This window comes from Tenebrio molitor, chromosome 3, assembly GCF_963966145.1.
Source record: "Tenebrio molitor chromosome 3, icTenMoli1.1, whole genome shotgun sequence".
In the NCBI taxonomy this organism is placed as follows: domain Eukaryota; kingdom Metazoa; phylum Arthropoda; class Insecta; order Coleoptera; family Tenebrionidae; genus Tenebrio; species Tenebrio molitor.
The window spans coordinates 4009908-4081996 of record NC_091048.1 but is presented as its reverse complement, the minus strand read 5'-3'; the positions used below and the strand labels follow the sequence as shown (position 1 = coordinate 4081996).

The window sequence follows — 72089 nt, the reverse complement described above, 5'->3', positions numbered from 1 at the left end:
GGCGTTGTGACTTCGAAGTGGGGCCGCCGCCTGTGGGGGGCCCCTTTTTGTTGTGGCGCAGATAAGACAATCCCGAACGTGCGCCCTCACGTCTCGCTGCGCCGTGGGCCAGGCGTAAAATTTGCTGAGGGACCGGTAGGTCTCTTCTTGCCCGGGATGTCCCGCCTCCGGAGAGTAGTGGAACTCGTGGAGGACCCGTGGTCTGGCAGCCTCCGGCACCCACATGAGCTTCTTTTGGCCGTCCCTCTTGAAAAGGTGCTCGCCCTCGACGAAGTATACTTCCGCAAAAAATCTCTCACCTCGTTCTCGGGCCCCTTCTCGACGGACTCGCGCGAGCCGTTGTAGAGTCTCGGGGAGGTCGGGGTCGGCCAGCTGGGCGGCCTTTACTTCGTCGACGAGCGTCGGGACGTCGATGACGTTGATGACCTCGGTCGGGAGTCGGCATGTCCTCGGGGCCAACATTCGCTCGTCGTCTTCTGCTTCCCCGTGGACGGCGTCTTCGTCGGGTTGCCGCGACAGCAGGTCGGGGAGCTCGTTCTGTTTCCCGGGGCAGTGTTCCACCGTGAAACTGAACTCCTGGAGGAGGAGTGCCCAGCGGGTGAGTTTTGCGCTGGACTCCTTGGCGGTGTTCAACCACAGCAGCGCCTTATTATCTGTTCTTAGGGAGAAATGTCCTTCTTCCAGGTAGGGCCGGTATTTTTTGACGGCCCATACGATAGGGAGACATTCTTGCTCGTTTATATGATACCGACGTTGTGCCTCGTTCAGACGGGCACTGGCGTAGGAGATGATGCGCGAGTACCCTGGTGTTCCTGGAACAATACGGCAGCGATTCCTACGCCACTAGCGTCGATCTGCAGGATGAAGTCGAGCTCCGGGTTCGGGCGGTGCAGCACGAGAGGCTTATTCATGGTCGTTTTTAACTGGTGGAACGCCTCCTGAATCGCTGGGGTCCACTTGAATGGTTTTCCCTTGTGGAGGAGTTCGATCAGCGGTGTTGCGGTTTCCGCAAATCGCGGTACGTACTCCCGGACCCAGTTGGCAAGTCCTAAAAAGCTCTGAAGCTGCTTCTTAGTTCGCGGGGTCGGTGCGTCTTGGATCTGCTGCAGGTGCCTCTCCTGGGGTCGGTTGCACTCACTGCCGATTACGTGACCCAGATACGGCAGCTCCTGGACTCCGAACCGGCATTTGGCAATCGCGCAACGTAGACCGTACTCCCGGAGACGCTCGAACACTTGACGAAGATGCGCGACGTGTTCTTCGTGTGACCTGGAGTAAATGATGATGTCGTCCAGGTATACATGGACGCACCTGCCCAACAGGCCAGTAAGCACCCGCGCCATGAGCTTTTGGAAGGTCGCTGGGGCATTCTTTAGGCCGAACGGCATGACGCGGTATTGATACGTGGCGCCGTCGAGAGTCGCGAACGCGGTCAGTCTTTTCGACGCCTGATCCATTGGGATCTGCCAGTAACCGGACTTGAGGTCGAGCGACGAATACACCGCAGCGGTCCCGAAATCGCGTAGTACCTCCTGGATCCGCGGCAGGGGCGCTGCCTCGTCCTTGGTTAACAGATTTAAACGTCTGTAGTCCGTGCAAAATCGCACCGTCCCGTCCTTCTTTTTTACCAGCACCACCGGCGAACAATAATCACTGTCCGATCGCTCGATCACCCCAGTCGCCAACATTTCACCCACGCACTCGTAGAGAGCACGCTTTTTGTCCTCTGACAGGTGGTAGGGTCGAATGCGGAACGGTTCGTCCTTAATTAGTCTAATAACGTGGGTCACGACGCGCACTGTCGCGGTGGCACCTTGTTCGTTCAATACACTCGCGAACTCACGTACAATGTCTCGGAACTCGCGAGCACATGAGGGCGGAAACCCGTGGCTGGGTATTACAGTCTCTGGCACGTCGGTATTGGCGCTAAATGGTCGTTCCCGGTTCCAGTAGGTGGTGTGACGGCCGGTAACTCCATGGTGGACGCACCCTAGGGTGAAGTCCATGGTGGCCCTAGAGTCTCGCAGCCACTGAAGTCCGAGGATAACGTCGTCACGGAGCTCGTCCACGACAAAGAAGGTGACATCCTCGTAAGGTTTGATCTCCGACGTGCAGGCTGGAGTTGAAGGAGCCGGAAGCCTCAATGGTCGCTCTTTGGCTGGCTAGGTCCAAGGTTTGTTTAGACAATCTGCCGGGCTGAAAAAGACGACCAGAGACGAAATTCGACGTCGCCCCAGAGTCCAAGATAGCGTTGAACGTCCGCTGGCCAATGCGGACCTGGATTCTGGGAAGAGCGCTAACTGTTTGACTCAGTTGGTTGGCTCGGACCGCGACGGGGATTTGCCGTCGGTCCTGCGCCAGTTTTCCGGCTTCCTGGTGGGTCGTATATATGGGAGAACCTCCTTAGCGGCCCGCTTGAGGTCCACCACCCGCTGCGGGCACTGGCCAGCCAAGGTCGGACGGGCTTGATGTGGCATCTGGTTGATTAACTCCTTGACCAACCTGGCTTCTGGTGCGTCCGGAAACAGCCGACGGTACAGGGCGGTCTTTCTTGCGAAGAAGACTTCCACCGGCTCTTCCCATCCGAGAGTACCCCTTTTGAACTCCTCATAGAGTTCCGCGAAGTTGGCCTCTGCGCCGAACTCCTCCAAGAGGCGCCCCTCCAAGTCCGAGATGGTCCTGTCTCGGGTAAGGAAAAAGAGATTCGCTTTAGCGGCTCGACCCCTCAGCTGCCTGTGGGCCAGTCGGGCTTTGCCGCGTTCTGGCAACGAGGCGTTCTGGGGCGCGGCGAAAAATTCTCTGATCTCCGCGATGAACATCTCTGGGTCCTCGTCGGGGTCGCCGCTGAACGTCGGCAGGTACTCCTCACCTCGGAGCACGACTGTGGGGATGACACTTGTTACCGACGCTGTATCGGTCTGCATGGCCTCGCTGCAGGGAGGTGGACCCGCCAGGATGTTGTCTGCGGTGACGGCCAGCTGTTGCTCTGGGGCTGGACTTGCTGCTCTCTCTGTGATGGGCAGTGGTTGCTGGGCCACGACTTCGTCCTCTACGGTGGTCGATGGCATCATGCGGGAGCGGGCTCGTGTTGTCACTTCGATTATGGGCATCGGCTTGAAAGGGGGTCTTCGACACCTTGTCGAAAGAGAGCCCCACGTTGGGCGCCAATTTGTTACCACCGGAACTGTTTGTGTACAAACTCTAACCAATCTCGGTTCCGGTGACAAGTGCGATGTCCACTTGTATCGAAGTGATCCAATAAGAATCGACGTCGTAGGCGGGCGACCTGGTTGACGCGTTCGGAATGTCGGCGCTCCGACAAGGGGGTGCACTGTCGCAGATGTTTCGGGTCGGAATTCAAACGAAAAAGCGGGTAGTCAAGTTTAACCAAGACTGACTGATTTTCGGCCGGCGCTGCATCTTTACGAATAAGTTGGACCGACCCAATCGTGACCACAGAGCGAGCGGGGGGGGGGGGGTTCTTTAGAAAAACACCCGAACGGTCAAAGACCACCCAAACGGTCCCCACATGTGACAACCCGAACCAGCTACGAACTGAGCGCTAGCGGCGAATGCGGCGCCGTCACTGGGGGCGGACACCGTCTCTCCATCTGGTTACCATTGGACGCGCTCCACCGGCGACACGCCTCTCCTTCGGCCGCTTCCGCACAACACGTGCAGATCGTGTACTTCTTCTGGTTGTGTTGTCCCCGCCGTGTTTGACACTTGTTCGGTTGCGGCGGATTTGCATCGAGGCCTCCGACGGTCCACCTGCTAATTGGACGCCGCCGCCCCCACTACAGGCGCCCACCTCAACCCCTGCTCACCGTGCGATTTTTATACATTTCTGCGAGCGGTGCACGCGGGCGGTCCCCCTCTCCATCCTAGGACGCATCAAATAACATTTTTTTCTTCTTCAAATCCAAGAATCATAAATAATAATAGAACAAGATTTGTTTCTGCCATCGAGGAAACAAAATTGCAGTTGCCAAAAAGTACCGAAAAGATTAGGTACATCGAAAGTTGGTGAAAACAGTGTATTCAATTTTTTCGAAAAGAAACATCAAAAAAATGAAACGTTTTGTAAAAGCATCTTCAATGATCTGGTTGTTCCTTTTACAACCATCGTGTTATCATTTTGTTCATCAGAAGTTCGTTGCAAGTGATATCACAGATGTGAGGAGAAACAGCAGAGGTCCCAAAGTGGAACGTTGGGGGACTCCAGACGTTGATATACAGGGTGTGTCAGAATTCCACCGACAAACTTTCAGGGCTGATTCTTTGATCAAAAATAAACATAAAACTATTAACACGTATGGGGTAAAAAATGCTTAGTTTGCGAGATAATCGACAAAAAACGTAAAAACAATTACGATCTAAATCTCTTGAATTTTTTTATTTATCTGCGCTTTGAACAGGGGGGGCAAAATTTTCACGATTTTTGATTTTTTTTTATGTGTACACTAAATTCCACCCGATTGCTTTTGTTATTTTTAGTCGATTATCTCGCAAACTAAGCGTTTTTGACCCCATAAGTATTAAGAGTTTTATGCTTATTTTTGATCATAGAACCAGCCCTGAAGGTTTTTTGGTGGAATTCTGACACACCCTGTATATGGTGGATTGAGACTGAACAATAAGTGGGCTTCGTTGGATGTGATTTAAAGAAGCCGGAATGTGACACTGGTGTGATAGAGAAATTTCATATTTCTTCTTGTCTAAATGTAGATTTTATGCATATTTACGGTCCTAGTGCGGACTCGAATTCGAGTTTGTCGTGTTATTTTCGATTAATTAATTAATTTTAATTGATATGTTGTTCTGTCCGGAGCAAGAGAACACGACGATCTTCTCCGACATTAATTTCCAAGTTCGGATTAACCGCGCTCGTAAAAATCTGGTTTTTACTTCCTCACGATCCTGCATCTGCTCATGTTCAGCATAATAAATAAAATTAATAATGGTGGGGAATTACTAATAGAGTTTTTATTGTTTTCCGAGCGGTGGATTCGACAGTTCTTGCATGACCGGAATCGACGATTAGAAGGAGATGTTGAAAATTAGCTGGAAGAAGGTGGTCCAGAAATAAATAAAAATAATATCGTGAGAAAGTAAATTTCGTAGAAAGAAGAACTGGAGGTGGCAATTATGGCGACTTGATCAGCAATGTATTGGAAAGTTTTTGCTTTACACTGTCGAACTGATTAGGTAATGTAGTCGAAGATGTTCAGAAATTATTGCTTCAAATCGCCAATTTTTTAATTCATCAAAAATAATAAATAACAAAATTCTACACAGCGAGTAATAAAGTAACGAAATTTCACAATTGAACTGGTCAAAATAATTTGATAATAGTTATTTTCACGTGAGTAGCGCTGTCAGATCACTTTTCAGGTATGAGGCCCAAATTTGAAGCACGAGGCGTTAGCCGAGTGATGTAAATCAGGTCGAATACCTGAAAACTGTCAGCGCACAAATATTGAATTCGTTTGGGCAGTCTTAGAAAACATTAATTAATTGTAAATTTTGAGGTTATCTTTGACAGATGTCAAGTAAGGTATGTATAGAGTGAAAACTTTATAGTACATATATTTAGTTATATACCACTTTTCACGTTATGTACTTGGGATACATAGAAAATATTATTTTTCTGCGACTGTCAAAAAAACTGTATACTATTTTCATTATTATTAGTGTATCAAACTTCTCTTTGTTTGTTTTCATTCTGAAAGAAAGTACAAAGGGTGAAAAAAAGTGCCGTAGCATGTATAATTATTCCGTTCTGCTGTTATGCAAATGCTTCCACTGAAATTCCGAAGCACAAGAGTGCATTGAAAACAACTGAAGCAGAAACGTCAAACTTTAGTTTTGAATTTGGTGTTGATTTATTTTTCTAAATGCAAAATGTAGAAAAAATATTGTATGGAACTCATGCATGAAGTATCTCTTTTTCACTCATGGGAAAAGGACTACTTTATGCACTTGTTAGGTAGGTACTGTTATAATTTAAATTTCGCGGTAAATCGTAAAGGCGAGAACGTTCTAGAACATTCCAGAACGGGCTCTCGGACCTCGACTTCCGGTACCGGCCGTGTCAATTCGGCGAGAGGAGGGGAAAATATATAAAGGTGGAGCAGACGCCATGTCTGGGGTTCTCGACTAGTTCAGGTCAGAGGTTACGACCAATCCGTGTGTGAGTGTTGTGTTCAAAGGGGGAGATTAGGGGGTGTTTTCAGTGTGCAACAGGTGCTGGCGAACCCGTGGAGGAGGACCGAATCGGCTGGGAAACCGTCCTAGAGGAATTCCAACCGAAACGTCGCGGCGGAAAAAGGCTTCCTTCACGAGGGTCATCGACCCTACGCTTCAGCGGATTATTTTCACCACCCTGTTGGGCCGGCGTCATCCCCAAGGATCCCACCAGAGAACAGGACCTCACACCGGACTGTCCCCGGCCGAGGAACCCGAGTCCAGGAGCAACTCATATCTGGCAAGGTCCTTCGGCGTCTTTCTTTTGCAGTCCGCCATCTTGGCTCATTTCTTTTACGTCGATTTGCGTTATCAGACCCGGAGTGACCTCGCCAAAAACGACGCGCTCGCTGGCTCTCGGAAGTTTTTTTATAATTCATTCATTATCATTTTATATTTTTTTACACCGAGGCTAAACCTGACTAATTTACGCCTTTTCCTAGGAAAGGTTGAGGGGAGGAAGGACCCCGAGGACTTTCCGAGGATACGGACGGCGTGGTAGACCAGCGGCGGAAGAAGGACTCGGAGGACCTTCCTCCAGCTCGCTCTTCCAGGGACTCTTCTTGGATTTCAAGCCCCAGAGCCGGTGTAAGGGAAGTTTTGGTTTAATTTTCATTGATTGGTCATTTGTAAAATTCGAAATATAGCAGCCTGGTAGTACCGGCACCGTTTGTGAATTTAGCTATTATTTAAGCGCCTTCAGCGTGTTATTTTGGGAACCTTCAGTTCACTCATAACCTCCCTTTTATATTGTTAACTTTGGTTATTTTAAATTGGTCTCAAGGCTCAGAACTTTAATTTGTTCATTTTGGGAATAGCACTTGGTTTGTATCCTAGTACCACTTTACATAGACAACTGTGTTTCGCCCGCAGCGGCATCTAAGTTGGAGTTAAATAGTTACTGTCGCCTGTAAGGTTAGGAAAGGAATATTAAACGCTCTCATTATTACATCTGTGTTTCTGTCCAACACCTGATATAACACCGTGTTTGCGTAGCATCATTTCTACTTCAACAGCCTCGCTCTCGAGACGTAAGTGTGTTTTTGTGCCGGACCTGGAACCAATCAGTCTCAGAAATCGTTACTTAAATTTCCCCCGGTGAAGTTGGGAGATTTAAGTTTTCTCTTGTTGGTGGAGTAGTTAAGGAGAAAATAATAACGTAACAGTACATAAGTTACTATTCTGACGATTTTATTATTTTTTTATATATTTTGAAATTCATTTGCGTGCTTTATATTTTTAGTTTCAGTTCTTTTATCTTTCACTTTTTTGTTTTTTACAAGTTTTTCATTGCCATTTAAGATTGTAACAATATAATCTCGTGGTTAAGCTTTTTCACAAATACATAATAATCAGAATAATAGTTAAATATTTGTAAAAAGTTCGTTGTACTTCTTTTTAGTTATTTTTAATTTGTACTTCGGTACCTTTGAATTTGGCGCGCGCGACATGTGACGACAAAGATGGCGGCGTGTCGTTGTTAGCCTGTAACAAGAGAGGGGACCAACCTTCGAGATTGTTCGAAACGAAAGAAAGCGAGTAATAGCTTTAATGCCGTTTCTCTTGTTACAGGTAAGATTGTTTTATATTGTAAATAAATTTGGTGATGGGTCGATTAAGAAAAATTGTTAGGTAGCAATAAAAAAACTCTTGTTACAGGAGAAACACAATATAGTTTTTATTCGCACGTCACGACGACGCAGAAACATTATATATTTATATCACTAGGCCAGAAACGGTACGTTTGCGAGTCCGAGTAAGATTTGCGGACCGAGGCGACAACCGAGGCTCGCAAATGCGAATACTCGCAAAACCGTTTCTGGACGTGTGATAGAAAAGATTTTTCGTTTTCTTTTAATCTTAAACTTCATTATCTTTTACCTCTAGACTGGATCAAAGATTGACCACCAATTCCCTAATTTTACTTGGGTTGTCTGAGCTTCAACTTGCCAATGTTTTGAGTCTTGATTTGCACCATCAGGCTCGGTTTTACACGTCCTCTTTCTTTTCTTGCAGATTTTTTAACACCTTCGTGTTAAAGCTAAGTGCAGAGATCGCCGCATCTCTCGGAGTTAATCCTCGGTCTCTTGACAAATCATAAATCTATTTTAACCTCGATGTCCGGAAAGTTTACGAGTTCTAGTGCAGAGCGTATCTAATAATCGGGGCCGATCCGAGTGCGATGCACCTATTATAGAATTCTCGATATTCCCGTGCGCCTCTTCAAACAATCAGGAAAACCACTCGAAAATCGATTCCTGGAAGAAAGAAGTTGAAACGAGACCGCCCTTAGAACACGCCAGTGTGAAGTTTTAAAAACAGTCAAAGTATTTTGGTGCTGAGTCGGCACTTTTGATACTACTCTGATTGTTTGAATATGTAGAAAAGCTTTATTTGCCTAATAAGCTGTTTACATAATCCTCGGCGCCCTCCTAAGATTTTTCGATGTTTGATCTTATTTTATAACTTTGTCCATCCGACGTCGGATTGTCGTAACTCACCCCGATGATTGACGTTTCAGACGGAACTAATTGCCCCATCGTTCATACTCGCAGATTTATTTCGCCACGTCCGCCGACCTCACCTTTCAAGTCGCCATTACCATTGTTTCATCCTCTCTTCTTAGTTTTGCTGTTGTTTGTTTGGACACCTTTTTTTTCGTCGATGATGTGGATGACCTGGATCCCGAACCGCTCCCTTCTGATCCTGACACGCTGTAACGCACAGCGCCACCTACGAATCTTGACACCTGTCAAAGCTTGTCAATCCTTCCAAAGCTCTCCGGAAATTTTCACCGATTCCCTTGGATCAATTCCAACGAAATTTTCTTCCTCCAACACTGACAAGATCACAGCCAAAGACAGTTGCGTCAACTTGTCACTTTTAGCACCTGTCAAATCTGACAATTTTCAGTTCGAGATGGTGTCACTAATCCATCTCTACTTTTAAATAAATATATCACAAAAATTTAAACATTTAGGTAATTCACTTCATGACTAATTTAGATGCGTCATTGATGACTTTTCTTTATGACAATATGTAATGTCAACATTGCAAAAATAAATATGAAACGTGTGTATTCACGTCGTGACTTTTGAAAGTCACGTCTAAGCTTAATTCAAGATTAATACAAGTCTACTATATAACAATAATTTAGTACAAATAACAACATACCTGCAACTGTTCCAACTTTATTTTTTTTTATTTAGAATCAAAATATTGTTTATAAAAGAATCTGACAAAAGCCAAAAATAAATCCGGGAAGTTTAGGGAACTTTTAGTGTTTTATTTTCATTCATATTTGTTGTTTGCCTAATTATTTATTAACTAATAAAAAAATTAGTAAATGAGCATTAAGCTGTCACTATCAACTTGCATAGAGAAAATAAAATAACATAGAATGAAAAGTCCCTAATACATTTTTGGAAAATCGTTTAGCGCACCCTCACCACACCGCAAGAGGGCGCAAATGTTTTAAAAAGTCAAAACTTTAAAATCAAAGTAATCTCAATAATCTAAAAATCAGTGAAAGGATTGTCAATCTTTATGTCACTATCTTGTAATTCAAAATGAGGCTGTGTCACGTTAACAAATAATGTAGTACCGCTGCTAAGATTGCTAAATTTGTTGTTGAGAGAATCAAGCAAAATTTATATAGAAAACAATCAACAAATTGAAAGAAAAATAATACTTCAAGACCAAGAGATTATAGGAATTATAGAAATTATAGGATAACAAAAGATTTGGTTTGGGAAGTAAACGAAGAAATTTTAAGTGTGAAATTGGACCATATAGTGAAGGTTTATCTTTATGATTCAGCGTGGGGCGAATTAAGATCCCTCCACAAAATTACGGACATGCAGATAAGATCCAAAAGATGTCCTATGCAACTCAAGTTTTGAGTGGTCATAATCATTATTAATTCAACTATCATGCTATTAGTTAACTGTGGTAATTTCTAATAACATTGTTGTTAATAATCTAATATATATTTTAACTAACAGGTAGAACAAACCTAATTGATGAAGACTTGGGAACTGCAAAAACAATAACTTTTTTGACAAACTCTTTGATAATAATCTGGAGGGAGGGACATTTCGTCCACGTTGCGAGAAACCTCTTGCCTGTGGAGTTTAGAAACATCCGGGGCACACAAAATGTACCTACTTTGGAAAAAAAATTGGATTAAAAAACAGCACATTGGAAGGATTTTTGGATTTATACTAAAATTTAGCAGAAAGTGGCAAGTGTGAGTTTTTTAGAGTTTGTAAAAAACGTTAATAAGATTCATAATATTTTGAAAATTATATTGAGTAACATAACTTCGACCGATAATATTAAAAGCAAAATTTCAACGGTAATTCAAACATAAGTACAGGTCGACCAGAACAGCTTGGCTAGTGACGCAGTGGACTGAAATCCCTCCCACTAGCGGAGCGCACTTGTCTGTTGGGTCTGGAAGTGTTTAGATCGTGTACAAACGGGGGAAAATCAGCGCTTCAAGCTTTAAGTGAACAGCATGTCCGGACTGTTTTGAGCAGATTTGCTTCATTGAGTGTACCGTACCTACAACCATAGCCATATCCTTGTCTTACAGAGACTCGCTCGTTTCCTCTTGTGCGCATCTCATACGCCAAGCTATTCTGGTCAAGCTGTACCTAATGTTAATTTTTCGTTCACTTAAAAATAAAATTGGAGATGAAATTATTGGTAAAATAATTCATTTAACCACATTTACATTAAGGGGTAAAATTTAATTTTAAATGGTAGGATACGAGAACGATAGCATTTAGGAATAATATTTATAAAAATAAAGCAGAACTGTATCAAAGACGGTTGAAAATAAAATATCGAAAGTACCGTAACATGGGGATATATGGAACGATTTTTCACTATTTTTGTTAATAAGTTTTAAATGGTTTTACCAAAAACTTTCGATTTTGTTTTAATGGTTGCGAGTTAGTTTCTAGTTTGATTTTCCATGATCCTGATTATCATAAATTTTGTAATTTGTTTAATTTTTTAAATTTTGTATCGTTCCATATAACCCAAGGTTTGGGGTTATATGAAACGACGTATTTTTAAGCTTGAAATAGGTAGCAGGTTCATATAGGAACACATTGCAACCTTTATGGAACGATTGGCATTTATAAAAAAAAAAGTTATGAACGTTTAATAGTATATTGTATATCAAGAGTTGAAAATGAAAGATTTCACACGAGTTTGCAGAATTGAGCCACAAGCCGTAGACGCGTGGCTTAAACAAACGAGTGTGAAATCGAATTTTCAACACGTGGTATACACGATATTTTTCCGAGGACCACAAAAAAAACCGCTAATATTCGGCATCCCTTCAAACTTCAAATATCATTCGACAGAGCTGCGGACAAAACATACATTGATGGCCATGGTTACTACAACTGTGTGCAATCATTTCATTGCGCACAGGCTAGAAGGTATCTGATTGGCTAACCAGTTTCATTGCACACGGGTTCGCTATTTGCATGCAATAGCCAACTTTCAATAATAGTTATTTGTGCGAATTTACGCATTTTTCATAGTGGTTGTCGGAAAACCCAATGATCTTATAGTAAACCTCAATTTTAAGCAGGTATGATCTTTTATTTGATGAAAATTCGAATAAGAATGGGAATTGTTCACGAAATAAACATTTATTCATATTATTAAACATAAAAAAACAATTTGTCAGAATGGTTACCCCTATATTTGTTATACTGGGTGTCCCAAAATTCGCGGAATAACTCAATGAGGCAATGTCAATTCATGTTAGAAAATAACGAGAAAAATAATTAAAAAATTCTATACCTCTTAGATTTGAAGATATGGGGGCCCAAAAGGTACAGCTTTGATCTCATTTATTTTAAATAATAAAAAAGATTTTGACTATTTGTCTTGTACTAGCCAGTGGCCTAATAATTTTGAACAATTGTGATCAAGTTTGCAATTATTTTCTTCATTATTTCCAGCATTTCCAAGTAGTAATTTAATGTTCGTTTTACCTCAAATAGCGTACGGCAACACGGCTTTGATTTTTCCCTCTCATTTCCAAGGATACAACAAAAATGAAATATTTGCAGACTATTGGGATGCATAGAATGTTTTTAAATGTTGCCACATTTAGTGTAACGAATAGGTCGATATCTTCTACAAAAAAGAAGATTAATTTTTTTAAACATTTTTACCTGATATCTTAATAACTACTTAACAACGTACTACTAATTTTGGGGCACCCAGTATAAGGTGGTCTTTGGGACCTGATATGTAGCTGCAGCTTGCCCAAATGACATTTGGTTTTCCACAACGGTCCTTAAGGCAAGTTCAATATTCGTTTATGGGTAGTTCTTCCTAAAAGCTGTCCCCGGCATGTGGTTATGTTTACGCGGCATCGTGTTCCATATAACCCAGAAAAATGAGTATTTTCACTAAATTCACTTTAAAAAAAAAAGGCGCGATCTAATATAAATATGCTTTTTCAGACGACCACTGTGAAATATGGCACATTTCACACGGTTTTTCCTTAGTGAAAATTTAAAATTGCAAACGATTTCAACACGAACACGAACGAACAGCCTAACCGTGTACAATGAAAAATTTGAGAAATCTGATTGGCCGACAGCTGTGTGTTTTTATATTGTACACGGGCCGATGATTAACGATGTCTATCTCCGCGCAACGGCATAATTATTTTGTCCGCAGCTCTGTCGAATGATATTTGAAGTTTGAAGGGATGCCGAATATTAGCGGTTTTTTTTGTGGTCCTCGGAAAAATATCGTGTATACCACGTGTTGAAAATTCGATTTCACACTCGTTTGCTTAAGCCACGCGCCTACGGCTTGTGGCTCAATTCTGCAAACTCGTGTGAAATCTTTCATTTTCAACTCTTGATATACAATATACTATTGTAAGCATGTTGTTGAGGTTGTGCTCTAACTATCATTTCATTGCACAAACTGTGTATCTCTAACGGTTACTGAGCAACAGATGAGACTTCTGGAGGTAACGAAAAGTTTAAAAAATGATCACAAACTAATTGCCTATTTTAAGTACTTATAAATTGTGTTTCTCGTTTGGATCTTGCTGTAACTTTAACCGCCAAAATGTTGTCTTGAGATATGTGACTGTCACTAAACAATAAATTCACTAAAACTGTCAATATTGATATAAATTTAAAAAATTACCTCATCGTTCCATATAACCCCTGGTATTCCATATATCCCCAGGTTACGGTACCTATTGTTGGCGTTTTAATTTGTTGTGAAAATTTGCAATGATAAAAAATCAAAGGAAAGGTAAACGTATCCAGTAGGCTGTCATTTTGCACCGTCACCAGGATAAGAGATGGCGGTAAACACTTTGTGCCCAAAAAATGTATAGGGAGTTTGCGTTCTATAATCAATTAACTTTTGTAATGACGAACTAGAGTTACTAAATTTAGTAACTTTTGTCTTGTGAACACATCTTTTTACCGCGAATTTGGGCTTTTAAAAAGTTAGGTTATGGGTCATGTCATTTGTTCTGTCAAAACTGGTCCCAATCAAAGTATAGTGAAATTAAATTTGTTTAATTATTTTGAAAAAAAAACGAAAGTTGCACTAAACAAATACGAAAAGGCAGTTGAACGTAACAATGAAATAATTTTGCATTTTGCTACTCATCCTCGTCATCGTCGCTGTTTTCCGAATCGGAATTTTCAACCAAAATTAACAATAATTGGGGATATGTCATGGATGCTAAAGTTTCCCATAAGCCTTGTTCTTGTTCTTCATTTAAAATTTTGTACATACTTCTGGGGCTGAAGACTGTACAGCACTTAGTGAGAGTTTTATTTTAGATTAGGATTTACCGAAAAAACATCCACCACTACTTCTACAATTTTGCACTTTTCGTATTTACGTTTCCTTTATCTAATTTATTTTATTTTGTTGAAAGCCTTTAAAATGTGCTGCTTCGTCTGCTTGCTTATTGATGCTTTACTCCGTTTTGGAAATTCGTTAATTTTGGCAGAGACAATAAGACAATAATATGACAATTTAAATCATTGCCAACTGTCGAATTTTCATTTATTTTGTAAAAAAATTTAACAAAAAAAAAGTTCCAGTTAGTTCGTCATTACCATGGCCAACTGTATCGATATACACTAGACGTGTATACATGGCCGTTTCATTTTGCAATTTCTCCATAAGAGAAAAATTCCGATGAAACAATTGAAATTTCCCGTAAAGTAGCGACGCCATACGACTATAATTTTAACCAATCTTCAATCTACGAGTACGTCAACTTGTCAAATTTATATTCTTGGTTAGGTAACGGTTAGTTGTCGTATGTTATTTGTCTGTTAATTTGCTTGTCACTCGAAATTAATAAATTAAAATGAACACAACGAAACTAAACACGACAATCATCAACTGAACAATAAATGTTATAATTGACAATGAGCACAGAAAGGTAAGAAAATACTTCCAAAATCTGACGTTTGTGACGTTCAATTTGACAATTTCAAATTAAAAAAATTATTATGAAAGGATCCAACAGATGTCGCTACTTTACGGTAGTGCATGGTTTGCTTTCTAGGAACACTTTTATTTTGAAATTGAAACGGCCATGTATACACGTCTAGTGTATATCGATACAGTTGGCCATGGTCATTACAAAAATGAATGCATTATACGGGGTGATCAAGAAGGACTGTTTAAGTTGGTAACACTGGATCGTATTTTAAATCGTATAACAGGAGTAACTTCCGGTTGTTGGTGGCTTGTCGTTGTTAATGCTATACCTATATCAGATATTTGTCAAATAAACCAACAAAACATATCCAGTTGCAGTGTTATAAATAACCGAATTAAAAATTTTTCTCAATTGTACTGCCAACTTAAACAGTCCTTCTTGATCACCCGGTATATGTTCTTATTTTGTCTATGATCAACTTGCATGACCAACTTCATTAAACTACGTTATGGCCATTCCAATTCCATTAAAATGCGCTTCGTATAAAGTATGTTATGGATAGTGATGAAGTGGTGCCATCTGTTTGTTAGACATCAAGGTAAAATTGCCGTCAAATTTGAAATTTTGTCAATCAAAAAACTCTGAAAATGCTCATTAAATGCATTATTTGTGGCAATTCTGAAAAACCTTTATTTCAATTTCCCAGCGACAGTGGAGTTAGAGCTAAATGGTTTGAGGTTCTTCGGGAAATTTGTGGTACTAGAAAAGAAATTCATTAACATAGTTTAATGAAGTTGGTCATGTGATCGAGATGAAGTGGCGATATCTAGTGAAATTTAGAATAACCACACATTTAGAAAGTTAAATATCAGGTTATGTTATATGCCATTTCATTGCCAAAAACTGTCAGTTTATACTTTTATGACGACGAAAACGATTCTCTCAACAACAAATTTAGCAATCTTAGCAGCGGTACTACATTATTTGTGAACGTGACACAGCCTCATTTTGAATTACAAGATAGTGACATAAAGATTGACACTGCTTTGACTGATTTTTAGATTATTGAGATTACTTTGATTTTAAAGTTTTGACTTTTTAAAACGTTTGCGCCCTCTTGCGGTGTGGTGAGGGTGCGCTAAACGATTTTCCAAAAATTTATTAGGGACTTTTCATTCTATAGTATTTTATTTTCTCTATGGCAACTTGATGCCGTCTTCCGTTGCCGGCGAAAACAGAGAAATCTCTTGTCCTTCCTCCAGCTCTTTGCAGCACACTTTGGGATAAAGGGTGCCCATGCCGCACTGCTGGGACTCGATCAGTTTTATGACCCGCGGCGAGATGGGTTTCTCCAGGTCCAGCAAGTACATGAGAAGGACACAATCTGGGAGATTGACGCAAGCAAAAGAGGCCTTGCAGGGTGGCAGCTCGTTCAGTTGTTCTGCAAAGTAGTGAGGGTGAAGGGGTGGTTAACAGCAGACTGTTTGTTGTACTCACTCTTGATGCTCTTATGATGGGGCACCTCTTCCGAACAGCACACCTTGGGTTCGTTCTTGTGTTGGCCGCATGGGTAGAACGCAAGTGACATATTCTTTATCTAGGTGCGGGCAAACGTGAGGTTTGAAAGAGAAAGTGTCGGTACAAACCTAGGGCGTTTAGGGATGCGATCGAAAGTGTCAGAAGTAGATAGTGCAGAACAGACATTGTCGCGAGATGACTTTGGAAGAAACACTGAATAGGGAAGGTCAAGTTCGGGATAAGAACCTGGAAAAAGTCGGTAAAGAAATGTTTTGCTTTTTATAAACAATATAAGTTAACGCTCAAAAGGAAACATTCAGAATCCTTATATTAATTTTGTATTAATATTTACTTAAACAGTAATTACCGACTTAAATGTTTGTATCTGAAAACAGAACAACGATTTTCTTACAACATCTGGATTACGCTTTACGAAACGATATATTTTTTTAAATATTTTCAAAGGAAGCAGACATTCTTGAAGTACGCATGGCAATATTTTCATATTTACCATAGTATATTTATATTTACTTTAAACAAATATTTGCAGTACCAAATAGGTATGTGAAAACAAAAATAACGATTTTTTACTGCATCTGATTACTATGCTTTATAAGACGCTTCTTTTGTTCACGGTTGCAAAAGAACAAATTCTATTGAAAAATGAATTTAATTATTAAACTTTTCAAATGATTCTATTAAACTTTTTAACAATAGTGTACCTAAAATGAATAAGTTATAGATTTCGACACAAAAAATCATCAGTGAGTTAAGGTTCTTTAATAACTACGAAATTTAGTAAGAACATGTTTAATTCGAATAATGAAGGTAGGTATACTTCGTTCAGCGAGAGACTGGGAGATTTTAAATTGTATTAAATTAACCCAACACTACAAAATGCACTAGAATACATTAATTAGAGCATACTCTCAGGGCAAAAATGTTACTGCTTGAAGGATATATTTCAAATTTTACGTGCGCTATGTACTTTTTTCTGTACATAGAATTTAGTGTTTTTTATGTTAATCAATCTCTCGCTGTACAAACTATACCATACTCGTAGAGTGCGATGAGTCCGTTGAAAATTTCTTCAAAGGAGTTATTGCTAAAATAAAACTGCCTAAAATTACAAAATCTGTTGTATTATTTTATTGAAATGACAATAACTACCTAAATAACAAAATCTAAATACCTATGAAAACCCATGTCTGCGAAGAAAGTAAAAAATGTGCGCTCTTAACTAATAATAAAATATGATAATGAAATTATATTTACGAGTATCTTACTTCATACAATTTACATTCATTAATATAACGATGCGCAGCTTCTACCAAGAAACTGTACTGCTTCTGAAAGAGAAAAAATTGTAATTAATTTAGTAATGTTTCCCTTCGCTGTTGTTTACTTTGTCGTTCACAAATTGAGGACAATGACGCCGAACAGTTCGGACACTCGTGCACACATCGCACATTCCGTTCGTTTTCATCAGTTCCATGTTATAAGACATCGCCGTAAACAATCCCGACGCCGTAACTCCATCACTGAAAAAGATATTGGAACACAATGTTCAAACCCACGATTACTTTTACGCACCAACACGTCACCATCACCGATCCAGACCCTTTCATTCTGTCGTTAGCGGCGATACAAAAATTTACAAAATCTGAAACATCCAGAGGACAGGATGTTTTAGCAGACCACGTCGTCATCGACAGGATCTCAACAATTTGTTTTTTCTGAAAGAAATACAGTGAATGTGAGAGTCAGCTCATTGTAGATTCAACATTTCAAAGTTTCTTTAAAAATTGCCCAAACCGGTACCGTTCTGTTGCTCAACTCGAGCGTTGTCCACTCGTAATTTCTAAAATCCCTGGTGAGTTTTGGTTTGACCTTCACGTTCGAACACATTTTTGCTTTTTTGTTTCCTGACAGAAAGGGAACGTTCTGCAATACAACTGCTACAAGATTTATCTTTACTTTCAACCTGACTCACTGTAGACCACGGAGTAATTTCGTTCAGCGACAAAATGAGTGAAATATTTTTCTTAAAAACCAAATGCCACATAGCACTTAGTGTCTTCGACGTCGGCTGAGGTATGACCAAAAATTTATTAGGACATCTGAAACTGTCAACACTGATGGTACCTAGTTGATTCCAGCACGGAGAAATTTCCTTATCCAAGGTACAAGCGTCAAAAAAGACTTTACCCTCGTCTACTAAAACACAAAGAAATAATACTTTCTTGGGATGACCAAATGCTTTTCATAAGATTACGTGGAGAAACGGTTCGGAAATAAACATTACTGTCTCTTTCCACTCTTCTTGTTGCCGCATCCATCCACAAGGTGTCTTTCAAGTGACTCAAATGTATTTCCGTTTCGTCTGCTGTGAATAGGTGGGTTCTGCTCATATCGAGAGAATTGCAATTGATGCTGGTGTTGACACGAAGAAGATTCTCAAGGACGACCAGGTGAGCCAGGACATAATGGTCACAATCTATCACAAAATTTGTGTTGTATTCTGTGAGTCTTTCAAGATTCCCCAAAACGTCGACGACGCCGTCCTTCTTAGACGTCCTAAGACAAATGTCACAAAGCAGAGCGAAGGTACTGCCGTGCATCCCCGAACTGCAAGAACAAGAACTGTTGAAATTAAATTCGATTTGCAAATCTGCGACTAACCTGCTGTGAACGAGAATAGGTGAGTTGCAACCGAGAGGAATCTCCGATACTTTCTTAAAAAATTCGGCGTAATTCAGTGACAAATAAAGGACTTTCTTGTTCGACAGTAAAGAAAACTGAATTTGATCTACCTGCAAGCAGGTTATTAGAAGGGACGATGTATAGTTTGAAGTTTACCTGACGAGTCAGATTTTCATAATGTATGATAAATCTTCTGCATTGGTAAGTGGCGAATGTTTCTTCGAAAACACAGCGAATGGAGATATCGCAACTGTGTACTTCTTGGTTAAATTCGGGCCAGTAATTTTCAAATGTTTTCTACAAGAAACAATGTTGGTGTGTAATGTGACAGACAAATATGTATGACCCGTACCAGATCGTTTATGTGGCAAGTGTCAAAAAGTACTATATTATAAATATTCTCGTCCCAAATTGTCTTCCAAAAACTGTCAATTTCGTTTTTCTTGGGTATTGTACTAGTTACGTAACCTTTTTCGACGAGACGTCCCTATTGAAAATTACGAACATATTTCTACCGTCATGGCAAAATATACTAAGTATCTTACATTGGCGAACTGCACATCGACATATTCCAAAGAACCTCCATGTAACGTTGCATACGTGCTTTTGGCAAGACGATTTAAAATCATCTGAAATTGTGGAAGTTGATTCTAATATTCTGTAAACAGTAAATTTTGTCACCTGATGTTCCTTTTCGAGTTCTTTGGTTTTCATACACGTTTTGAGATAGTTTAAAAATTGTCCAGCTTCGACTTTTTTTGAATAAATGTCAGCAGTGGTACTCGTTTCATCATTTTGATTCTAAAAAAATACAAATTAGGAAGTGAAATTAAATTAAAACGAAATTTTCCGTAGATGCACACTTACTCCAGGTGGAAATCGGGCTAAAACAGCGATGAATTAATTACAGTTTCTTTTTTAATAAAAAAATCTTACAAGTGTTGTTTCGTCTGAACAAATTCACCGGAGATTTTAATATCTTGGCGATCTTTCTGAAAATGTTTATAAAACAGGACAACGTACGTAAATTTAAACTTACACGTAAAAATATCCTATCACAGGTATCAACAATAGCAACACCAATAATCCCAAGAGAATTTTTTGGAAGTGAACAGGCCCATCTAGTGTCTTATACATGAATGAATATATGTTATGGCTGCTCTTGTTTTGAAAAATGTGCAATAACAGTATTGTGATATTGTAGAAAGTTGCCGGTTCTAGTGAAAGATTATTTGTCTGGTAACAATTGTCGAATTGGTAGGCGTTACCAATATTGACGCTAAAACTAGTTTTTGAAGGCTCCAAAGTGCAATTGGCTGCAATTTTGACATTTTTTAAACCAAATTTTTCGAATTTGTCCGAATCGAGGTTGTTTTTATCTGGTATTAAGATGTACAGAAGACGGTTGTCAGTTTTTCCTCTTGGTTTTTGAAGCGAGATTTTCAGCGTAATGGTATTATTTTTACTATCACTTTCTGGATCAGCATTTAGTAGTGGTATGTCGGGTGGACTTGTGTCTGTTTTGTAAACATAATGACCGGGGAAACTGTTGAATGCAGACACTCCAAAGGTGTATAGGGTAGAAGGAAACATTTCAGTGGAATTTATCTAGAAACGATCAGTTTGCATAATACGTACTGGTAGGTATGAAGCATAGTTTTGTATTTACTTTGAAATTATAATTTAGGTAATAGATGTCGTTCGTAATTGATAGATTCTTTTCGATCTTGTTTGTTTCTCCACCGTTTAAAATGATATTAAAATATTTAATTGGACCGTTAGATTCGTTCGGATGTTTCCATTGCAATATTAGGTCATTATTAATCGTCCAAGTGATGTTTAAATCGTAAGGCTCGCGTGATGGTTCTGGAAAAGATTTTACATAATCTCCGGAATTAGAAAATTTAAAAGTGTATTTTAATGCCGACCTATTTCTGTTGTTGTGTTAGTGGAAATTGCAGGTCCAAGTTCTGAAACATCTTCATTTTTGCCATTCACCTATACATTAATAATAATTTTAATACTACTGCTTCTAATAAATTTAAATTACGTACTTGAAATGTGTATTTTACGCCACGTTGCAAATTGGACACTGTGACACAATGAAAATCTGACCATAATTTGCAGGATGTCGTTTCAAATTCCTTTTTAGATCTGTGTTCATTCAAATATGCGTTATCATATTTAATTTGATATTTCTGTAAAAGCCCATTTGGTGGGTCAGGTGGTTTCCATCTGAGCGAAGCTGAACTTTCGTTTTTGGTATAAACCAACAAATCACTGACCGCATTGGGAACTGAAAACGAATACATTCGATTAGTTTTTGTTTACAGTCTGAAAGAACAATTAATTACCTGTTGGTTTTGTTCTAAAGGTTTCTCTCTTTATGTTACCTTCGCAATTCGTATAACTTCTACAAAATATCAGATCCAAGCTGTAGTCTGAAAATGGAGTTAACTCATCTAGCGTAATTATCTGGTCTGACACATAATGGTTTGTTGTTTTAGGAGTTCTGTTTTGGTTCTTACACCATTCGTTGATACAAATGACGGTCGTATTCACCACAAATTGTCCTCGAATTTTTTCGCAATTACGTGACAATTTAATATTAACCCCACGCGTGCCGGGAGTAACTGTCACCTCTGGTATCTCTTCAAATGCGATTTCGTCTGCGGGTAACGTTTCTTCCAAAAATTCTGACGGAAGTCCTTTTAATTTTGTGTTTTCGGTAAACACGGAAATCGAGTATCTCGAATATGGAATTAAATCTTTTATTGTTGTTGAAGTTTCGGTGACTCTCAGAGTATGCTCCGCCGATGGAGTTGTTGGTTGTTGCTTGCACGCGAGGTGCGACACGTGCTGAATAATTTTTCGTTAACGTCGGTATTTTTCAGCCGTGGCTAACTTACTCGATATTTAACGATGTAATGTTTAAAAACGCCGTTAATGGAATAGGGTTTTTCCCATTTTATGCAAATTGTTGATGATGATTTATTGGCCACTCTCAGATTTGAGACTTGTTGTGGAACTGTAAATCGATTTCGATAAAGCGAGATTAGACACTGTTAGTATTTTTTTTGTTCGACACTGTCAGTATTTGAGAATTTTCTCCTATGTGAACGGATTTTGATAAATGTCACAACTTGTCAAAACGAAACGTCAAGCTAATTTTAAAGGTTTTATCGATTTGGAGCCTTTAAGGGGCTCGTCGAACAAAAAAACGTTGTATTCAACTCGTTCGTGTGTAAATTGGGCCTTTTTTGGCACGCGTGGACCATTTTAAAACGCGAGTGAAACGACTATTATGGCGCTATACCTCCTTCTGTTGTTTGAAACTTTTTCTTCTGGTGGTCCTCGGTATTACGTTGGAAGATTATTGTGTAATGTGTGAACGGATCTAATCCATCAAAATATACAACTGCATTATCAAAAGATCCACGTTTTCCAGTTTCGTGTAAATAAATGTGGTATTTTTTCAATTTACACACTGTATTTTTTATCTGTAAAAAATAAGAGTTTTCATTTAGCCATGTGAAAGATTATTAAATTTACCCGAGTTTTTAAGGAGACGAATGCAGTGATGTTGGTTGATTTTATTTCAACGTTGTCTAAAGATATCTCTAAAATGATGGGATTGAAAATTTGTAAATATTGAATATATTTGAATACCTTCACAATAGGTGGTGAATTCTTTAAATTTTAAATGCGATCCCAGATAGTATTTTTCATATTGATGGCGTATGATAATTACGCCTCTCACAAAATAAATTGTGTCGGCTTTTAAATTATTGATTACTATTGCATATGGGATGTTAAAAGGATACACAAAATTGTGTGTGATCCAATTTGAATTTTTATTTGGTGCCACCTAAAATATTTCGTTAAAATAATATTAATGTAAAGATGCAACGGTTCTCTGAACAGAAAATTTCATCTTTGCTACATACAGATACATTTGCGTATACTGCAAATTAGTTATTTCTTCACCGAGAATACATACATGTAAATTTCACTATACATACTAATTCTTTTTTAACTATATCGTTAAAGTATTACAGATGTTTACACACGATACTTTGTTACTTTTTCCATTTCAGTTACATTGTACAATCGTTTATAATTTTTAAATTCGACATCAAAGTTATCACATTCTGTACATACTATAGATGCCAAAAAACATAACAGCATATAATAAAATTTGTCAAGAAATGTATTTCAAATTATTGTGGGTTCGATTTGTGCTATTTTAATTCAAAATTGCAAAAAATAGCGTATAATATACCGTGAGTTTTTTATTTTACCGAACATAGCCATTTTACGTTGTATGTTCAGCGAAATAAAAAACGCAGTGTACGGTTGGCTTCAAAAAAAAACGGGAACTGTCAGAAAAAGTTCTGTCAGATTTTATTAAATTTTTATAGTTTGAAACGGCATTTTAGAAATTAGGTTAAAAAACTGCACTTATGTGTCAGAAATACAACTGTCAAACAGATACAAATTGACATAAATTGACAAATTAAATTTCCAATTCACATTAGGTCAAATTTCATTTCCCGTTTTTTTTTGAAGCCAACTGTATGTAGTACAGTTAATTTCAAAATTATCTAGTACACCTCAAAAATAAAGAAGTCGATTTATTACAGTTTTTTCCACATGTAAAGATGCCTTTTTGAAATTTGAGTGTCATATTTTTTATATAGGTTAGGTAAGTTTGACAACATAAAATGTCGCTGATGTTTTAGAACACCATAATAGTGTCTGTTTTATCCTCTGCACGGTGGTCTTCGCGATGTTATAATAGTGGGCTACCCTCCGGATCGATCACCCTTTTCTAATTTGGAAGGAATGAGCACTTTCGCGTTTTTGGTTAGATTAGACATTTTGTTTGTCAATATTGACATTGTTCATTGACAAAAAATATAAGTGCATTTTACACTGTAGAAAATTAGGTGTACTCTATAATTTTGAAATTAACTGTACAATGAGTGTTTTTTTCACACGTCGGATTGTCCAACTCGGCAAGCCTCCTTGGACAAACTTACGACTAGTGAAAAAAACACATTCATTTTACTACTTATATTATAATATACTCGTAAGTAGTAAAATGAATGTATTTGTATAATAATACAGGGTGAATTTTGTAATGCATCATAATATGTAAACCATAGTATATTCAATAAGTGCATAAACCGAAAATGTGGTGAAACATTTTAAATTCATAAAGTCCAATTTATATACCTTAATTTCATCCTGAACGAGACGCTTCTGGAAGCTCTAATAAATCGAAACATGAATAGCCACAAAAATGCTTTAAAAACAGAAAGAGACCTTACTTGAATGAAATAACCGAAAAACAGTTTAAATATACAGAGCCGCAAAGACGTGTACGAATACTATGAATGAAAAAATCAAAAAGTTTTTGCGCCTTTTTTGCGTTGCACTAGAGAACTTTTTTATATTAGTATTTTTGCTAACGTGATATCAGTGGCCCACTTAAATTTTGTGCTTAAACTGTACCATTCCGGACACGGAATCTTGTGATATCAAAAAAGCAGGGAAATGGCATTATCGAGTCAAAAGTTGGGTTATATTCTATATTCAATAAAGGCCAGTTCACACATATTTGTCAGTTAAATGTCAGTTGTGGCCAAGATTCCGTGTCCGGAATAGTACATGGCATTTATGCCCTCATGTGGAGGTAAAGCGCAAAACTGAATGCACGTGATTTTCACAAATGATCTGACGATTCTAGGGTTTTAATATTCTGATGTATATCGATTTCACCATGTATATTGAAACGACTTTCTCAACTTTGTACTGAATTGTGTAAGCGGAAGCCGTCTCATTAGATGTACTTTCCAATGTAAAATCTGTCACCTGGACGGTTGCTTCTGTATATTTTATATCAGTAACATCTGGAGGTCTTGCGAAAATTATTGATGGTGCTGGATTGAGAGAGAAGTTGATTATTTTTGAATGGAATATTAATTTTACATACGTATATCGCATGTTGGTCCGCTGAATCCGTCAGTACAAGGGGAGCAAGTTCCGTCAATATTATTGCAGTCGGAATAGAAATTGTTGCATTTTCCACAAGATTTTTTACATCCATGACCATACTGTCTATAACCACATCCTAGAAATTTAGATGTTGAACAACGCGAAATTGTATGAACATTTATTACTTTACGGGAGTAGCAATTTTTGCTCCTTATATCGTATCCTGAGGAACACACACACTTGTCGTTGTCACAAATTTTGATTTGTTTGCAATTTTCATAAATCCATTCACAGGGCACACAAAATTCTCCGATGGTATTTTCAGGACATTTACTTTCTGTCGGCGAAATCATGAGAAAATTAAAAGAACTACTTGGTCTGCAAACAAATTCTTACCAGATACTTGTAATGGATCCCTGAGTGCAATAATTTTCTTGTTGTCGGACATCAGTTGACATATTCCTTTTTTGGTTAAACCAATCATTCGAAACTCTAAACGTGATTTTATGTTAGTAGTTCTACTATACAGGATTATTCATGTAAGATGACGAGCCTAACCAGGTAAAAATACAACCCAAAATACATTTTACAAAGCATACGTTGTGTTTTGGTATTAAAAAATTAGAGCAAGGATCCAAGAAAGTATTCTATTAGTTTGAAAGGTACAGGGTCATTATAAATGGTTGTCCCATTGCGGTTGGCGTTGAAAACCCGCACAACTTTTGGATGTGCGTCAGCCTCGCAACTTTAGACAAACTAGACAGATTTACACTACCGCCAGGAGCGCCACCTATCGGCGATACTAGTCTCACTCATGTTATGAGGCTTCTGGCACATTCAACTATGTACGTCACCAACGCCTACTGCGATGGGACAATCATTTATAACGACCCTGTATATCTGTCATTGCATTTTTCGTTCATAATTAGTATGTATTTGAAAATGTTTTCGAAGGATGACAGAACCGACATGATCTTACTTACCCATTACTTTTGTGACTTTAATTGCTTATTATTGTATGTAATTACATCGCACTTTGTTGAGAGAGGTATTTTTCTGGCAGAATTTGACATTCATTAGGCTGACGTTAAAAGCTATCTATGTTTTATGTGCATTATGATAATGTAATAAGGATCGAGATAGCTTTATAAATCGCATTTTGAGTGGAATTTTTACCTGGTTGGGCTCGTCATCTTACGTGAATAATCCTGTATACAGAATTTTTTTACTTTACCTTGCTTCTGACACAGTCTAACCCTGTCGATTGCCCAGAATCGTTGATCTCTTGTGCCGCCAATTGTTGATACTAATAATTTTAAGATTTTTAAGTTATGTTGATACTGTTTGCACTCGCTTATGAACTTAATTTCTCTCCATTCTGAAGACTAGAAATATTTGTCAGCTCTTTCATTTAGGTACCGTACAGTCCAATTTATCAAAATGAATTAATTGACGAACATTAATAATACATCACTATTGGTTATACAGACTGATTCATATATCTTTCTAACTCTAACGAAATTTAAATGCAGCCAGCAATACGTTTTTCATTCATAACTTGATCCAAAAACATGAATTATTTTAAAGTTTTGTATGGTTTGGACATTCCTCACAAAAGTCTCAATTATAAAAAATTTAAAAATGACAGTAATCGACAATATATTTTTTTTAATTTAAAAAAATTGACTCATCATATATCAATATAATATCGATCCTTTCGTCATTGAAGCACATTTTAATTAATAACAAAAATTATTTCAGAATTATACAAAAAGGAACTGTCAAGTAATTGTCAATAATGCCAGGAGTGTTACTGAATAACGTAGGTATTACCGGTGCACACGAGTTCCCGTCAGCATAATATTTTATACCTGGGCTTGGACATAGGCCCTTTAATCCTGCACACGAATTCCTGTCAAGGTAAAAATGCACCCCAAATTCTAGACTCGAATTCCCGTCAGAAAAAAAATCTTGGTTATTGAAAGCACTGTTACGAAAGTAAGATTCAATGATGAATCTTCTATGTTCTAAAGTGAAAACCATTTTTGCGTTAAAATTTGGTTAATAGTGACAGTTGTTTGACGTTTATTAGCTATTAGATACGAAAAATCTGACACTATCAAAGTCACAGCCGCCCCTTATCTAAGTATTTAATTGTTGATTACACGGTATTTGCAACTTTTTAAAATTTAAAAAAAATTTTTTTGGTCCATGTAATGGTAAACAACAATGGTACCTGGCAACGGCTAGAAGGGTAGGTAAGTAAGGGATTGAAGCGTTCTTCTACCCTTGACGGGAACTCGAGTTATGGATTATATCAGTTGATAATTACCTGACGGGAATTCTTGCATTACTTTATGACAAGAAGTAAGTCAGACGGGAATTCGAGTGCGTCCGGTATTACTGGCTGCATTTAAATTTTAATTAAAAATGAACTATTTATTAAATCAACGTTAAAATCAATTAAGATGAATTTCTAACTGTTTTTATGTTAGACTGGGCTTAAGATTACTTACTACGATTTGATTGAAATCTTGTTCAATTACGTTAACATTATTGGCATCAAGTAATGTTAGTTTTACTTTGCAAGAATCGCACATTAACAGATACATCGACACACATATATAATCCTCCGTCGTAGAGAAAGTAGGTCCTAGTTGTACTTTATCTGTTTCTTCGTTTGTATAAATAAATTCAACTAAAAATGAAAATACATAGTTATTTATTTAACGAGTTCGTGTGTAAATTGGGCTTTTTTGGTATGAGTGGGCCAGATTAAAACGCGAGTGAAACGAGCGTTTTAAAGGCCCACGAGTGCCTAAAGGAGTCCAATTTACACAAGAACGAGTTGAATACGTTTTTTTGTTCGACGGCCCCCTTAAAAGCTCCAAATCGCTTAAAATCTTTAAAATTAACTTGACGTTTCGTTTTGACAAGTTGTCACATTTATCAAAATCCGTTCACATAGGAGAAAATTCTCAAATTCTGACAGTGTCGAACAAAAAAATCTTTTATCACTACTAGTAATATAGTCTAGCGTTATCACTTGTCATATAACCCATTCACAACATTTTTGACATTTCGAGCTTCCCAAAATGATATAATTAATGATAAACAAAAAAATTGTCGTCACTCATTTGACGGCACTGTCATTTTATTTAATGTTTCGTTAATGTAAATCATACTTCTAACTTTGAGGTTAACCACTTCACTTATGCTTATGACATATTATTGTGAAGGCCCGCAAGCATGTTTTACATAATAAAAATAATGAAAGATATTTTGGCGACAATTTTTTTGTCCGTCAGTGTACAGCCAATTAAAATATTAGGTGGTTAGTACTTGCGAAATAAACTAAAAAATATACATATAAAATTGCAAATGACAGCAAATGTCACGGGAGTTTTCTGAATAGGTAGTAGAAACACTGTGAAGTTTCGTTTTTCTACGTTGGCCCAGTTGACAGATAATAGCAGATTACATACCTCGGCTACGCCTTGGTAAACTATCTTAGCTCTCGACAGGAATGAAACACATTCCCACCGAGGTTTGTCTACTATTTTATTCGCAACATTACATTTTTAGCAAATAAACAATTAATTTGATGCAGTTTCATTTGGACTGTTTTTCGACTTTCAGTAAGTAGGTACGCCACTGGAAAAACCTTATAATAGGGCGGAAAGTGGCCTATTACTGACCAAGAGAGGGAAGTAAAGATAAAAAGGAATGGTTAACTTTCCGCCCTCGTATAAGGTTAGGAATGTGCATATTACAATACGATTGTAAGACTGTAATTAATGGTTTCAGTTGGCAATAAAAAAAATTACATGAAATGGAAAGACTATGAATTGTGCCTATTTCCGTTTGTTTTATTCATATTATTGACAGCTGGCATACATTTCAAATTTAAACGTCTTGGTTTTTGTAATATTTTATTTAATAAAATTATTTTCTCCTTGGAATATGACATAAAAGTCACCAGAAGTTACTGCCAACTCACACAATAATTGTGCTCACACGGTAGTTTGAGCAACGATAGATTGTCGTTTATTTCATAGGTAACAGACGATTTTCATTACAAACCGTTAAGAAATGACAACTCGGATCGTCGCATCCGACAAAATAATTTTATTAATCATTATTATCAGAACGGGTTTTAACGTATCTAGTAGTGAAAAAAATTGTACAATGTGTAATTAATGCTTTTTTCTACAATCGATGTAGAAAGTAGGTCTTTGCGCTTGCATTTGACAACGCAAAGTTGACGTTTTCCGAGGACTGTCACTTTGTCGCTCACGCGCGAAAAAATGTACAAAACGCTCGCTCTTCGAATCTTTTGTTAAAATCAGGTGTCCAGTAATTAATGTAACTACTGACAACTCATCATATATCAATATCATATCGATCCTTTCGTCATTGAAGCACATTTTAATTAATAACAAAAATTATTTCAGAATTATACAAAAAGGAATTAATGTGACTACTGACAACGAATAAACAGAAAGAATTGTTGTGTCAGTTTGTGTCGGTGTTCTTTGTGTTTTTACAAATAACATTGCTCAAGAGCCTGTAGAAGGAAGGAAAACTGTTGAGGAAGCGTTTTCGTGTACACCTCCCGAAATTGTCAGTGCAGCAAAAGAACCAGAATGCACACTTCCAGAGCATGGATTACTTTTCAAAAACAGTAATTATTGTACTTTTAATGTCAATATTGTGAATAATTAGTTTCTGATTTTAAGTAGGTATTACATTGATTTGGTCCAAATAAAATAATATGTAGTAGTCATAGTTGCGATTGTAGAAAAAATCTTGTGTGTGTTGCGAGCGCAAATGTACATTGTCGATTTCGAGAAAATGCCGCGCGACGTGACAATGTATCACTTTGCGCTTACACAACTAGCTATTTTGACACTGACATTTAAATGATGGCTAGTTTTTTTTTTGCCGGCCATTGTACAGTATGAGTCAATTGTGGCTTATTTCTGAAATGGTTTTTGATGTAACCAAAAATACTAATTCCAGCATTCACTAGATCTGTAATTTAAAAAAAAATTAAAACATTAATTCACGGTTGCACTGATCTGAAAATTGTCAACTTTGTCTTGACAGTTTTAAAATAATATTATGACTCAAACGATGAGAAAGTGGACATGTTTCTCATGTATGGGGTACCTATGTAGTAAAAATGCCATGGTCGCTTCGGGTCTGTATCTACAAAGGTACCAAATCACAGGCATAATTTTACTTTTTATTTATTTACATTTTTTACAAAATGAGTGAGCCCTTATTGTTGGAAGAGTTGGATCTGAATACACGAACAAGACACCAACGTAAGTATGTAGTTCTAGCAAGATGGGCTCCCACCCCATTTTCATAGAAATGACAATTTTACAAACATTTGTATAGGGCTAATTTCCTTCCAATAACCTTTGGCACCCCGGACTCCGGACTTAACGCCTTTAGATTTTTTTCATGTGGGGCTTATTAAAAGAAAGAGTCTACCAAACACCTGTACTTACGATTGAAGAACTCAAAGAATTCGTGATGAGTGTATGGCCATAACGCCGGAGACATTACGCCACGTTCAAAGGTTCTTTCTAAACAGGGTTGAAGCGTGTTTACTCCAAAATGGAATGCATGTTGAACAATTTTTACGTTAGTTTTCTTTTTACGGTATCATTTTGCTGATTAAATTTCATACATTGTCATTTTGACGTTTGTACCCAAAAATGCAATTTTGATTAAATTTATTATTCAAATTGAACACAGTATCAAGTGGTAAGTGGAATTAGTATTTTTGGTTGCAGCTAAGAAAATTTAAGAAATACACCACAATTGACTCATACATTGACAGGTACAGGTGGACCATCGTATAGCATATTTGGGATAAAACCCTTTTTTCATTGTAAAAAAAAATTGAAATTTAGAAGGCATAATCTTAAATTTTCGATGTACGAAATGGCCGAATCATTTTTTATAAAATAAAATAAATGCGAAATTTGACTTTGATCAAAGTAATAAAGCAATCCGGATTTTTTTCTTATAATCTCACTTACAGGGCAATGTAGATTTTAATTATACAAAAGTTGGCATCATTCATCTCGTACAGTTTTCACAAAAAACGTGATCGAAAATCCACTTTTTCGACCGTTTCAAACTCAGTTAAATCGGCATTTAACATCTACGAACAAAGTAGTAGCATTTTTATGGTAGTATTTTAAAATGATGGAAATTATCAAACGGTAGTCAAGTTAGATTTACAAGGGTCTCCAATAAGTCGTTGGCACCTTACAAATCCAGGACCGTACCGCCAGTTATGATTTACAGCTTGTTTTTTGTGGTAAGCGACCATTGTCAATCAAGAATTATGACCCATCGAGGTTCGTCGTAATAAATTACTCACATTTTGCTACCAAAAATTATTAAGGCAATTAATTGGGTTCTCTGTGGTATTTTCAATCCAGGGAGTTGAAAAAAAATTAAGTAATTTTGATTTTTTTTTCATGTTTTTTGCGTCCTGGCGCCGTTTGAAGCGTCTATTTGAAAAAATTAAAAATTCACGTTGTAGTACTTTCAGTATAGATTATTGACCGCAAAATTCAAATTTCTAGGATAATTAGAAATATGGTTTATTGAGAATATGTTATACGATGGTCCAGCCTGTACCTATACAAATACCGGGTGAGTCAAGTTTTACCGCCCGAGCGAAAACACCCACTTCTCATCGAAGTTAAATTCTCAAAAAATTCAGGAATGATTGTCTCGCTGTAGAACATTCTGTAAAATTTTCAAATTCAATAACTACTAGATTAATTTACATAAATTTTCACTGAGAGTCCTTTCAAACATTTAGGAAAAATTTGGTGTCACTGAAATCATGAAAACATCACCGGTTTTTGAAATAAATGGAATTTGATATTAAAGTGCAAAATTTAGCTATGATTTATTATTAAATTAGGCGGTCACTTTCACAAAAGACGTTGACATGGGTTATTTATGGTACCCTTTATGGACTTAAAAATTACTAGAAAAGTTCTCAACAGCTGTTCACCCCAACAATGAGGTACATATTTATTTATGGCACTGTAGTAAATCTTGGTCATTTTTCGCTGTTAATGTTAAAATTGGAATAATTCAAAAACGATTTTTTTTTTAATGCGAATTTCATAAATATGTTCTTTGAATTAGGAGAGTGTACGGAAAAAAAGTTTTTTGCTCAAAATCATTTTATTTTATTTTATGGCTCTGAATGAAGTGATACGGAAAAATTAATTGATTGATTGATATCAAGGGAATGTAACCCTAAAGTTTCGTAATGTTTACTAATTTTTTAATAGGGTTTATCGTGCGGGCGATAAAACTTGACTCACCCGGTACACCACAGTAGAGAAGTCCCATATAGCTCTACTTTGGTGTATAGTACATATACTATTTTTCCTTCTGTAAAGAAAATATTTTTGTTACCTTGATGAATTTTCCATAATGTGTTCACCATTTTGCTGTGAACTATCATATGAGTTACATTGATTACTTCTTCTTTATCTGAAAATTCTATTATTTGTCTGCTTTTGTATCCATCCTTTTGAAGCAATCTTAATGTTTCGGCTCTTTTGGTAAGGTTCAAGTGCGTCCATTGAGTGCTGTTAAGGAATCTTGGAATATCTGGATGCTAAATACCATACATTATAAATCAGTATAGAACATACAGAAGGTAAATACCAACCCATATATTAACTTGTTTTTTCTTGCACTCTTCTTGCGGGTATTCATTATTAATTTTAGGTATAGATTTTTTTGAACATTTTCGGATTGCAGTTTCGTTTCCATCGAAAGCTTGCAACATGAACCAATAACAATTAGATTCGTGCGGATCTTCTCCATCGCAAAGAAAAATGTGAGCTTCTTTTTCAGTGCGTATTGAAAAGGGAATGTTCAAGTTAAATTTTAATGTTGACAAAACTGTAGTAAATTTTAAAGGAGTACCATCATCAGTAACATATTCTGTTTTATAAGTTTTCATCTCTAAATAATATTAATCATATCCATTTCAACTACGTACATTTTTATATTCGACATGGACTTACCTTCCCATCGTTGATCCACGATTAGTTCGTTAAGGTTCGCTTCCAACGAGTTTGTCAAGTTCCAAGGAGTCTTTGCAAAATATTTTTTAGTTATTTGATCATCTTCAATACGGCAATCGAAAGAGTTGTTATTTCTTTTCGGTATAAACGTTGATTCTGAAATTGATTGCTTAAGTATAGTGGCATTAGTAAGTTTTTAATGTTTGACATGGTCTTGCTTTATTAGGTTCTTTTGTCGAACAACGTAATAAATTCATGTGGGCCAAACAGTTCGTCGATAAAATTGTTAATAATGCTGAGTGTCTCTAGTTTGGTCCATTAAATTAAACTTTATATTAATAACATAATTACATAACATTTTTGTTTTATAATACAAAAATTTCCGATAATAATGCGGAATCTGGAAAAGTGCCCCGAATGCTTGCAGCGTTTCCACGTTGAATGGCAAGGAAAATCCTCTGGAAAGGGAATTTCTTTGATTTTGTAGTGTATCTACAACAGTAACGTCCCAAACCAAAGGTTGACCTTTAATCCACGGTACTAAAATCATCCCATCAGGGCGTTTTCCGTCATCCCGAGACAGTCCGTTTGGTTCTAAAGTTGAATTCACATGAATAGAAGTTAAAGACCGGTGCCAATTTCGTCAACTTTCGCATTGAATTTGCAAATATGAGGTGTACAAAGATTACAACCCAATCTTAAACCAATATAAACTTGGAAGGAAATGTTATCTAAAAGAGTACCAATATTAAGAGAAGGTATTGCATGTAACCAAGATCCTGATTCTCTGCCTTAAAACGAGCCAAGTCTCTAGGTGAATTAAAGATTAAGTCATTGGCAATTATTCGTTTGATATTAATATTATCCCGATACCTTTCAAATTAATAGGATACCTGATTTAATTTTTTACAATATGTACCTTGTTCTAATTTTTCGTCTGCTTCCATTGTAGTCCAACTTAACGCGTAAGTTGTGTTGGTTACACAAAAATATTCCTCGTTGTAATATTTACTAATAATAAAAAAATCATTTTCACTCTTCGATTTTCCCAAACAAATCATCAAAATTCCATAAAGCAAACTAAAATGTTTGATGCATTATTTTCATCTAAAATAATACAAACACTTAACACACATTTTCCGAAGCATTTTTGAACGTTCGAATCACTACTTTTTGTTTGAAACTATTTAACATCAAAAGTGATAAGAAGATTACAAATTAATTTTAATTGAAAAATAAAGAACTGCCTTCATAAAATACAATTTCATCTGATTTTCTTCGTACTTAAAGATAATGTTGCGACGTCGAACAATTTTATCTTTTTATCGCCGTATTTATGTTTACTCTTACGTGTAGGTACATACAAATCACGAGATTTTCTGAAATACACCAACATTGGAATCGAATTTGTGTAGATTAAAGATATAGTTTAAGTTAAGAATTTTTTAGTTTTTGGCAAAAAAATACAACATTTACCTTCATGATTCTTGGAACAGTCATTAAATAATCAAATTTTAGTTTAATGCAAAATTTAATTGTTAAATAAGAAAATTTGAAATAAATTCTTGCGATTTTTACGTTTCGTTTCTACTCCACCATAAACATTATAATACAGAGTGATCAACAAGGACTGAAGCTGTTGGCAACAATGACAACATGATGAAAATTTCAGTGAAGTTGGTAGCATTACATTTGCAGTTGTCAATTTTGACGGGTAAATTCAAACTTCAAAATCAAGTGTCATTTTTGTATCAATTTATTTATTAAAATGGTTTTTACACTAGAGCAAGACATTTTTATTGGTATCGCGTACTTTCGGACTGGAAATTTTGATGCTGCTAACGGTTGGCAGTATTCCACGGAGCACGGACGATGCATTTCACTAATTTCAACAAATGTTCCCCGAGCCAGTTGTTACCTTAGTTGCGTTTAGGCAGCATTGCACGAGATTGGTGCAACGTTACTTACAAACCGGTGATGTGAAAAAGGCAACACCTACTGGTATAACATCTACACTTACAGAAGATGTAGTCGAGAATGGAACAAAGCCCTCGAAAGTCAGTGCGAAAACTTTCACTCCAAACAGGTGTGATTCTTATCTAAAACACACGCATCCAAAGTTCTTTGTTGGGCACGTTTAATGCAGGTCCTAATAATTCTTACCATTAAAAATCCCGTCATTCCTTTTCCTTACTTTACAGGCTTGTCATATGGAAGTTGCCTAACCATTTTAAAGAAGAAATTAAAGTTCCACCCTTACAAATTTTCCCGGATCCAATCCCTGCATTATGTTTCTGTTTCTCAGGAGGGGCATGCGGGCACGGCGTGTCGCTTTTATGAATATCGAAACAGTGGGCCATTTAATTAAGTACGGCTAATTACTTTTTATACTGTTTTTGGTCGTTTTGTACGTATCATGTTTTAAAACTACCAACTCGTAACATAACCTAAATTTTTTGACATTAACAACTTGCAGCGAATGCCAACACTGACGCACAAAATTTTTTTATACTTTGGGAATATTTTGTTGTCATTTGCTGCCAACAACTTCAGTCCTTGTTGATCACGCTGTAGTATATTATGTTATGAGGAGCAAAAATGAAGTTTTATGTGCTGCGGCTGGTAGTTTAGCTGCCGAATGCAGTGAGGCAGACAAACCCGCCAAAGCATACAGGGTGTTTCTGAAATAAGTACATTCATTTTAACTGGTAATAGAACTCATCAAAAGGAACAACTTTTCTCTCTGCCATTTTGGCGAAAAACGTTGCGTAGTGGCTTAAAAAAATAGGAAAGATTTTCCTAAAACCGTTCATATCTCCAAAACTAAGCTACCTAAAAACGTGAAACAATCAGATTCTTACGAAGTGGATTTTTTGTTATACGGGTAGATTTATTTGAATTTCGATTTCGGCGTTAAAACACGTTTTCTGGATGAAAATGGATGTTTTTTTCATATTAGCGCTGATCTCAATTAGCCATTGCAGTATTTAGTGGCGTAGGGTTATTTTAGTGACTATATTATTCATTACTTTATAAACCAATAAGAATCTTTGATTTTCTTTAGTTACCATGTATTACAGCGATTATTGTAGTAACCAGGGCGATTTCGAATATACGAACCTTTGTATATTCGAATATACCAACCTTTGTATTTTCGCTCGCCGCCTTAACTTACAAAAATTTTTGCGCTAGCCGTCACATTAACGTCACATTAAATCGTTCTGCTACTGAATGCGCCCAGTCGGTTTCGGGAACCTGTTTATTTATTTATTTTATTCATGATATAGTCTACCCGTATACAACTCGAGGATGGAAAATTCTCGATTACTCGACGTGTTGTCGGAAACACCACTCGATCTACGATCTCGTGATGTTTCCGGGCAACACGTCTCGTATAATCGAGAATTTTCAATCCTCTCGTTGTATAATATATGACTATTCCATTCACCTGTCATTTGTTAAAAATGGACCAATAAAAACACAATTTTACACATTTGTTACCATGGTTTCAAAAAATTGGACCGAATATTCCCACTCGTGGAAATTGTATCGGTAATACCACGAGTGATCGCAGCGAATATTTTTAACAAATGAATGCAGCCTTGAGAATTGCTTCCAAATCGACTTACGTGTGTTTTTTGTGTTGTTGGAAACATTTTCTTCGATTTCTGCGTTAATTTCTTCTTCCGATTTGCTGCCAAATTGCCAAAGTTGGTTCATGGAATAGTCTTCCGAATACAACTCGTAGTCCAAATTATGTCGACTATTTTTCAAACTGGTTTCACTTATTCAATTGTGCTTGGTAATCTCACTCGTGCTGACGCACTCGTGAATTCATTCCCAAGCACAATTGATAATTCGTGACCAGTTTGAAAAATTATCATATGTAATATACCAAGGGACAGATATATTGCCGGACATTTTTTCGAGCAGTCCTCACACACGAGTGTTTGTAGCAAGAAAATTACACGAGGGCGCTAGCCCGAGGGTAATTTTGAGCGACAAACACGAGTGTTGGACTGCAAGAAAAAATTTCTGGCGATATATATCTGTCCCGAGGTATATTCGGAAGAGAATCGCCCGAAATTTTTTTTCCCTAGGTCAATTATATCCGCTTGATTAAATCGTGATTGGTTGCTGTTCAAACAATTCGGAGTTGTGATTTGTCAATATAAATCATGTGACATTTGAGGGCGATTCTCGACATAATTTGGACTACTCGTGGTATTATATATGAAAAATCTCTGCAATTTTTTTTTGGAATTAAACATCGTTTTTCGGCAAAATGGTAAATAGAATTACCAGTTAAAATTAATGTACTTATTTCTGTTACACGTTGTATAAAACAACTATAGGTTTTATGCTTCTGTCCTGCTTCTGACATTTCCTAATTGACAGGCAACATTTTTGAATTCATATGGTGTTATTTGCGTTGAAAAATGGTTGCAAAATGCTGTGTTGCTTTGTGCAAAAACAACTCCAAAACACCAAATATAGCGTTGCACAATTTTACAAAAGATCCGAACCTAATTCAAGTTTGGGTGCAGTGTGTAGATGTGTAAACTATTCGATTATTACAGAAAATGTTAGTGATGCCTTAATTCCTGGAAGCAGTATATTTGAAGTGGCTTTGCCGCCATTTATAAAGGTCCAATCTGCGTAAAAACCAATGCGCATATTCTCTATCTCACAAACTTGGAAAGGTTTATTACTGCTCATCACTATGTTTACTCAACCGCCCACTATGATGAGTCAAACGTTGTTGGTGGCCGCAATTTATTTCTCCGACACTTATCGACTTATCATATACGTGATAGGCCTTCCCCTATCCGCCACCTGGACAGGCGCCCGGTAAAAGATCTAACAACCCCCGAGAGTTGAAAATTACTACAAATCAAAATGAGAATTTTGTATTGAAACTCGGTGCGGGGAATCAAAATTAAATTTTGAACAACTTTTTCTGGTAATTTCTTTCGCTATCTCTAACGCGAAGGAAAACATGGAGAATTGACTCTCTTCGCGAGATTACAACCTGCAATTGAGTTGGGTACTTGAAGAGATGCACCTCATGAAATTTTACGAGTGTAAAAAAATCAAATCTTTACTCGTCGAACAGAGAACGAAAAGATCAGTTTTCATCTTATCCGTAACACACTGTATATATGTAATATAATTTGTGATTTTTGATTTAAATTTTTTTTTTGTTTTTAACGATCGTTTCTTTCAATAACTACCTTTTAGGCTAGGGCCTAAATAATTGGCCGAGAATTTAGTCCGATTGGGTGGCTTCCGCGCACACCAGGCAAACCAAGGCAAACTAAACTGTTTGGTTGGCTGTCGGTGCGCAGACAGGCGACTATTAATCGGTCGACTGCTTATGCACAGTTGATAAAATCTACGCGATATTAATTAAATATGAGATTTGACATAGGTTGAAAATATCCTTTGGTTCAATATATTTTATTACTTTCATAATCATAAATTAAAAATTAAAATTTTTGCACTGCAGAGAGTCACTGCACGCATAATACAGGGTCATTATAAATGAGTGTCCCATCGTAGGTGGCTGTGCGCTATGCTTTAGGTGCGCCACTACGCCCACTAGTTGTTACAAACATTTATAATGACCCCGTATGTGTGGATCATCGACTGGATAGTCGGTGAATGTGCCCACTCGCATAGTACACCATGCTCTATCAATAGTTGGCCAACTTTCTTGTTGAAAGGGAATCGGGAAGTCCTTGCAACTATTTTTCGATCAATCTGTCGGCCGACTACAATCGCTTTAGGCTAGGGCCACACTACAGACTTTTCAAGTATGAGAACTTATGTGAGTGCGCACACTAAAGCGATTGTAGTCGGCCGACAGATTGATCGAAAAATAGTTGGAATTCCCTTTCAACAAGAAAGTTGGCCAACTATTGATAGAGCATGGTGTATAGTTCTCCCAGAGCTGCAGCGGTTTTATGGCAGGGTACCATTGTATAAACGTTAACAACACCCACAATAGGTTTAAACCGCAAATACAACCCCTAATCGTAAATTCGTCCAAGTACTACCCTGTAAACTGACAGGTATAGAACGAAAATGATGATTGACAGGGGTCTGTTTATGTCGCTGATCGGCATTTCAACAGGCGTAATAATTACTATTGCCCTGCCATAAAACCGCTGCAGCTCTGGGAGAACTATACAATGGGAGTGCGCACATTCACCGACTATCCGGTCGGTGATCCACACGTATTATGCGTGCAGTGGCTCTCTGCAGTGCAAAAAGATTGATTTTTAATTTATGATTATGAAAGTAATAAAATATATTGAACCAAAGGATATCTTAAACCTATGTGAAATCTCATATGTATTTAATTAATATTGCATAAGATTTATTAAGATACCAACAAAAGTAGGAAATATTCCAGTAAAAAATGAGACGTGCTTTATTATTTAAATATCTATAATTCAGAATTAAACTATATTCCTTTACACATATTTTTATGCGTTAATACTAAGGTAAAGACGCAGTCGGAAGGCGCTACTATGAACTATGACATTAATAGTTAATAATTATTCGTTATTTTTGTTCATTACCACAAGTGAAAAAAGACCATGAATTCGAATGAACTTTCAGATTCTATTAGGACCCCCCGTAAAGTTTAAATTTTTGTTTTTTGTTTACTTTCTCCTCTATTGCTCCGACTTCCAACACGTTTTTTTAAACCACCTTTGCAATCCCTTTTTTATTGCTGTCTTCTCCGCCTTCACATTACTCTTATTCCTTAATTAATGACTCGTTATTAGAATTGAAGAAATTGAAAGAAGACCAGCTTTATGTAGTAAATCAGCAGTGAGTCCTGGCACAGTGCAAAAATTTTGATTTTTAATTTATGATTATGAAAGCTATTCAATATGTTGAACTAAAGGATATCTTTATCCTATGTCAGATGTCATATTTAATTAAAATCGCAATGATTTTATCAATTGTGCATAAGTAGTCGACTGTCTGCGCACCAACGCCACCAACAGCCAACCAAACAGTTTAGTTTGTCTGATGTGCGCGGAACACGACCTTCTAAATAGTCGAGACGCTTGACGCTTGACTCTCTCCGGCCTGTTCATTTGCCAGTTTTCGGCGTTCGCCGTTTGGCGCTACTTTGCCGGCGCCGAAATTGGCGCGAAACGTTAAATGTCAAAAAGATGGCATGTAAAATGCTATTTGGAGACGTGTAAGGATTATAAAAAGACAAAAACATTTAATGAATTGGCTTCAGAAAGTTTAAATATTTGCCCAGGTAGGGATTTCAAAAATCTTTTAATCAGTAATGGACTTGCAATAATTTAAAATGTATTTGAAAAATATTCTTCACTAACATAACGTTGTAGGCAAGCCTTTCCAATAGTGCTGCTAATGTACCGATCCCGACTGAAACATTCTCTGTCACCGCAAACACTCCTTTGCCTGCTTAAATCTTCATATTCTTTTCCTTCATCTACTTCCAATGTTGTGGGTATTATAGCAAGTACTGAATTCCGTGAAATAATTAAATTCATACTCACATCTCCATAAATTTCGTTGTATTTAAGAATATGTATATTAGGAACGATTATCTATGCAATTAATATGCTTAACTAACCGAAAATTTCGATTAAAATGCCTTTATCCGACAAAGTGACAACACAATGACAGAAAGCCAAGTTTCAAATCGCGTGGTTCCGAACTCAAATCCCCCGTTCACTAGCGCCAAACGGCTTACAAGTGCATAATGGTATTTTGCTCAAATGAACAGGCCGGAGAGAGCGTTTGCGTCTCGACTATTTAGAAGGTCGTGGCGCGGAAGCTACCCAATCGGACTAAATTATCGGCCAATTATTTAGTCTGTAGTGTGGCCCTAGCCTTAGTGTGCGCACTCACATAAGTCCTCATACTTATTAAGAACCAACTAAATTGTCGCCCGATGAAAAGTCTGTAGTGTGGCCCTAGTCTTAATTTATTAAATATAACTAGAATGTTCACTTTAAAAAAAAAACCGATAAATTTAGCAAGGAAATGTTTTGTTACTATGGTTTTTAGTCTGAGAAAGTACTAATAAGTGCATCTTCTTTGTGGCCGAAATAGTAAAATAAGTGATGAATGAAAGAAACACAGCAGCAGCACATGTGAGAGAGTTAGTGAAAAAAGCGAATAAGATAATAGGAGCGGTATGGGGGATAGGAGAGAGAAAATTTGGACATGACTTTAGAAGGAGAATAATGATGTTTGATAGTCTGGTGAAAAGCGTGATGATGTATGGAGCGGAAATATGGGGATGGAGAGAGCAAGAAGGGTTGGAAGGGGTGCAAGGAAAATATTTGAAATGGGTGCTAGGAGTAGATAGAGAGACACCGGGCTATATAGTGATGGAGGAAACAAAAAGGGATGGAATAAGAATAGAAGCAGGAAAGAGAGCAATAAGATTTGAGGAGAGGTTGATAGAGAGAGGAGAGTGTAGAATTTTGCAAGAGTGTCTGAAAGAAAAAAGGAAAGAAATAGGAAAAGGGGTATGGAAAGAGAGGGAGGCATATTTCGAAAGAAATGGTTATGCAGGAGCGGAGATAGAAAGAATGCGAGAGGGAGGCAGAGCAATGACATATGAATTGGTGCAGAGAGACAGAGATGTGCAAGTGCAGGAAAGAAGAACGAGAATTAGGGAATCTAGGTACAATGGGAAGTATGAAAAAATAATAACGGAAGAACTACCAAAGTACCTAGGAAGAGAGAGTAGAAAGGAGAGAGTGATAATAGCAAGATTTAGGTGTGGAAATGAGGAGAGAGAGAATAAATATTGGAATGAGGATAGGATTAGAGTGTGCAGGATGTGTGGAGAAAAAAAGGAGACGATAGAACATATGTTGAATGAATGCGTAGAATTGAGAAAGAGAGAGGAAAGTAGAGAAGAAATGTTGAATGAGGACGGAAGAGGGATCGAATGGATGAAGAAGGTTGAGTGGAGAAGAGGGACAATATGTGGGGAGGGATAATTGTATTTGGAAAGCTGTTAATTTGTTATTGTTTTGAATTATTGTCCTATTTAGTTAGTTAGTTTTAGTTATTATATTATATTTTATTGTATTTTATTGAGTTAGTGGGAAATGTCGAAAATCGGATAATTTATAAACCTGTATAGGTATTAAATATACATACAACGTGAGTAACGTAGTAAAATTGTTAATTTGCATTTAGATGTAGTTTTGAATAAAACATGTCTTAAACCTGAATAATTGTTATTGCGATTGTTAGTTTTGTGTTTCCAATAGCAACACTTAACCGGCGTCCGGCCGTTTTTTGCGTTTTCCCGGATTCAAACTGATGACGTAAAGTATTGAAATTTGACACAGGATGAAATAAAATTATTTAATTATCAGAAAGGGTTTTAACGTATCTAGTAGTGAAAAAAATTGTATATAAAGCACGGTAGAGAACATTTTCTAAGCCGAGCTGGATTATTACCCGAGACGCGAAATTGTAGTTTAAATAAAAATTTAATTGTTCAATAAAAAAAAATCAGATTTGTTTTCGATTCATGCGCTTCTTTGTACGCCACCATAAACATTTAAAAATATACTTATTATTTATTAACAAAGAATTCGACAGATATTCAATAAGCAGCACTACATTTGGAATCTTGCATTGATTGTTCTTCTTTTATGTCGCACCTGCTGCATATGACACCCCCAGGAGAATTTTGTACGACGGAAATACCGTGAGATCGAAAAAAAAAATTTGAGTTGGATGTGACCAAGAATTTCAGTTGGCAATTCGTTAAAATTTCAATTATCAGATGTCAGTCTTAAAAGTTTGGTTAGTGATTTTGAGAACGTTGAAATCTTGATTTTGATAAAGGTGTGACCTGTCGGTTGTAAAAGAGTCATGAGGAGCTCCAATCGTATTTACGAACTAGAGTAAATGTTCGAAGCCTTCAGCTTCCAAACATAATGTTACTCTCTTCGCTTTATGTTTTCAAATGATCTTCGCAGACTCGGGACCGGGGACATCAATTAAATTGCAGTTATCGCATTAATTCGGGAATTGTGCCAGGCCTATTTTTTGAACACCTTGTTTTTCAGGTATGAAAAAGGCAAGGCAATCTGTTGATAAGTGCCTTGAAAGTCCGGAATGACAGTTACTATTGTAATTAATGACATCTGATGACATTTGCATTACATTTTTACGTGCTGCCAACTGAAGTGTATTAATCATGGCCATCTTGTTTTTTTTTTTAATTTCCGATCGCACGGTATTTCATTTGCTCCTTGACATGTGCGTTTTCAGCTGGTGCAACTGTCGCTTCATCTCGATTTTTCTAATGAGAATGCATGAAATGATAAAAATAGCATCACAACTTTTTCTTTTTATTATCAATTTAAAAAACGTTAGTCCGTTTTCGATCATGACCTCGTCGATCCATTCCCGGAAGTGAGCCAGATTCACGTAGACTCCCGGGAGATTTCCACCGCACCCGATCCCCCAGGACACTATCCCGACCTGCTGACACCGCCCGGGAACCCCCGGCACCGTACAAATCAAGGGACTCCCTCCGTCTCCGCCGCACGTGTCCTGATCCGCACCACCCCCGGCGCAAATGAACGACTGGTGCAACTGGAAGTAACCCCCCAATCTGGTCTTGCGCAACAAGTCCACACACTCGTCTCTGGACACCATCGGCAACCGAATCATCCTCAAACTTCCATCCTCCTCCGACGTCCTAGTGGTGGCGGTACAGTTGTTACCATCGAAGAGCGACCTCGGCGGCGGGACGCACACTACCCCGGCCTTGTCCATTTTAAACGGCTTGTCCAAGACCAACAGTGCGACGTCGTTCTGCAGAGACGCCTGTTTGAAAGACGGATGCACGACAACCCGCGCCACCGTACGGATCGTACCGCCGATCCTGACCTGATAATACCCCTTGTCTTGGAGGCAGTGCGCCGCCGTGACCGCCACTTTGGGGTGGACGAGGGAGACGCGACACTTATATGACGCCACGAAATTCGGGTACTGCTTGAAGAGGAGCGTGGACGACCAGAGGAAGCTTTCGCGGTTTTGCAACCCGCAGCCTTTTTGGGGCTTCGGTGCGGGGACGGGCGCGGGCGCGACGATCATGGTGTTGCAACACACTTCCAACACGCCTTTGCATTGTCGAGACTTCCTGCACTTGCTACCAATTAGAGAAACCAAAAAAGGGGTGACTGTACTTTCCGAACTTCTATGAGGCCTCGGCCGTCAGAAATCACAGCGGAGTCTTCGTCAGAGCAGTTGTAGAAAGGGACACAAGTGCAGTTTGAGGCGCGAGATAATTTTGTTGCGACGTAAATGCAGAAGAAGAACAGCGTCGTGGTGGCACGCATGGTGGAGGGAAGTCGTCCGACAAAACTTGAAGACACCACTCAAATGACTAAATTTGCTAGATTTGAGTTTGTTCTCACCCCATCACGGGGTGAATTTGGAAAAACTCGAATAAACAACAGCTGCGGCAAAACCCTTTACACCTCTTGTATATTTATACTCTTAGTATACGTCTAGATTTGCCCCCTCATTATGATATTCTAACTTGCTGAAGACGCAAAAGAATGTTTCTGAAAAGTCAGGCACTTAGTCAATATGATTTCCTAAACCTACAGGGTATTTGACGAGTGATAATAATAATAATGCAACCCACAATACATTCCCAAAAAAAGCCGAATATTAAAATTAAAATATCCGGCTTTTTTTCACAATGTATTGTGGGTTGCATTTTCAATGCCGTCCGGCTCATTATCACTGGTGAAATACCCTCCAAAGAATTTGTTTGCTTGTTCTTTTTTCTTTGTTTCAGTTAAAAATTCCAATGTCTATTTTGTATCTTTTGCATCTATTAAATTATGGTGCAACTTTTTTTATTTTTGTTGAAATTCCTTGAATGTTGCAAGTTCCTCATATGAGTTTTCTTCCTTTCAGTTTGCGTCAGGAATCTGGTGCAGCCTCTCCTTATCCATGGGGCTTCCTTCTTTTTGAAAGATGGATTTTCATCCGGAGATTGTCTCCTTGCAACGGATTTTCGTTAAATTTTATATTATTATGAATCACTGGTCATCGCCATGTTTACTCAACCGCCCACTATGATGGGTCAGACGTTGTTGGTGGCCGTAATTTATTTCTCCGATTCTTTTCATTATGAAGGCCTCTATCCTTTATCCACCACATGGGAAGGCGCCCGGTAAAGGATCTAACAACTTCCGAGGATTGAAAATGATTACAAGTCAAAATGAGAATTTTGCATTGAAACTTGGTGCGGGGAATCAAAATTAAATTTTGAACAACTTTTTCTGATAACTTCTTTCGCCATCTCTAACGCGAAGAAAAACATGCAAAATTGACCCTCTTCGCGAGATTACAACTTGCAGTTGAGTTGGGTACTTGAAGAGATGCACCTCATGAAATTCTACGAGTGTAAAAAATCACATCTTTACTCGTACAGAGAACGAAAAGATCAGTTTTCATTTTAACCGCAACACACTGTATATACATAATTTATTTGTGATTTTTGTTTTAAAAAAAAAATCTCTTTAACGCTGGTTTCTTTCAATTACATACTACGGTTCAATATAATTAAATATAACTAGAATATTCACTTTAAAAAAAATCTTATACATAGTATTTTTACATTTATCGCTGTTTATGTTTATATTTACTTGAAACAAATATTTGCAGTACCAAAATATGTGAAAACAAAAATAACGATAAATTTAGCAAGGAAATGTTTTGTTAGAATTTTGAAAGTACCACAGACTCTGATGAGTGCCGTTGGAAACTTCTTCAAAGGAGTTATTGCTAAAATAAAATTGCCTAAAATTAGGAAATCTGTTATATTATTTTATTCAAATGACAATTACCTCAATAACAAAATCTAAATATCTACAAACACATATCTACGCAGAAAGTTAAAAAATGTGCGTCGGTAACTAATTCATTGATTGGTTAATTAATTCACCCAAACTATAATTATGAAATTATATTTATCTTACTTCATATAATTTACATTCATTAATGTAACGATGCGCAGCTTCTACCAAGAAACTGTACTGCTTCTGAAAGAGAAAAAATTGTAATTAATTTAGTAATTTTTCCCTTCGCTGTTTTTTACTTTGTCGTTCACAAACTGAGGACAATGACGCCGAACAGTTCGGACACTCGTGCACAAATCGCACATTCCGTTCGTTTTCATCTGTTGCATGTTATAAGACATCGCCGTAAACAATCCCGACGCCGTAACTCCATCACTGAAAAAGATATTGGAACACAACGTTCAAATCCACGATTACTTTTACGCACCAACACGTCACCATTACCGATCCAAACCCTTTCATTCTTTCGTTAGCGGCGATGCAAAAATTCACAAAATCTGAAACATCCGGAGGACAGGATGTTTCGGCAGGCCACGTCGTCATCGACAGGATCTCAACAATTTGTTTTTTCTGAAAGAAATAGAATGAATGTGAGAGTCAGATCATTGCAGATTCAACATTTCAAAGTTTTTTTAAAAATTGTCCAAACTAGTACCGTTCTGTTGCTCAGCTCCAGCGTTGTCCACTCGTAATTTCCAAAATCTCTGGTAAGTTTTGGTTTTACCTTCGTTTTCGAACACATTTTTGCTTTTTGGTTTCCTGGCAGAAAGGGAACGTTCTGTAATACAACTGTTACGAGATTTTATCTTTACTTTCAACCTGACTCACTGTAGACAACGCAGTAATTTCATTCAGCGACAAAATGATTGAAATATTTTTCTCAACAACCAAATGCCAAATGTCACTTAGTGTGTTCGACGTCGGCTGAGGTACGACTACAAATTTATTAGGACACCTGAAACCGTCAACACTAATGGCACCTAGTCGATTCCAGCACGGAGAAATTTCCTTATCCAAGGTATAAGGCTCAAAATAGACTTTACCCTCGTGTACTAAAGCACAAACAGATATTACTTTCTTGGTATGACCAAATGCTTTTCCTATGATTACATTAAGAAACGGCTCGGAAATAAACATAACTGTCTCTTTCCACTCTTCTTGTTACCGCATCCATCCATAAGGTGTCTTTCAGGTGTCTCAAATGTATTTCGGTTTCGTCTGCTGTGAACAAGTGGGTTCTACTCATATCGAGAGAATTGCAAGTGATGCTGGTGTCGACACCAAAAAGATTCTCAAGGATGACCAGATGAGTCAGCACGTAATGGTCATAATCTATGACGAAATTTGTGTTGTATTCTCTGAGTCTTTAGATATTCCGTAAAACGTCGACGACGCCGTCCTTCTTAGACGTCCTGAGACAAATGTCACAAAGCAGAGCGAAGGTGCTGCCCTGCATCCCCGAACTGCAAGAACTGTTGAAATTAAATTCGATTTGCAAATCTACGACTAAACCTACTGTGGACGAGAATAGGTCAGCTCCGACACTCTTTTAAAAAACTCGGCGTAATTCAGTGACAAACAGAGGACTTCTTTGTTCGACAGTAAAGAAAACTGAATTTGATCTACCTGTAATCAGGTTATTAGAAGCAACGATGCGTGCTTTGAAGTTTACCTGTCGAGTCAGATTTCCATAGTATATCATAAATCTTCTGTGTTGGTAAGTGGCGAATGTTTCTTCGAAGACACAGCGAACGGAGATGTCGCAGCAGTATATTTCTTGGTTAACGTCCGACCAGTAATTTTCAAATGTTTTCTGCAAGAAACAATGTTGGTGTGTAATGTGACAAGTGTATGACCCCAGTGGCGGCTCGTGACTTTAGGACTTGGCAGTGCTGCAGAGCCCAAGTCCAAGTATAATAATAAATAAAATAAAACGAATACAAACTATAGTAACTATACAGGGTGTTAGTAAATGGTTGGGAATAAATTTCAGGATGAACTCCTTACGAAAAATGTGACTTAAAACCTAAATAAAGTTTTTCGTTAAAATGAGTAGTTTTCTCAAAAAATAAAATGTAGTCCACTGTTGGAGAATTTCTCTAATTATTTCATTTGTCTGCCTAAAATTGCATCAGTTTTGAATTTTTTCCACGTTTAAATTTTTTCTTTAAACCATTATTAAATCGTAGTATTTAAAAAAAAATACGGATATGCCAGAATACGATTATTTTTGTTTTTTTCTTTTTTTGAGAGAACTACTCATTTTAACAAAAAACTTTATTTAGGTTTTAAGCCACATTTTTCGTAAGGAGTTCACCCTGAAATTTATTCCCAACCATTTACTAACACCCTGTATAGGTATTAAAATAGGTAGGTACAGTCGGGACATTTTTAGTTGGCAAATTCCAGCGTATACCGAATGGAGCTTCGTGTCTAGTCGTCATAGCTGGATACAGAAACGCAAGAGCCAGTGGCGTAACATTTAAAAGACGTTAGTCGCGTAGAATGAAAATCAGGCGAGAAGGACCTGTGGGCGAAACTTAGCTTGGGCTTTGTCACTTAAATGCACTAACGGCCGTATTCACCAACGCCAGTTAAAGTTAACTGTAGGTTAAATTATACGAAAGCATCGTCACAACAATAGGTATCTAAGTAACGAAGCATGTTAACCTACAGTTAACGCTAACTCGCGTTGGTGAATATGGGCCAAAGTCATTAATACCACTATTTGTCCAATGTAAATCACTCCCATAAAGTATGCAAGTAAAGCAAAATACGCGATTTTTAATTTCACAGCCACAAATCCATTTGTATTTGCTGTAGATGCTCATGTTAAACTTTCGAACGTAAGTTTTTCCGCGACTTTTTGAGGAGCATTCGATAATTAACTCAGGTTTAGGACCTCCATTTCGTTTTATTTCCAGTTTTTCGTCAATACCAATTCGCGTCACACTATCTGGCTACACGACTTGCAGCTCGGAGCCCATACAAAACATGCATATAATACTTGACGTTCATTGGTCAACTCAAGGCCAAGTATGATATTCAGGCTCTGAAATGCACTGAAATGACGATTTTGACGCGTGTAGGTCGGCTGCAACGACTAGCTGACGTCACGAGGCAGCACACGGATTAACGAATGTATTGTGGATTGCCGATATAATACAAAATAGTGAATGTTGATAGATTGCAGCCGAGTCTGACGAGTGAATGAAAAATGCTCGGAAAAATGCAGATATTATTTCCTTTTGGCAAATCTTGAATTAAAAAATACAATAATAACATAAATTATTTTTTCCAATTAAGAGCCGGTGCTGCAGCTCTGCAGCCCTTATTGAAAAACCGCCACAGTATGACCCGTACCAGAGGGTTTTTGTGGCAAGTGTCAAAAAGTACTATATTATAAATATTCTCGTCCCAAATTGTCTTCCAAAAACTGTCAGTTTCGTTTCTCTCGGGTATTGTACTAGTTACGTAAACTTTCTCGACGAGACGTCCCTGTTGAAAATTACGAACATATTTCTATCGTCACGTCAAAATATACTAAGTATCTTACATTGGCAAACTGCACATCGACATATTCCAAAGAACCTCTGTGTAACGTTTCATACATGGCAAGACTATTTAAAATCATCTAAAATTGTGAAAGTTTATCTAGTTGCCGCTATTATTTTATTGTTAGTAAATTTTCTCACCTAATGTTCCCTTTCGAGTTCTTTGGTTTGGATACACGTTTTGACATAATTTAAAAAATGTTCAGCTTTAACTTTTTTCGAATAAATTTCAGCACTCCTACTTGTTTAATCATTTTGGTTCTGAAAAAAGTATGAAGTGAAATTCAAATTAAATAAAATTTTTCGTAGATGCGAAATTACTTTTGGTTCAGTATTTGACGCAGCATCTTCAGTTTCTCCTGGTTGGAGTAGCGCTGGAACAGGGATACATTAATTATAATTAGGTTTCTTTTTAAATACAATAAACTTACACGTGGTGTTCCTTCTGGACACATTTTTCCGAGATTTTATTTAATAGATTTTGTATCTTTCTGAAAATGTTTATTAAACAGGAGAACGTACGGTCGATGGACAAATAAAACTAAACAAATAAAACAAAGCCAAATATGTTTTGTCCGGTTGTCCGTAAGGGTGCCTGCAACTAATTATACATTTTACGGATCCTGTACCGAGACATCACCAGAACGGCTTCGACCATCAGATGCCTGCGTAGAGGCTAGGCTCCAGGTAAAACATTTGTGTGAAATTTGACGACGAACTTCTGTTACTCTAGTGTTATATTATTTTCTTTCTGATGTTACGAAACATAAAGTATTTCGCTTTTAATAAGACTGCTGCGTAAAAATCGCACAAAAGGAATGGTTGAATTTACAATTAGACGAAAGATAATTTAATGTAGGTAGGCATTTAATACTACTTAAAAAATTATTGTGATTGTTTCTTTCAAATTGGCAACACATGGTTAGAAGTAACTCATCAAACATTTTTTGAGGAAAATACATGATCGGACTTTTTCAGTTTAACTTGTTTTATTATGCAAAGGGTCGCTTACTATTAAGTTTCAACAGCACCAGTGTCAGTTTCATCAAAAACAAATACTCTTCAATGTTAATAATTAAAAGAATTTTATTGAGAAACAAAATATGTATAATTATTATCACTACCCAATTATTACAACCTAAATAAATACAATGTAGTTACACAATAAGAAAATTTGCATTTTGATAGGATATTCAATATTTCGTCCACCAACCATCATTATCAATTACTTCTCTTAGTCGTTTGGGCATTGAATTGATTGGATTCTGACATGTGTTTCTTCCTCGTTGTCTTTCCCAGATATTTCTTAAATGTCGATCTAAACCTGCTCAAGTCCGTATATTTATCCCTTCTTCAATATCTTCCCATTTTCTTGTAGATATTCCCCACATATTCTCGATGGGATTCAAATCTGGTGATTTGGATGGCCACGGAATTAACCTGTAGGTGGGATTTTCCTCGAACCATTCCCTGACAAGTCTACTGGTATGGACAGAACTATTATCTTGGACCATCCAAACCTCGTCAGGGAAATCTTCACCATACGTCATTTGCAAACAAGTGTGAAGGTGATCCAACACTTGAACATATTCCACGGCATTCATTCGCGGACTCACTTCCACCAGTTCGCCTGGTCCTGCAGCTGTAATATATCCCCAATATCCGCAGGTTATCCTTCCACATCGAGTCTGATGCAGAACTTTATTGGGGTCGTATCTTGTTCCATTTATCCTCCACAAAGGTTTCCGGGAATGGGATGACGAGGAAAATACCTTCTCATCTACAAAAATTACATTGTCCCAATTCATGTTTAGATGATTTTGCGCAAATGCAACACGTTGTCTGCGATGCTCGTCGGTAAGAGCAATTTTTTTTGCAGGTTTTCTGCAAAATATTTGTTGCTCATTTAATTAGTTCCTTATTGTTTGTTCAGTGCATCGATGGTTAAAAACCTCTCGGATTTCCCTAGCACAGGTGAATGGATGCTCCTGAACATAGTTATACATTTCACGTGCCTGGTCCCCCGTTAAAAATTTCCTTCTTCCTGTGCGCTTATTGCCACGAAGAGGTTGGTTTTCTACAGTTTGGAAACGATGTATCCACCTCCGGATTTGCCGAACCTATAATGCAATAAAGAATCATGAGCATGTTGTAAACATAAAAAATTGTATCAGGTGGTAATATTTCGGGGATAAATATACAGCAGAAAAAAAATTACAATTTGAAATTTACTCACCGATAAACCAACTTCTCTTGATATATTTACTTGAGTCCATCCCAATTCCCAAAGTGTTATAATTTTGGACCTCAATTCGATTGAAGAATCACGTTGGTCTTGAAGCCGAGGCATTTTCACACAGAACAAACATAATAACGATCACAAGTCCTGCCAAATTTGAAATGGACAGTTATATATACACCAGCGGGTTTGCATGGCGGGGTGGTTTCTTCTAGACAAGGATTATCCCTTCCTGAGTTTCCAGAGCTTGTGCTTATTGGACCACTAATAAAATCAGTAACCCCTCTAACTTTAGAATAAATTTTTCTATTTCAGAAACCTCCACTAATGAGTTCTGGGTGCCCCAAAATTCGCGGAACAACTCAATGTGTTACCACCGGCCCCCTGGAGCGGTCGAACTGTCAAGTCCATCTTCGGGGCCGGTGTCGAGATTTATTGACCGATGCCGTTTTAACGCCGGGGTAGCAAATGCACCCCGTCGAAGAAGATAGCCGTTTTGCAATCCAGCCGGTTTACCCGGACCGCCAGGCCCTTTGTGCAGAAGGAGAGGAGCACGGAAAAAAACAACCTTCTCGTCTTAGAGCAGGTAGAGAAGTGGCCAGTGCCAGTGGCCGTGCCGTTTCCGGCCGGCGTCGACTATTTTTAGAAAGTTGGGACCAAACGCGACAAAAGAACGAGCGGGGGTGGTTTTGGAGCACCCAAACAGCCCACGGGTAACAATGTCAATGTCAACTCATGTTAGAAAATAATTTAAAAATTCTTTACCTTTTAGATTTAAAGATATGGGGGGTCAAAAGGTGTAGCTTTGATCTCGTTTAATTTAAAAATTACAAAATAAACTAGGCAAAAATGAATAGGGAATTTTTCCTTTTTTGAATTTTTTATAAATACAGTTTAAAATTTGTAATGAAATGTGTTAGAAATATATCAATATACACATTAAATGTAATGTTTCAAGTACCTGTAGTATTTTAATTTTTTCTTTTTTTTAAGAATACGTGGGAGGATTGGGGCAATTATTTTGCTTTCCAAGAAAAATTGTGGAATTCCCTATTCATCTTTGCCTAGTTTATTTGACCATTTGTCTTTTACTGGCCAGTGGCATAATAATTCTGAGTGATTGTGATCAGGTTTGCAATTTTTTTTTTTTCATTATTTCCAGTATTTCCAAGAAGTGATATTATATACAGTTAAATGCAAAATATTTTGTTTGGTTGTCAATGTCATTTTTTTACAAATTTTGAAATACTCAATTGTAAATCGATCTTAACCTTCACAGTCTCGTGATGCTACTAATTGACGTTTAAATTATTTTTGACTTTTTGATGACAATAGGCCTTGATTGCACAGTGTAAATTACAAAATTCTGATATAAACGATTAATTTTTTAGTAACATTGACGACCAAAATATTTTGCATTCGACTGTATGTCCGGTTTACCTCAAATAACGTATGGCAACATGGCTTTGATTTTTTTTCTTGTTTCCATGGACACAACAAAAATGAAACATTTGCAGACTATTGGTATACATAGATGGCCAGTTTATAGAAAGAGAATTAAATATTTAATTCGAACTAAATTTTAATGCGCGATTAACCCATGAATCCGACACTTGGATTGGTTCAATCTGATCACGTGTTCAGTTAATCTCGCATTTGATTACGATTAACTTAATTTCGCTCCTGTAAATTGGCCCAGAATGGTTTTAAATGTTGCCACATTTGTGATCAGATTGAACCAATCGAAGTTTCGGATTCATGGGTTAATCGCGCATTAAAATTTAATTCGAATTAAATATTTAATTCTCTTTCTATAAACTGGCCCCATGTGTAACAAATAGATCTACATCTTCTAGAAAAAAGAAATTTTTTTTTTTTACATTTTTAACTTATATTACTTAACAACGTGCTGCTAAGTTGTTCCGCGAATTTTGGGGCATCCAATATAATTCAGGCTAAGTAATCAAATTGATTTTCAGATCAAAACAAATTAAACTGGAAATGTCCGAAATGAACAACATAATAAATTAAGGCCCCGTTTATTCACCTTCAAGTAAATTTATCTGGCCAGTAATTGCTATGATTTAGGCCCGGTTTATTCACCTTCAAGTAACTTTATTTGAACGATAATTACTATGCGAATTCCTTTTTTAAAAAAGTTAAGCATATCAATTTCCGTCAAGAGTTCCAATTGTACTTTTGTATATTTTAACATTGCATCCCAGCTGAATGATGGAGCCGTAATATACTGAGCACTATCTAAACCGTAATGTTTAAAACAAGTATTACGGAAATTTTCAAAAATGTCAGCCAACAGTAAAATATCTGATTTGAGGTAAATATCCGAATAATCACCTAAAGTATTACAATCGAATACACCCCATACTTTTTTAGCTCGCTCATAATCTGCATCTGAAATATGTTCTTCTTTTAATTTATCAAAAAAATCATCTTTATCTGGAAGATGTGTAAGATCTAATTTTGACCAGTCATCTATAAATGAATAGGGAAATACACCTTTTTGTCTAATTAAATCAAATTCTTCATCATGCATATAATATTTTCTAATTTCGGTACATTCACTTGACGATAATGTTTTTGCCAATTTTTCTAGGGAAGTAGGAAGAAAGCGAAGAGAATCTACAAACCGTAGTTTTATATATTTGCGTACCTCCTTTCCTTCTGCATTAACTGAATTACCAACGTGACTGTGTTTACTAAATGTGATGTATTTTTCTTTAGTTTTTGCAATTACATCGATATCTTCACCATTTAAAGATAGTTGTTTAATAAACAAGTGACTATCGTAGTTGGTGAGATTGTGAAAAAAGACCGGAATAAAATTTGGAAGTTTAAAATTTAGATTACAAGTAGAATGACTTGGACCTCTATATTGTCCGGTTAAATGACAATGATCTTTAACTTTAGCCTCTTGACTTGTAAAAGGTCTTTCGCAAATGTAACATGTGTTCAAAAATGCATATTCACTTTCTTGTTCAGCTGTTAAAGGACGCATCGGTTTAATAATATTTAAATATGTATCATAAATTACTTTGACTTCATTTTCTAAACTATCTAAGAACTCTCTGATGCATTGTTTACCTCGAAACAAACAAAATTTGGAAATATTATTATCAAAGGAGCATTTCAAATAATATCCACAGGTTCATGCTTATATGTTTTTAAATGCCATGACTTTTCTGGATCAGGTAAACAATTATCTAATGGTTTGAGTAAACATTCAAAGTCTGCATAAATAACGAAAGGAACACGAATTTGTTTTTGAAAATTTGAAAACTCTAATATATTACCAGGAATTATTTTTCCAATCTTATTTTTTATCGGATCAGTATTAGGAATTCGCACATATAAATACCCACAATCATTTTTACAATGTAATTCTAGTAAATCACGTGTTCGAAAATATTGTAAACATCCATCACATAAATGCTTTTTTCCATTCCGTTTTGTAATTTGACTCAATACTAATTTTGATAAATCTTTAATTGTACAATAATGTTGATTACTATCATCATCATAATAATAAATGTGTATCGGTTTTTTACATCGCGTATAGTATAACGGTCCGACAATTTCATAATTTTGTTGCCCATTCTGATATAACTTTTCAATACCATAAACATTAACAGAAGCATTATTTAATTGTTCTAAAATATTTAAACTATCTAACCTTACTGGAAATTCGATACCGTCAAAGTTGAAAATTTGACTAAAGTGTGGATAAGATCTCGGATCCCATTCCGGTCCTTCCGGTTTGCAGACTGCAGCTACCTCACTCCAAGCGAAGCAGTAATAATCTTGATTGCGAACGTTGACTACAGCATTTCTTTTTTTATAGATGCAGGTAAATGAATAAATGATGAAGCTCTGAGCGGGTTGTACTTGCTAAAATTTAATTCCATGTATATGATGCTTACTAGACTCCATCCTAAAACAAAAAAAAAAATACATTAATATAATGTAAATAATAATACATGTATAAATTTATTTACCTGAATCTTTCTCCAAGAATTCGCTCATTTTGTTCTCAATAACCCCCTTAAAATCCTCAATAATATTACTCCAATTAGAACCCAATGTTATAATGATGTTTCTAGTGTTGAAAGATTTTACGTCAAAAAGATTTTGCGATTCCAATGTGTACAGTCCGAACAGCTCCAAGTTTAATTTTACAGTTGTATGTTTCTCAACGTTTTCCTGAATCAGATTTATCATTTTCTCCCTGATTTCTTCGATAAATTCATTCAAATCAACACAAGTTCTTTCACCGGTTATCCTATAACTTGTAACATTTGATTCGAATGCTGTTGCGATTTGATGAACACCATCCTCTTCGAGTTTTTTCAAAGATTTGTTTTTATGTTGTGCAGATTTTCGGTGGGAATATAGTGTTGTCGCGGGAATTTGAATATCACATGTTGCACATGTAACATATGTGATCTTCGAACGTATACGTTTTCTTCTCAAACAACTCTCCTTTTCATGTCTCAGAAATGCTCGATTGGTAGTGAAATGTGTCAAACAATTTCCACATTGAACGGTTTGCTAAATATTATAAACAAAAGAAAAAATATACATATTTAGTTGCGTGGTTTACATTTAGACTGTCTTTAGTTACTATTATTAATCAAATAAAAAAAAAATTGATAAACAATAGATATCCAGCAAGACCACGTGGAGGAACAGTCACGCTTGCCATCGCGGGTGTGCTTTTTTTATTTAAACTCTCTCTCTCCCTTTCTCACTGCTCATTCATCCTGACAAATCACGTAGAGCTACTGATAAATCATGAGATATATTTCTCACATTTTGAATCAGAGCAGCGTCAGTTGCTCGACAAAGACGCTGCTCTTCATCAGCGTCAGTTGCTCGACAAAGACGCTGATCTTCATCAATTTGATCTTGAAGAACTTGCTCTTGAAGAGCAAGTTCTTCAGCAGCGTCAGTTGCTCGACAAAGACGCTGATCTTCATCAATTTGATCTTGAAGAACTTGCTCCTCTGTCAAGCTATTATCAATATCATCTCCTAATCTATCAGAAGCTATACTTGGTGCTTCCGAAACACCAGCATCAACATCCATATTGATCTCATCCATCTCGACGGCTTGTATCAAAGGGTGATGCAGTTCACCATCACCTCCCCTCTGATTTGCACCGTCAGCGACAGATTGAATCTCTAATATGTTATCGATGATTGGTGCTGGTGAATTTGAACCTATATCGTCGACATCTTCCAAATCCTCACCAAACTCCACCAAACGTTGATAACCTTGGTCGTTATCACGCATCTGGCTTCTCTTATTTTCCACATCCACCAAACGTTGACAATCGTAGTTATTGTCACGCATCTGGTGTCTGTCGATTAATTGCTGAGTATTTAAAAGACAACTTCGGAATAATGATCGAGATTTTCATCACGATGATCATTCACATCTATATCAACATTCTCACTTTCTCCACTTTTATTATCGAAAAAATTTAGTAGGGATATATCCCCAAATTCATTACCCATTCCAAAATCGTTTTCTAACACCGAATCTAAAATTTGTTGTGTATTCGGAATTTCGATAGTTTTTATCGGCTGTGTATCAGGAATTTCAATTATTTGGGGTTGTGTATCAGGGATTTCAATTATTTGGGGTTGCGTATCAGGAATTACAATGGTAGGGGGCTGTGAATCGGGAATAATAATGGTAGAGGGTTGTGTATCCGGAATTTCAATAATTTCCGGTTGAGTGTCTTCAATAATAATTGTTTCAATTCGCGGTTTCTTTATGAGTTTGTTAGAATGGATAATAATTTTAGAAAGTCTTTTGGGATGCAAAAGACTTCTTAAAAGTGGATTCGTATTTACATTTGGAGGCGGACTACGGATGCGAGATGTACCAGGACGAGAACAACTATTACACTCCTGGTCACCACTGCACCCACAGAAATCAGCAAACGCACGTTTCATTTTTACTAACACGATGAAGCACACCACACGAATGAAGCTCCCCACGAATGCTCATGATTTTTAAAGGAAAACGAATTGGGTGGGGAGTGGAGTGGGGGAGAGGTCAAGGCCAGGTCAAAGGTCAATGGTCAAGGTTGGGTCAAAGGTCAAAGATCAAGGCCAGCTCAAAGGTCAAAGGTCAAGGTCAAGGTCGGGTCAAAGGACAAGGTCAGGTCAGGTCAGGTCAGGTCGGGTTAAGTAAAGTTTTGTTTTACATGTTTAAACATTTTCTTACATCAAGCATTTCCGAGATATTATCAGGAATAGTTAGTGCTGTTAAATTCAGAAAAAACGAGAACAAGTCTTCTGGTGAAAAAATATCCAGTTTGAAAAATGATATTTTGAATGGACCAAAACATATTTTTGGTTGTCACGATCAATGTCCGTCATATTTCTGTAATGGCCCAAAAACTGACGAAGAAAATTTATGGATAGTTTTTAAAAATAGTGAGGTTTTCTCAGATTTTAATAGACATTTAACAAGAGTAGCTAATAATGCATCCAGTTTACACGATGTTGACACGAATATGGCAGAATGTTATAATAGTGTTGTTAATAAATTGATTGGAGGGAAGAGAGTAAATTTTTCTAAAGGGGGATCTTACCAAAATAGAACTATCGCAGGTGTCGCAAATTTTAACAATAATCGTCCATTTTTCTATAAAGTTCAAAAAAAATTGGGAAACGTTGGAAGTTTTACGGAAAAATTTTGTTTGAAAAATAAACGTTCTAAAAAAAAATGTTTGCGCAAACAGAAAATTATTTATCAAGCTGATAGTGATTACGGTATACCTACAGTTGAAGATTTAAGTGTAGATGAATTTGAAGTAATTAAAAATGAGTTTTTGATTAATATTGAAAATGCCAATTGCGAAGAAATTGAACAAAATACTCGGGGACAATCTGTAAATCCAAAATGGCTTCAAGAACGGATGTACCGATTAACCTCTAGCAATTTTGGAAAAATTTGCAAGCTTCGACCTACCACTTCGACTGCATCGACGGTAAAAAATTTAATTTATAATACAAATATCAAACGTAGCGCACCATTGCAACATGGCATTGTTAATGAGAAGCAACGGCTCGGGAACTTTTTGAAAGTATCTACAGTTTACATGTTGAAGAATGTGGGATGTTCATTCACCCACAACATAAATTTTTGGCTGCCTCTCCAGATGGTCTTATCGATCAAGATGCCATTTTGGAAATAAAATGTCCGTACGCTGCTCGAAATATGCAAGTAGAAGATGCAGTACCATGTACATGTACAAGTACATGTACCAAATTCAAGGTCTCTTGGAAATAACAAATCGGGAATGTTGCTATTTTTTCATTTATACTTTTAAAGATTACAATTGCGAAATCATTAAGAGAAATAAACAATTTTGGGAAAATCAAATGGTCGGAAAATTGAAAAGATTTTATTCATCCTCATACTTATTTGAATTTTTAGATTCAAGATACAATAGAAATATGGCTATAACGGCCGTATTCACCAACGCCAGTTAAAGTTAACTGTAGGTTAAATTATACGAAAGCATTGTTACAACAACAGGTATCTAAGTAACGAAGCATTTTAACCTACAGTTAACTTTAAATGGCGTTGGTAAATATGGGCCTAAGAGATATTAAATGTAAAGATTTATAATGAAATAACTTTCCTCCTGAAATTATATTTTTATATTAAAATTATTTTCAATTATAACTTTTTTTTAGCATTTTTCTAATCGGTTGTCCTCTTTGATGTCTAGGATCCACTAATTTCGAAAGTAAAGCCCGAAAACAAAATTTTTCAAAGTGATTTTCCATAATTTCACATTCTATTGCCTTTTTTATTTATACCATATTTTAAATCCAAATTTATTTTCTTTTTTCCTTTCCAAATTTACTAGCCGTAAGTCGAATTGATCGTTCTCTATACCATTCAGGATTTTAATTGTGTCCTTGAGTTTTTTTTTCGAGACGTTAGCTTTCTGTTTTCATGAATTTATTTACTTTCTTACTATATTCCATTTTTTATTTTTCTATATTATCATTATTTAAAACTCTAAGTATTTAAACTTTACACAAATGTCTCAAATAAAGTACTGTTTACAAAATTATCATAAACAATTCCCCTTAACTGGTCACTGCTTTTATTAAAAATATCTAGCACACTCCCAAGATATGGTTTGATGCATTTAAAATATCGTTTCTCAAATTTTCAGCTTTTGCATGAATGAAATTGCTGTTCTAAATTTTTAAATATTTGTACTTAAGAAGTTTTTAATATTTATGTCTGCCTTTGGATTTTTTGCTATATAGTTTATTGAAAGAATACGCAGAATATGGTTTCGACTTTCAATTTTTTATAACGCGACAGTATATTCAGTTATTCATGTTTTATTTTTTATTGTTTGTTTAAATATATGTACATACCAAATAGTTTTTTTTTTGTTAGGGAGTATGGCTGTTGGCGAAACCCCCTTTATAGGTCAACGCATTGCCAATAGTACCTCATTAGGTGATGTGGAAATCTATTGAACTTGAGACTAGTAGTCGATTTCAGAGCCGTTAACAAAATAGTTATTTGTATCACAAGGCTAGAAAATGCTATTTTGCAAGTGCAAGCACGGTTTGTGGAGCAGAGGCGACAGCCGAGGCGGCACCAGTGCGAGCACTTGCAAAACATTTTCTAGCCGTGTAATACACAAAATTTTTTCGGTCGACAATTTATTTAAAGCAAAATATAATATAATCTGTTTCAAAATCAAAAATCCACCAACAGTGCATTCTACCTCGAAAATACAACCGACAACGTCGCCGACTTTTGTTTTTAGTGTATCTGCAAGTGTCAGAAAAAAGTGGGGTTTTGAAAGAAAAATGTCGGACAGTCGTTTTGGTCGTAATTCATCGTGTTTTTTATTCTCATTTTATTATTTCACTCAAAAAGTATGATATGGTAGTTAAAACCTTTTAGTACATAATAATTATTTTGTATTTCGTAAATAAACTCAACAGTTCAATGTCAAATTTTGGCGGGAGATTGAGCCAACCCAAAAAAATTAAACTTTTTCTAGAGATTTCTTTTTTTCTGCCAACATAATTCAACAGGTGGTGGATTTTTGATTTTGAAACAGATTATAATTTTTGTTAAAAAATTACCGAATGGGGAATTTATTTTTCTTTCATTGGCAACATAAAGGATCCAAGAAGCGACAGTCACGACCAAAGCAGTCAATTCCTCAAATATTCAAAACCGTCGTCGTCCTCTCTGTTATTACTAAGACGCCGCTTGGTACCCTCTCGGCCTCTACTGCTGTACACAATGTATAATTGTATAGCTTGCGATAAAGGATACAAATTTGCCCGACATCAATATTTTACACTTAAAAAATTGTACAAAAATTCCACATGACATTGACATTTTGTGCTGCCAACCTAAAATCTTTCCTTAAAAATTCCTGTTTCGATTTTCTTGCCTAGGCAGGGAAATGCTAGTTTCCAGACGATTTAGACGCATGAAACATCAGTGTTTCTAGACGGAGGCCGAAAAAATTAATAGCTGATCGTTTCCCTTTACCAAGAATTGAAGATATTCTAGATCAGTTAGGTAGAGCTAAATGGTTTTCTGTATTGGATTTAATGTCAGGATTTCACCAAGTATCCTTAGAAGAAAAGTCACGTGATATCACAAGCTTCACGGTAGATTCCGGAACATATCGATTTAAAAGATTACCATTTGGACTTTCTGTCAGCCCAAACAGTTTTCAACGCATGATGACCATTGCATTTTCAGTGTTATCACCAGAAAAAGCGTTCATGTACATGGATGATCTAATAGTGACAGGTTGTTCTGAAAAACACCATTTGAAAAATCTAAAAACAGTTTTTGAAACTTGCCGAAAATATTGTCTCAAATTAAACCCCGAAAAATGTCAGTTCTTTCGTACAGATGTAACAAATTTGGGTCATCACATCACAGACCGTGGAATTTTACCAGACGAATCCAAATTCGAAATCATCAAAAACTATCCTAGACCCAGTAACGCAGACGCTGTAAAAAGATTCGTTGCTTTTTGTAATTATTACCGACGTTTCATTCCACATTTTGCATCTCTTACACATTGTTTAAATAAACTAACACGGAAAAATTCAGTATTCAGTTGGACTGAAGATTGTGAAAATTGTTTTCAAAAATTCAAAAATGCGTTAGTCAATCCACCAATTCTAAAATACCCAGAGTTTGATAAACCATTTATCATTACAACTGACGCAGCAAAATATGCATGCGGCGCAATTTTGAGTCAAGTTCAAGGTAACCATGAATTACCAATTGCCTATGCGTCTCGAGCTTTCACTAAAGGTGAGCTTAATAAATCAACAATAGAAAAAGAATTAGCTGCTATTCATTTTGCAATTTTACACTTTCGTCCGTACGTTTATGGTCGAAAATTTACAGTAAAATCCGATCATCGACCGTTAGTTTATCTTTTCTCAATGAAAAACCCAAGTTCAAAACTTACGCGAATGAGATTAGATCTAGAAGAATTTGATTTTCATGTTGAGTACATACAAGGTAAAAATAATACCGGAGCAGATGTACTCTCGCGATTAGATGTCGAAGAATTACGTGAATTACAACATTGCCAAGCACAAGTTATGGCTATGCAGACAAGGTCAATGACAAGAAAAAATGCGATGCCATCAAAACAAACAAATGAACTCAGTGATTTACCACAAGTTTATGAAGTAATCGAAAATTTTGAAGTGTATCGTTTGCCGAAATTATTTTTATTATGGATACCCAGTATCCCAGAGTGCAAATCAAAGCACACAATTCAAAGTGCGCGCGTATTATGTAACTATCCCACCTCCACCCGGCGGCACGGCAATTTTGCCGGAGTACATACACTATTACGGATATTACTATCAAGTAATAGTGCAGTGCTTATCAACATAATTACCGGCGTCTTGCCTCCGCATTTTGACTTTGTTGTGTATTATGTTCTGTGTCAATGTTAAGGAACTTCCTCACGATGTGACATGAGTATAATAAATATACCTTTTTGAATTTCAACTACCAATGTGTTATCTAAATCCAGAATTTTTAAATTTTTAAAAAGAGATTGCGGTACTATTCCCGTTGCTGAAATTACAAGTGGTAAAATCGAAATTTTTTCTAAACACCAAAGATTTCTCATAGCAACGGACAGCTCTAAATATTTATTAATTTTTGTGTTATATGTCTGTGTTATATTATGTGAATTTGAAACAGCTATATCTAAAAGATATGCTTGCTTTTGTTGTTTATTTAAAATAATAATGTCTGGTCTGTTATGCTTAATATGAATGTCAGTTAAAATTGTTCTATCAAAATATAACTTGTAACTGTCATTTTCTAAACAACTTTCTGGTGTATAACTATAATGTGGTTGTGTATTCTTTAATAAATTGAATTTAACAGCTAAATTCATGTGTATAATTTTAGCCAATATATCGTGTCGTTTTTTATATTCGCTTTGAGCCAAAACGGTGCAAGAAGAAATAATGTGTTCAATTGTTTCCCCTTCAGTTCCGCAAATCCTACATTTATCAATTATCGATTGTAAACCGCATATGTGTTTTTTATAATTTCTTGTATTTATAACACGATCTTGTATTGCAAATATAAAACCCCCCGTCTCAGGGTGAATATTTGATTTCTTAAGCCATGCATGAGATGCCTGAATATTAACTTCTGGTTGTTCCAGTTCTTTAAAGTATCTCCCATGTAAAGACTTCTGTTTTATATTTGCTATTGTGTCAGGTATATTTGGCTTAACAATGTCTGAAATGATATTATCACTTAAATTTAAAGGTGTGTAGCCTTTATCGGCTGAAACCAAAGCATTGAAAAAGGTGTTATCAGGAGCTCTATTGAGGAAATAATTTTTTAGTGAGGCAATTTGATTTTTTAGCAGTATTTCTAGATTTGAAAAACCCCTACCACCGTTTTCGCGTGGTAAATTAAATCTTTCAATAGCAGATTTAGGATGGTGTTTACTAAATTTGGTAAAAAGAACTCTAGTTTTAATGTTTATGTTCTGTAAATTAGTTAATATTAATTTAGACAGTAGCGTCACTAAGAAAGAACTAGCTCTAGCGCAAGTTATTTCCAGGCTTGAAAGAATAGCCAGTGAGCAAGGGATAAATAAGGTACAACTCGAGCTCGATAGTCAAATTTTTAAATATGTCCCACTGTCAGAATTCAAGGCAATAACGAATAACACATTAAAATCTTTGAAAATATTATTAACTAAACCAATTAAGAAACAGGAGTTAATCACTAAATTTCACAGAGATCCAGTTTTAGGAGGGCATTGCGGTAAAAAACGCTTATTAACAAAATTAAGATCATATTATTACTGGAAAAACATGCAAAAAGATATTGCTAAATTTGTTAAAACATGTCATGAGTGTCAAATTAATAAAGCAAAAGTAAAAAATATAGAGCCAATGTGTATTACACCCAGTCTTCAAAATGCATTTGATATTGTCATTATTGATACAATCGGACCTTTTATAAGGACATCTTCAGGTAATACTTACGCTGTTACAATGGAATGCGAATTAACAAAATATCTTGTAACTGTTCCTATCCCGAACAAAGAAGCTAAAACGGTTGCGAACGCAATCTTTGAAAATTTTATATTGGTATACGGGCCAATGAAAGAAATTCGTACTGATATGGGTACTGAATACATTAACGAAACCCTTACTGAACTAAACAAGTTGTTTGACATTAACCACATGATGTCAACGCCATACAGACCTCAAACTGTTGGAACTGTAGAGCGCAATCATAGAGTTTTAAACGAATATCTAAGAATGTACATAAATGATTACATAATTGATTGGGACACGTAGATGAAATATTTCACAGATTGCTATAATACAACACCGTCGACAGTGCATAATTATTGTCCATTTGAATTGGTATTTGCTAAAAAGCCGAATTTACCTAGTGATTTTTTAAGTTCACACATAGACCCTCTTTACAATGTTGAATCTTATGCAAAGGAGGTTAAATACCGTTTACAAACAGCACTTGCAAGATCCAATCAGTATCTGCAACAAATCAAGCATAAAAGAAAAACTAATCATGATAAACAGGCACGAATGTTTAATGTGAACTCGAACGATTTAGTTTTAGTAAAAAGTGAAGTGCGACAAAAGTTCGACCCTGTTTTTTCCGGACCGTTCAAAGTGAAGTGCGTGAGTGAAGCGAACTGCACGTTAACAGACGCTAACGGGAAAGAATTCATAGTACATAAAGATAGAATTTGTAGGTATTATAAGTAATTTAATTAGTTAAAACATAGAATAAATAAAAATATTGTTAAACTCAATTAGATTTAAGTTTTTAAAGTTAAGTTTTCATCATCAAATCATCCTTAGTCAATTAATTTGTAACTTGTAAAATGCCTTTTCACTTGTTCAATTTTTCCATTCAATTTTTCTGTTTTTCCTTTCATTTTTAAATTTCAAAATTTTCCAAGCGAAAAGACATTCCTTTAAAAGGGGGAGGTGTAGATACTATGTACGTCTGCAATATTAAGTATGTCGTACCTAGTGGTGCAATATTAGGTACGTCTGCAAGATTATCAAAAGTCGATAAGTGTCAGTGTCAAAGTCGGGCTGGGACCTCCGGTCCAACTCCCGGCAGATATGTTGTGTATCACATTAATAAACGTAAGTGAAAGACGACAAGAACCATCTATTACATAAATATTTATAATGGAGTAACGATAGACAAAAATACGGCCTTATTTCGGAACCGGTAGCAAGAGTTCCGATTGTAATAATTTATTTTTTTTTTATGTCATGAATACAAAATACTAAAACCTTTATAGGTTAAAAATTGACGCTCATAGTGGGAAATACACTCACCGGCACAAAAAGCGACTCATTATTATTTCTTTGAAATTATATTTGTGCTTATTTTTTTTATAATAGTTAAATTGGGATATTTTCAAAGATCGGGAGTGCTATGGTCACCATGGCAACCGAATTGTTTTGTTTAAATAAATTATTGAAAAGTTTGCGCTACTTCCATGTTGTGTTTTTGTCGATTGTTTTACGTGGTAAAATTTTTAATTTGACAACACGAGATACTAATTCAAAATACTGTTCAAATTTTTACAATTTTTTATAACATAATTTTTTTTTCTAAAAAATAACTTTTATCATTTTTCATTAAAATCTTATTTCCTGTGTTTAATGTTTTGTTTGTCGGATATTCTTTGGCGAAGAATAACTTAAATAGCACCTACCAATACAACACGATACCAAAAAAAAAAATTCTAAGACATTGGGTAGTATGCATAAGAATAAGCATTTGCTTATATGTACTATATATTTGTCTTTTTCTATCTAATAGAGTCCATGTATTTCTATCTCTCACTAATACAAGTAAAAGCATTTGCTAATGGTTTATGCATATGACCCAATGAATTAAGTACAAATGTATTAAGAGTGTATTATAAAAATTAAATATTTTCCCCGGTTTCATCCTCTTCTATGTCATTTTCATCTAAAATTGTTGATGGTGGGCAATTACAGTGGCCTATTTTTGAACACGTTGTTTTTCAGGAATGGAAAAACAAAATAATCAAGGCAAGTTGTTGGTACAGTTGGGAGTAAAAAAAAACGGACATCAAAATTGTGACATTTTCAAAAATTCAATATAACCAAGGCGATCTTCATTTACCAGGCCATGACACTGACCAAAGACAGTGTGCTATGGAATGGCCTACCACAGTCTGACAACATTGCTTCACCAACATTTGGTGAAAAAATTCGAAATCCACTAAACCTGTCATTGAATTTGCATTTGTCAAATATGAGTGATCTAATTTTGCGACAGTTCAAAAATGCATTATCGCATTGTAATATACAGTTTAAATCCACCTTGTGGACAGAAAAATAATAGTGCTCATTACTAATAATATTTCAGATGTTCTGCTGTGTTCCGAGCTATTGAAACTGTTTGGTTATAAACTAACGCGAGGTGGGCATTTCCAACTTAAATATAACAATTTTCTTCTCCCCATTGCCTAAATCCCACCCCATTTCTTGTAACTTGCTTCCCAATCTCATTTCAATATTCCTTTTTAGAGCCAAAAATTTTCCCCAGTGATTGTGTGGTCATTACTAATTTTAATTATTTCTTCCCAAAATGTAATTTCTTCGTAATTAGAAGTTATTGGCACCGCGTTTGGTAGAAGTCGCTTCATTTTGTCCCCATTTATATCTGTTCCCCTAAAATATTTAGCACAAGCATCGCTGCTTTTGCGATTTCTTCACTTTTCGATTTTTAAAATCTCTTGCCAAATTGGGTTCGTTTCCTCATTTGATGGAAACTTAAATTTATACCTACGTAATTGGAAGACGAAGACTCATAATTTGACTTGCAATTTGGTATGCAACACTTAAATGACATATTTTAATTCGATTTGACGAATTTGACCAAGGACTTGTCAAAATTTATTTTAAATGTCGAATTGGTTTCAAAATTTTAGGAACATCGTAGGTCATGGAATGGCCTACCAGAGAATGTGGCAACGTAGCCAGTGTCCTGGCCTGTAAGTTTAGACCGCCTTGATATAACCCATTCTTTATTGTCAATGTGACAGTTTATGACAACTGGAACATTTGAAGAATTGATCAGACGTACCTACTACCTTGTCAAAAATAAATTATTCCCTATATTTCGAACTTTTAGAGAAATAACGTTTTTCATGTTGGGTAACTAGAATTTTCAGAAGTAATTTTGAATGCCTAAGGTTGGTTACTATGAATTGAGGGATTAAGTTCAATTAAATATGCCGACAGAAACCAAAATTGATTGTGAAACGAAAAATCATCTATCACTTAGCGAGGCATTAGTCATTAATTTGCAACTGTGACAAGGAATTAGCCACAGCCTTATATTTTTGAGATACATATCTTTTGTCTGCCACCAGAAACCACATAGCCCCCAACCTAACCAAATTTATGGCAACCTAGTATCGAATATCCCTAAATCCTAGAGAGTAATTTATTTTTGACACGATGGTAGCACTAAACTGTCACAATCAGTCTAAATAAGTTTAAATGTAGGAAGGGCGGTTTCACACTTATGACTGTTATGTCAAAAATTATGTCTGGTTTTTTTTACTCTCCACTGTAAGTGCCTTGAAAATCCGGAAACTTTTGTTGCAATTCCTCGAAAACTGGAGGTGTTCAATAGGACGATTCGCCGTTTCTGAAGTAACACTGCACAATGAAAATTTTTTGCTCTGAAGTGAACATATTGCAATATCAATTTTAATAGTCAATAATTAATAATGACAGTTCTCCATTGTAATGACATCTGATGACATTTGAATTATATTTTTACGTGTTGCCAACTGAAGCGTATTACTCACGGACCTCTGGATTTTTTCACCGGGCTACCGACATCTGCCTATTGTTCTTCTTTTTCCACATACAATTAATTCCAAACAAGTTTCAATATAACAATATACTCTTCCCAAAGGCATTCTATATTGTTCTCTAGTATTTTTCTTGCGAAAATAACGATTTCTAACTGGAAAATTTCAGTTCTTATAAATAAACAATAAATTAATGAAACAAACAATGAGCGGCAATTTTTAACCTATAAAGGTTTTAATATGTTTTATTTATAACACATTAAAAAAATTTCGTTCAAATCCGAGCTCTTGCTACCGGTTCCGAAATAAAAACCTAACGTTACTCCACTATTAGAGAGACGACACATACATATTTACAAACTGTCTTTCATTCAGTTAAACAAAAGGATCTTCTGGATGTCTCGCGTTAATATCACCATTTCGTAATTAGGCATTTTCCAAATTTCAGATTGCCAAAAGATTAATAATTCACCAATTTTCACTTAAATGTTGATATTTTATCCTAATCGTAATTTTACACCACTTATAATTCCGCTCGCAAAAAAACGAATAGTATTGTAAGAAAATTATAAAATTATGTAATGAAAGACGTGTTTCATGAACAAACTTTAATTCAACACTAACTTAAACACACCATCTCACTATTTTATATAGCGAGTCAGTCATAACAGTTGACCCTTCGTTAGGGTTTACATCGAGCAAAAAACCAATTAAGCCAGCTGCAGCTATATAATTCAAAAATGCACTAAAGTCCGTGATAACTTATAATATACCATAAACATCAACCAAACTAGATTCTGTAATATTATTAACACTATTCCCTATTCCACAAAAAATAAACGAGGTAATTATTAGGGGGTCAGTCGTATTGGGTTCCCACAGATTCTTATCAGCACTCAGATATTGTCGGAGTCCGATTTTCCTTACAGTATTTTGCGAATTCGTAACAAAACGAATAGTCAAGAATTGGATTTAAGAAAAATTCGCTATTTTGCGAATGATCGCAAAGTTACGAACGGTCAAGAATTGACCCCCAGGGTGCAGGGTGATAGAAAAAAAAATATTTTTCGCGAAGCGAGCGCGTCGTTTCAGGCAGAACGTTTTTTTTTTGTTCGGGTTGAGTTATCGGTCTGCTGGTGGTGGTGACCTCGTCTGCAAGCGGCCGGTCAGAGCGATAACAGTTTTTTTTTGTAAGAGTTCCTGTTTATTTTAGTTCTTTATCTTTTGTGTCCTCGTCTGCCGCGCGACGGCGGTGAGGCCCGAGGGAACGGTCCCGCCGATCGTGGGCGGTGTAGAAGAATGGCGTCGAGGACGATATCGGGCTTCACTTTCGGCTCTCCTCCTTTTTTTTTTAATTTAGTTTTTGAATTCAATTTACTTTTCGAGAGTTTTCCTTTTTTTTTTGGTCGCGGCGAGGGCACTACCCTTCATTTTGTACATAATTATTGAGTGTGAGAAACGTTTTTGTTGTCAAATAATAAGATTTGTACGTGTGCAGGACAGTGAAAATATATTCATTTCGTTTAAACCACTCGGAGTTTTCTTTCTTCCGGTTATCACCACCCACCCCCACATTTAGGTTGTACTCTCGAGCAGTCTCCAATGCATCTCGACCCGAAGTCTGTTAAATCGTTATTTTGAGAAAATTTCACCATAAGGGAAAACAAATAATGTAAAGAAGAAGTCCGAAAAATGGTACTTAATTTATTATGCGAGTTTTATAAGTCACCAATTTGTCGCACGCGTTTTTTAGAGCTCGAAGAGCGCAGCGAGTATTACAACACTATAGTTGCATAGTACAGGGTTATTCTAAATGATTGTAGTCGAAGTAGGCCATGCCCATGTTATTACATTTTTGTCGCTTTCATGTGAACTGTCAGTTTTGTCGCTGTCACTGTCATTTTTTAGGTGAAAAGTGCGGTGATGAGATTTTCATTTATTTTTGTTAAATTAACGATTGAATCCAGAAATATTGAGTTGTTTTGCAACCAATTTTAAAGATATTGAGTTGTTTTGCACCCAATTTAACTCCCGTGTGTACTCACTTATTCACATAATAATAATAATAATAATAATAATAATAATAATAATAATAATAATAATAATAATAATAATAATAATAAATGTTTATTGCAGCCATTAAAAAAAAAAATTATTATAAAAAAAAATTTTTTTTTTATAATAATAATAATAAATGTTTATTGCAGCCATTAAAAAAAAAGCATAAAATAAATAAATACAAAGCAAAATCTTAAAATTAGTGAATAAAAATATTATTATTATTATTATTATTATTATTATTGTTGACGGCTAACAGGCTTGACGCCCAATTAGAAGCCCTGCCAAAAAGAAAATGATACACAAAACACAATCACAACACAACAACCATTACACAGAGAGCATCCCAACACCCAGGCTACAACTACCGAGCACTCATCTGAGTAGGATCGCCCTAATTCACGAGGAGATGGAGAAGAATTTTTTGATTTGCGAAATGCTGCAACAAAAAATATCGATGTGGGCCTCGACACTCTGGTAATTTCGCAGCATTCGAGTGACGGGTGACTTGAGCCCGATGTCAGTGTGGCGCTGACCGATGTAGAAAACACTCCTTACCCTAGATCCCGACCGGCTAACCCTCAAGCTGATCCTCTCCAGAACATGAGGACATTCCTGCAGCCCTCTGAACAATTTGAACAAAAAGATCACCGAATGCTCCATGCGTCTATCAAGCAGAGACTGCAGACCAACCTCACCGAGCAGAAGACCTTGTGGACACCCACGAGGCGGATATGCACCATTCAACATGAAGACTACATTCTTCAGGAATCTGCGTTGCACAAATATGAAATACAGCGGCTACAAAAGGCATGAATCAGTCAAGGAAGACTGTTTTCCATTCATGCCATTTAGAGGCCCAGGGCCCTGTTTATTTAGACAGAGTTTGTTTGAGCTTAGCCCGAAAAGCAATATACGAATTACAATTAAAACATTCATTAAAATCATAGTACAATTTAGCACACATATAAGTAAATGAAGATTTGTAAATTTCTTTATTATGTTTTGGGATGTCAATCAGTTGTTTAGACCTCGTATTTCTATCATGTATGTCCTTCCTAAATGTAATTCTGCTATATAAATATTCGGGTGTCTTCGTAGTTACTATTTTAAAAATAATGCTACACAAGTAGTACCTACTTATATCTATTTTCTACATTCAGCCAACCCGATCGGCGTAGATACGGTGTGATATGTTCGAAACGCTTAACATTATAACAATAACGCAAACATGAATTTTGTATCTTTTGTAACCTATAAAATTCACTCTTGGTTAGAAAAGAGCCGGAAAATATTAAACAATAATTGATTAAGGATAAAATTAGCGTGTCACAAATTTTTATTTTTAATTGAACAGTAAGAGTGTATTGCAGTGGGTAAATAGATTTCAGAGCACAGTAACAACGTTTACAGATAGAAGACACATGTGAAGACATACTTAAGTCATTGTCTATAATTACACCTAAATCTTTGGCTTGAGACACAGTTTCTATATCATTGTCATTAATATTAAGCTTTATTTGATCATAGATTACATCACATGTTTTTTTTGGACCAAATAGCATTGCTTGTGTTTTGCGTGGATTAAGTTTCAAGCATTGTTTCTCACATTTTTCAGTTAGTGTGTTTAGATTGGTGTTTAATAAATTGATTGTTTCTAAGATATCTATTGTTTTGAAGGACTTGTATGCTTGAGTGTCGTCAGCATAATAATGAATGTTCATGTTATGAAATATGTGATGAAAGTCAAACGTGTAAATGACAAACAAGAGGGGGGCCAATATTGAACCCTGCGGAACCCCGTTCGTTATTTTTCTATGTTGTGACGTAACAATTCCTGATTCCGT

The 72089-nt window shown here is 36.5% G+C and overlaps 2 protein-coding genes and 2 long non-coding RNA genes across 10 annotated transcripts; all 4 read right to left on the bottom strand.

Annotated features, from left to right (window-relative positions):
• Positions 1–17359: 17359 nt before the first annotated feature.
• Positions 17360–36798, bottom strand: LOC138126013 (receptor-type tyrosine-protein phosphatase U-like). Of its 7 annotated transcripts, none has more exons than XM_069041642.1 (33): positions 34156–34314; positions 33941–34101; positions 33022–33177; positions 32661–32959; positions 32402–32606; positions 27454–27635; positions 26172–26322; positions 25334–25429; positions 25128–25274; positions 24936–25073; positions 24749–24882; positions 22607–22805; positions 22490–22557; positions 22254–22437; positions 21847–21965; positions 21292–21796; positions 20992–21233; positions 20866–20935; positions 20607–20803; positions 19977–20545; positions 19874–19929; positions 19805–19821; positions 19619–19738; positions 19483–19566; positions 19290–19424; positions 19094–19234; positions 18917–19047; positions 18510–18862; positions 18228–18451; positions 18050–18178; positions 17828–17970; positions 17640–17775; positions 17360–17583 (listed from the first exon to the last, which is right to left on the bottom strand). In XM_069041642.1, exons 1-33 carry the CDS (start codon positions 34167–34169, stop codon positions 17506–17508), a joined length of 5583 nt encoding a protein of 1860 aa, XP_068897743.1. In that variant the 5' UTR covers positions 34170–34314; the 3' UTR covers positions 17360–17505. The 7 variants fall into 7 exon arrangements, 6 of the variants coding, with proteins under 6 accessions (XP_068897743.1, XP_068897745.1, XP_068897744.1 ...); XM_069041644.1 differs by having other exon boundaries at positions 18056–18178; XM_069041643.1 differs by having other exon boundaries at positions 18228–18448.
• A 6498-nt stretch (positions 36799–43296) lies between these two features.
• On the bottom strand, positions 43297–44198 carry LOC138125677 (phenoloxidase-activating factor 2-like). Its single transcript, XM_069041116.1, has one exon. The coding sequence runs from the start codon at positions 44155–44157 to the stop codon at positions 43297–43299; it is 861 nt and encodes a 286-aa protein (XP_068897217.1). The 5' UTR covers positions 44158–44198.
• A 1686-nt stretch (positions 44199–45884) lies between these two features.
• LOC138126015 (uncharacterized) lies at positions 45885–47404 on the bottom strand. Its single transcript, XR_011157575.1, has 6 exons — positions 47049–47404; positions 46767–46990; positions 46594–46716; positions 46366–46508; positions 46178–46313; positions 45885–46121 (listed from the first exon to the last, which is right to left on the bottom strand). It is a non-coding gene; the product is annotated as an uncharacterized lncRNA (long non-coding RNA).
• Positions 47405–47464: 60 nt separating this feature from the next.
• On the bottom strand, positions 47465–49866 carry LOC138126465 (uncharacterized). Its single transcript, XR_011157835.1, has 6 exons — positions 49814–49866; positions 49634–49753; positions 49495–49572; positions 49302–49436; positions 47611–47751; positions 47465–47564 (listed from the first exon to the last, which is right to left on the bottom strand). It is a non-coding gene; the product is annotated as an uncharacterized lncRNA (long non-coding RNA).
• Positions 49867–72089: the final 22223 nt, after the last annotated feature.

Excerpts from the sequence above, each read along its gene's own strand:
- LOC138125677 (XM_069041116.1), bottom strand. The coding sequence starts at position 44,157 with ATGATCGTCGCGCCCGCGCCCGTCCCCGCACCGAAGCCCCAAAAAGGC.
- LOC138126013 (XM_069041642.1), bottom strand. Across the intron at positions 26,323-27,453 it reads AAGATTTCAATCAAATCGTA|TCTTCAGAATGGAGAGAAAT; the intron begins GTAAGTAATCTT and ends AAATATTTCTAG. Across the intron at positions 22,438-22,489 it reads TCGTCTCCTTAAAAACTCGG|ATAAAAAATACAGTGTGTAA; the intron begins GTAAATTTAATA and ends TATTTTTTACAG.